This window comes from Arachis stenosperma, chromosome 5 (assembly GCF_014773155.1).
Source record: "Arachis stenosperma cultivar V10309 chromosome 5, arast.V10309.gnm1.PFL2, whole genome shotgun sequence".
Taxonomy (NCBI): Eukaryota; Viridiplantae; Streptophyta; class Magnoliopsida; order Fabales; family Fabaceae; genus Arachis; species Arachis stenosperma.
In genome coordinates, this window is record NC_080381.1 from 22,808,247 (window position 1) to 22,873,900 (window position 65,654).

The 65,654-nt window shown below is 38.4% G+C and overlaps 1 protein-coding gene and 1 non-coding gene across 3 annotated transcripts; one reads left to right on the forward strand and one right to left on the reverse strand.

Annotated features, from left to right (window-relative positions):
- The first annotated feature begins 40,025 nt into the window (after window positions 1–40,025).
- On the forward strand, window positions 40,026–43,474 carry LOC130983214 (gibberellin 2-beta-dioxygenase 8-like). 2 transcript variants are annotated; one of them, XM_057907406.1, is made up of 3 exons: window positions 40,026–40,095; window positions 42,020–42,475; window positions 42,561–43,474. In XM_057907406.1, the coding sequence occupies exons 2-3, from the start codon at window positions 42,030–42,032 to the stop codon at window positions 43,141–43,143; spliced, it is 1,029 nt and encodes a 342-aa protein (XP_057763389.1). In that variant the 5' UTR covers window positions 40,026–40,095; window positions 42,020–42,029; the 3' UTR covers window positions 43,144–43,474. The 2 variants fall into 2 exon arrangements, with proteins under 2 accessions (XP_057763389.1, XP_057763390.1); XM_057907407.1 differs by lacking the exon at window positions 40,026–40,095 and adding an exon at window positions 41,281–41,453.
- Window positions 43,475–50,889: 7,415 nt separating this feature from the next.
- LOC130984139 (small nucleolar RNA R71) lies at window positions 50,890–50,997 on the reverse strand. The gene has a single exon (XR_009088091.1). It is a non-coding gene; the product is annotated as a small nucleolar RNA R71 (small nucleolar RNA).
- Between the last annotated feature and the right edge of the window lie 14,657 nt (window positions 50,998–65,654).

Below are 65,654 nucleotides of genomic sequence, written 5' to 3' on the forward strand. Positions count from 1 at the left end.
TTTTTAGTATATTTTTATTAGTTTTTAGTTAAAATTCACTTTTCTGGACTTTACTATGAGTTTGTGTGTTTTTCTGTGATTTCAGGTATTTTCTGGCTGAAATTGAGGGTCCTGAGCAAAAATCTGATTCAGAGACTGAAAAGGACTGCAGATGCTGTTGGATTCTGACCTCCCTGCACTCGAAGTGGATTTTCTGGAGCTACAGAAGCCCAATTGGTGCGCTCTCAACGGCATTGGAAAGTAGACATCCTGGGCTTTCCAGCAATATATAATAGTCCATACTTTGCCCAAGATTTGATGGCCCAAACCGGCGTAGCAATTCAGCCTCAGAAATTCCAGCGTTTAACGCTGGAACTGGCATAAAACTTGGAGTTAAACGCCCAAACTGGCATGAAAGCTGGCGTTTAACTCCAGAAAAGGTCTCTACACGAAAATGCTTCATTGCTCAGCCCAAGCACACACCAAGTGGGCCCGGAAGTGGATTTTTCTGTCATTTACTCATTTCTGTAAACCTTAGGTTACTAGTTTACTATTAATAGAATCTTTTGACATGGTATCGGTACCTCATGACACTTTACACGTTTTCATTGTATACTTTCCACGGCATGAGTCTCTAAACCCCATGGTTGGGGGTGAGGAGCTCTGCTGTGTCTTGATGGATTAATGCAATTCTACTGTTTCTTATTCAATCATGCTTGCTTCCATTCTAAGATATCACTTGTTCTTAACCCGGATGAATGTGATGATCCGTGACACTCATCATATTCTCAACTATGAACGTGTGCCTGACAACCACCTCCGTTCTACCCTAGATTAAGTAGATATCTCTTGGATTCTTTAATCGGAATCTTCGTGGTATAAGCTAGAACTGATGGCGGCATTCAAGAGAATCCGGAAGGTCTAAACCTTGTCTGTGGTATTCTGAGTAGGATTCGATGATTGGATGACTGTGACGTGCTTCAAACTCCTACAGGCGGGGCGTTAGTGACAGACGCAAAAGAATCACTGGATTCTATTCCGGCCTGACCGAGAACCGACAGCTGATAGCCATATGCTGTGACAGAGCATAGGAACATTTTCACTGAGAGGATGGGAGTAGCCACTGACAACGGTGAAACCCTACATACAGCTTGCCATGGAAGGAGCCTTGCGTGTTTGATGAAGAAGACAGTAGGAAAGCAGAGATTCAGAAGATGGAGCATCTCCAAAGCCTCAACCTATTCTCCATTACTGAAAAACAAGTAACCAATTCATGTTCTTTGCTTTTTACAATCAATCCTGATAATTTCTGATATCCTGACTAAGATTTATAAGATAACCATAGCTTGCTTCAAGCCGACAATCTCCGTGGGATCGCCCTTGCTCACGCAAGGTATTACTTGGACGACCCAGTGCACTTGCTGGTTAGTGTGCGGGATTGCAAAAGTGCTATTGCATTTCGTGCACCAAGTTTTTGGTGCCGTTGCCGGGATTGTTCGAGTTTGGACAACTGACGGCTTATCTTGTTGCTTAGATTAGGACCGTTTTGTGTTTTTTTTATTGGTTTGAGTCTTTTAGTGAGTAGTTTCATATTTTAAGTTTGGTGTCAATTGCATGCCTTTGTTTTCTTTTAATTTTCGATTTTGCATGTTCTTAGTCCCTTTTTGATTCATAAAAATTCTAAGTTTGGTGTCCTCTTTGTGTTTTCCTTTAAAATTTTGAAAATTAGTGTTGATTTTCTAAAATTTTAAGTTTGGTGTCTTTTTGTGTTTTTCTCTTTCCTCTCTTCAAAAATCAAATCTTTTTCATAAAATTTTTTTTTCAATCACATCTTTCTCATTGCTATTTTCAAAATCTTTTTAATTAACTATTTGATTCAGTTCTCAATTTGCTTTGATCTTATTTTCTTTTTGATTTTCGAATTTTTATTTTAATTTTCTTTTGTTTTATTTTATTATTTTCGTTTAACTCAAAAAAAAAATAAAATTTATCTATTTGCAATCCATATCAATTCCCTTTATCCATTATGGACATAAGTGGGATTGAGCAGTCCAGAAGGACTCTGGGGTCATATGCTAACCCCATTACAGCTGCATATGGGAGTAGCATCTGTACACCTCCCATCAAAGCAAGCAGCTTTGAGCTAAATCCTCAACTCATTATCATAGTGCAGCAAAATTGCCAGTATTCCGGCCTTCCACAGGAAGAGCCTACTGAGTTTCTGGCACAATTCTTACAAATTGCTGACACAGTACATGATAAAGAGGTAGATCAGGATGTCTACAGACTATTACTGTTTCCATTTGCTGTAAAAGATCAAGCTAAAAGGTGGTTGAATAACCAACCTACAGCAAGCATAAAGACATGGAAACAGTTATCAGATAAATTTCTGAATCATTTTTACCCTCCAAAGAGGATGACACAGCTAAGGCTGGACATCCAAGGCTTTAAACAAGAGGATAATGAATCCCTTTATAATGCCTGGGAGAGGTATAGAGGTATGCTAAGAAAATGCCCCTCTGAAATGTTTTCAGAGTGAGTACAGTTAGACATCTTCTACTATGGACTTACAAAAAAGGCTCAGATGTCTTTAGACCACTCAGCTGGTGGATCTATACACATGAGGAAGACAATTGAAGAAGCTCAAGAGCTTATAGACACTGTTGCTAGAAACCAATATTTGTATTCTAGCAATGAGTTCTCTCCAGATGAGGAATTCATGACAATAGTCACTGACCCTAATCCTCAAGAACAGATGATTGAGCTTAATCAACAATTGCTCCTGATGACAGAACAGTTAGCAGAATTTAAAGAGATGCTCTATGAAACTAAAGTTGCTAACAAGAACATAGAACTGCAATTGAACCAAGCAAAACAGCAAATATCTAAACAGATAACAGAGGAGTGTCAAGCAGTTCAACTGAGGAGTGGGAAGACACTGAATACCACTGCTCAAAAGAGCAAAAAGCCAAACAGGGAACAATTGACAGAGGATAATCAAACCACTGTTCAAAATCCCTCTGAGGACAGTAAGAGCCCAGAGAGGAATGTTATTGGCGTTCAAACGCCAGAAAGGGAAGGAAAGTTGGCGTTAAACGCCCATTCCTTACCCAGTTCTGGCGTTCAAACGCCAGAAAAGGGAGAGAAGTTGGCGTTTAACGCCCAATCTTCACCCATTCCTGGCGATCAAACGCCAAGGGAAGATCAGACACCTGAGAGTGCTGACAGTAATCCCTCTAAAAAGGCTTCTTCAACCACTTCTGTAAGGAATAAACTGCAGCATCTAAGGTTGAAGAATATCAAGCCAAGATGCCTTATCCTCAGAACTCCGCAAAGCGGAACAGGATAAGCAATTTGCCCGCTTTACAGACTATCTAAGGACTCTTGAATAAAGATTCCGTTTGCAGAGGCACTTGAGCAATACCTTCTTATGCTAAGTTCATGAAGGAAATCTTAAGTCATAAGAAGGATTGGAGAGAAACTGAAAAAGTGTTTCTCACTGAAGAATGCAGTGCAGTCATTCTGAAAAGCTTACCAGAAAAGCTTCAAGATCCTGGAAGCTTTCTGATACCATGCACATTAGAAGGCGCTTGCACCAAGACAGCCCTATGTGATCTTGGAGCAAGCATCAATCTATACCTGCATCCACTATCAGAAAGCTTGGGTTGACTGGAGAAGTTAACCAACCAGGATATGCCTCCAACTTGCTGATGGCTCCATTAAACATCCATCAGGCATAATAGAGGATATGATTGTCAAGGTTGGGCCATTCGCCTTTCCAACTGACTTTGTGGTGCTGGAAATGGAGGAGCACAAGAGTGCAACTCTCATTCTAGGAAGACCTTTCCTAGCAACTGGACGAACTCTCATTGACGTACAAAAAGGGGAAGTAACCTTGAGAATCAATGAGGATGAGTTCAAGTTAAATGCTGTAAAAGCTATGCAACACCCAGACACACCAAATGACTGCATGGGCGCTGACATTATTGATTCTCTGGTAGAAGAGATCAATATGGCTTAAAGCTTAGAATCAGAGCTTGAGGACATCTTCAAAGATGCTCAACCTGATCAAGAAGAACTAGAGGAAGCAAAGGAATTTTCGAAAATTCCTCAGGAGGAGGATAAACCTCCCAAACCTGAACTCAAACCACTACCACCATCCCTGAAATATGCATTTCTGGGAGAGGGTGACACTTTTCCAGTGATTATAAGCTCTGCTTTGAATCCACAGGAAGAGGAAGCACTGATTCAAGTGCTAAGGACACACAAGACAGCTCTTGGGTGGTCCATAAGTGATCTTAAGGGCATTAGCCCAGCTAGATGCATGCACAAGATTCTGTTGGAGGATAATGCCAAACCAGTGGTCCAACCACAAAGGAGGCTAAATCCAGCCATGAAGGAAGTGGTGCAGAAAGAGGTCACTAAATTACTAGAGGCTGGAATTATTTATCCTATTTCTGATAGCCCCTGGGTGAGCCCTGTCCAAGTTGTCCCCAAAAGGGAGGCATGACAGTGGTTCATAATGAAAAAAATGAACTGGTTCCTACAAGAACAGTCACAGGGTGGCGTATGTGTATTGACTACAGAAGGCTCAATACAGCCACCAGAAAGGATCATTTTCCTTTACCATTCATAGACCAAATGCTAGAAAGACTAGCTGGGCATGACTATTACTGCTTTTTGGATGGCTATTCAGGCTACAACCAAATTGCAGTAGATCCTCAGGACCAAGAGAAAACAGCATTCACTTGCCCTTCTGGCGTGTTTGCCTATAGAAGGATGCCTTTTGGTCTGTGCAATGCACCTGCAACCTTTCAGAGGTGCATGCTCTCTATCTTCTCAGATATGGTAGAGAAATTCCTGGAAGTCTTCATGGACGACTTTTCAGTTTATGGAGACTCATTCAGCTCCTGTCTTAATCACCTAGCACTTGTCCTGAAAAGGTGCCAAGAGACTAACCTGGTTTTGAACTGGGAGAAATGTCACTTTATGGTGACTGAAGGAATTGTCCTTGGGCATAAAATTTCAAGCAGGGGAATAGAGGTGGATAAGGCAAAGGTAGAGGTAATTGAAAAATTACCACCACCTGCCAATGTTAAGGCAATCAGAAGCTTTCTGGGGCATGCAGGATTCTACAGAAGGTTTATAAAGGATTTTTCAAAAATTGCAAAACCTTTAAGTAACCTGCTAGCTGCTGACATACCATTTGTGTTTGACACACAGTGTCTGCAGGCATTTGAGACCCTGAAGGCTAAGCTGGTCACAGCACCAGTCATCTCTGCACCAGATTGGACATTGCCATTTGAATTAATGTGTGATGCCAGTGATCATGCCATTGGTGCAGTGTTGGGACAGAGGCATAACAAACTTCTGCATGTCATTTATTATGCTAGCCGTGTTCTAAATGATGCACAGAAGAATTACACAACCACAGAAAAAGAGCTACTTGCAGTGGTCTATGCCATTGACAAATTTAGATCGTATCTAGTAGGATCCAAAGTGATTGTGTACACTGACCATGCTGCTCTTAAATACTTACTCACAAAGCAGGATTCAAAACCCAGGCTAATAAGATGGGTGTTGCTTCTGCAAGAGTTTGATATAGAAATAAGAGACAGAAAAGGGACAGAGAACCAAGTAGCTGATCATCTGTCCCGGATAGAACCAGTAGCTGGGGCGTCCCTCCCTTCTACTGAGATCTCTGAGACTTTCCCAGATGAGCAACTCTTTGCCATTCAGGAAGCTCCTTGGTTTGCAGATATTACAAATTATAAAGCTGTGAGGTTCATACCCCAGGAGTACAGCAAAGTGCAAAGAAAGAAATTAATTTCAGATGCCAAGTACTACCTCTGGGATGAACCATATCTCTTTAAGAGATGTGCAGACGGAGTAATCCGCAGATGTGTACCCAGAGAAGAAGCACAAAGGATCCTATGGCATTGCCATGGATCACAGTATGGAGGACATTTTGGAAGTGAGCGAACAGCCAATAAAGTCCTCCAATGTGGCTTCTACTGGCCTACTCTCTATAAAGATTCCCGAGAGTTTGTGCGAAACTGTGACAATTGCCAAAGAGCTGGTAACTTGCCTCACGGATATGCCATGCCTCAACAAGGGATATTAGAGATAGAATTGTTTGATGTATGGGGAATTGACTTCATGGGTCCATTCCCACCATCATACTCAAACACTTACATTCTGGTGGCAGTGGACTACGTATCTAAGTGGGTAGAAGCAATTGCTACACCCACTAATGATACCAAAACTGTGCTGAAATTCTTCCAGAAACACATCTTCAGCAGGTTTGGTGTTCCCAGAGTACTAATTAGTGATGGGGGCACTCATTTCTGCAATAAACAGCTATACTCTGCTATGGTTAGATATGGAATCAGCCATAAAGTGGCAACTCCGTATCATCCACAGACAAATGGGCAAGCTGAAGTCTCTAACAGAGAGCTAAAAAGAATCCTAGAACGGACTGTGATAGCCCGGAGAAAGGACTGGGCAAAGAGCTTGGATGATGCTCTGTGGGCATACAGAACAGCATTCAAGACTCCTATAGGAACCTCTCCATACCAATTGGTGTATGGGAAGGCCTGTCATCTACCCGTGGAACTGGAACATAAAGCCTATTGGGCAACCAGGTTCCTAAACATGGATGCACAGTTAGCTGGTGAAAAGAGATTGCTCCAGCTAAATGAGCTAGAGGAGTTCAGACTCAATGCCTTTGAAAATGCAAAAATTTATAAGGAAAAGGCAAAGAAATGGCATGACAAGAAGTTGTCAACCAGAGTCTTTGAGCCAGGACAAAAAGTTCTGCTCTTCAACTCTAGGCTCAAATTGTTTCCAGGAAAACTCAAATCCCAGTGGAAGGGTCTGTATGTGATTACAGGAGTTTCACCATATGGATATGTTGAGCTTCAGGATATTGATTCTGACAAAAAGTTCATTGTTAATGGACAGAGAATCAAGCATTATCTTGAAGGCAATTTTGAGCAGGAATGCTCAAAACTGAGACTTGAGTGATTCTCAGTGAAGGTCCAGCTAAAGACAGTAAAGAAGCGCTTGCTGGGAGGCAACCCAGTCATTAGGAGGTTATATGAATTGTTCTTACAGAGGCAAATATCAAAAATCAAGGAATTCACAGAGTTACAGAAGGATTCAGCTCAAAAAGCAGAGAAAATGAGCTTACTGGCGAAAAAACGCCAGTAAGGGGCATTTTGGGCGTTAAACGCCAGAATGGGTACCATTCTGGGCGTTTAACGCCAGGAATGGTGCCATTTTGGGCGTTAAACGCCAGAATGGGCACCATTCTGGGCGTTTAACGCCAGGTGTGCAGCATCCTGGGCGTTTTGGAAAAACGCCCAGTGACAAAGGAATTTTGGCGTTTAACGCCGGCCAGGGCACCTGGCTGGGCGTTAAACGCCCAAAAGGGGCATCAAATGGGCGTTAAACGCCAGAATGGGTGCCATTCTGGGCGTTTAACGCCAGAAAGGTGGGGGACCACAATTTCGTTTTCAACTCAAATCTTTTCAAACTTTCCTTTTCTTACCTATACTTTTCTACAAAATCACACTTCAACCATTCATCATTCACCTTCAAATCTTCAAAAATCAAAACCATTTTTCAAATCTATTTCAAATCAATTCCAAATATTGTTCAAAAACTCACCTTTCTCTCAAATTCTTTCCATATCTTTTCAAATCTCCTTTCAAATTTTTCTTTTCTTTTCGAAATCTCCCCTCCCCACCTTATAAATACACGTTTGTTCCCCCTCATTCCACCACACCATTCGAATTTCCTCTTCCTCTCTCTCTCTTCTCTTCTTTCTTTTGCTTGAGGACAAGCAAACCTCTAAGTTTGGTGTGCTTTTCCGTGATCACTAAGCCAAGATTCATCAAGATCATGGCTCCTAAAGAAAAACAAACCAATTTAAGAGGAAAGAAGGAGAATAATCCAAAGAATCTTTGGAACCAAGAGAAGTTCTTAACCAAAGAACATGAAGACCATTATCACAAGATAATGGGTCTGAGGTCAGTGATCCCGGAAGTTAAATTTGATCTGAAAGAAGATGAATACCCGGGGATCCAAGAGCAAATTCGAAACAGAGGGTGGGAAATTCTAACCAATCCTGAGATAAAGGTTGGAAGGAACATGGTTCAGGAATTCTACTCAAATCTGTGGCTAACAGATAAGCAGAAAATGACTGGAACTGCTTACCATACCTACAGAACCATGGTCAGAGGGAAAGTTATGTACTTTCATCTGGACAAAATAAGAGAAATCTTTAAATTACCTCAACTGCAAGATGATCCTGAATCCTTTAATAGGAGGATGGTGAGAGCAGATAAAGGGTTGGATCAAGTTCTAGAGGACATATGCCTCCCTGGAACTAAATGGATAACCAATTCTAAGGGTGTCCCAAACCAACTCAAGAGGGGAGACCTCAAACCAATTGCGAGAGGTTGGCTAGACTTTATTGGGCGCTCCATACTACCCACTAGCAACCGTTCTGAGGTCACCATCAAGAGAGCAGTGATGATTCATTGCATTATGCTTGGAAGAGAAGTGGAGGTTCATCATGTGATTGCTTGTGAGATCTACACAATTGCAAATAAGAATTCCACTGAAGCCAAATTGGCTTACCCAAGCTTGATCTCCTTGCTCTGTAAAGAGGCTGGGGTGAAGATAGGAGTAGATGAATTCATACCCATTGAACATCCAATCACCAAGAAGTCAATGGAAGGACAAGTGCAAGACAACTCTATCAAAAGGAGGGCGCAGGAGTTCCTCCCTGAATTTCCTGAAATTGGCTACTGGGCCAGCCTAGAAGCATCTATCACCAAGTTGCAAGAGACTATGGAGCAACTTAAGGAAGAACAGCAGAATCAGAACTGCATGCTCTGCAAATTGCTGAAGGAACAAGAGAAGCAGGGGCGTGAACTCCAAGAGATGAAACGCCAAAAGCTCTCCTCTCAAGCTGAGGGAGCATCCATTTCTCAAATCAAGGTTGTTGAGTCCTAACTCTGTGAAAACCTCTATCATTAGGAGCCTATTTTTGCGTTTTTCTTTTGTTTTCTATTCTTATTTTTATTTTTTAGTCTCATCTTATATCTATATTTGAGTCTTGTTCTTAATTCATAATTAATAAAATTCATGCCTTAAAGTTATGAATGTCCTATGAATCCATCACCTCTCTTAAATGGAAAATGCTTTAATCACAAAAGAACAAGAAGTACAGGATTTCGAAATTTATCCTTGAAACTAGTTGAATTAGTTTGATGTGGTGACAATAATTTTTGTTTTCCGAATGAATGCTTGAACAGTGCATATGTCTTTTGAATTTGTTGTTTTAAGAATGTTAAAATTGTTGGCTCTTGAAAGAATGATGGAAAAGGAGAACTGTTATTGAGGATCTGAAAAATCATCAAAGTGATTCTTGAAGCAAGAAAAAGCAGTGAATACAAAAAAAAAATAAAATAAAATAAAATTCGAAAAAAAAAGAGAAAAAGAAAAAAATAAAGTTGTGAACCAAGGCAAAAATAGTGTGCTTAAGAACCCTGGACATCTCTAATTGGGGACTCTAGCAAAGCTGAGTCACAATCTAAAAAGGTTCACCCAATTATGTGTCTGTGGCATGTATGTATCCGGTGGTAATACTGGAAGACAGAGTGCTTTGGGCCACAGCCAAGACTCATACACTAGCTATGTTCAAGAATCATTATACTTAACTAGGAGAATCAGTAACACTATCTGAGTTATGAGTTCTTATAGATGCCAATCATTCTGAACTTCAAAGGATAGAGTGAGATGCCAAAACTGTTCGGAGGCAAAAAGCTACTAGTCCCGCTCATCTAATTGGAACTATGTTTCTTTGATATTTTGGAGTCTATAGTATATTCTCTTCTTTTTATCCTATTTTGATTTTCAGTTGCTTGGGGACAAGCAACAATTTAAGTTTGGTGTTGTGATGAGCGGATAATTTGTACCCTTTTTGGCATTATTTTTAGTACGTTTTTAGTAGTTTTAGTTGAGTTTTTAGTATATTTTTATTAGTTTTTAGTTAAAATTCACTTTTCTGGACTTTACTATGAGTTTGTGTATTTTTCTGTGATTTCAGGTATTTTCTGGCTGAAATTGAGGGTCCTGAGCAAAAATCTGATTCAGAGACTGAAAAGGACTGCAGATGTTGTTGGATTCTGACCTCCCTGCACTCGAAGTGGATTTTCTGGAGCTACAGAAGCCCAATTGGCGCGCTCTCAATGGCATTGGAAAGTAGACATCCTGGGCTTTCCAGCAATATATAATAGTCCATACTTTGCCTAAGATTTGATGGCCCAAACCGGCGTAGCAATTCAGCCTCAGAAATTCCAGCGTTTAACGCTGGAACTGGCATAAAACTTGGAGTTAAACGCCCAAACTGGCATGAAAGCTGGCGTTTAACTCCAGAAAAGGTCTCTACACGAAAATGCTTCATTGCTCAGCCCAAGCACACACCAAGTGGGCCCGGAAGTGGATTTTTCTGTCATTTACTCATTTCTGTAAACCTTAGGTTACTAGTTTACTATTAATAGAATCTTTTGACATGGTATCGGTACCTCATGACACTTTACACGTTTTCATTGTATACTTTCCACGGCATGAGTCTCTAAACCCCATGGTTGGGGGTGAGGAGCTCTGCTGTGTCTTGATGGATTAATGCAATTACTACTGTTTCTTATTCAATCATGCTTGCTTCCATTCTAAGATATCACTTGTTCTTAACCCGGATGAATGTGATGATCCGTGACACTCATCATATTCTCAACTATGAACGTGTGCCTGACAACCACCTCCGTTCTACCCTAGATTAAGTAGATATCTCTTGGATTCTTTAATCGGAATCTTCGTGGTATAAGCTAGAACTGATGGCGGCATTCAAGAGAATCCGGAAGGTCTAAACCTTGTCTGTGGTATTCTGAGTAGGATTCGATGATTGGATGACTGTGACGTGCTTCAAACTCCTAGCAGGCGGGGCGTTAGTGACAGACGCAAAAGAATCACTGGATTCTATTCCGGCCTGACCGAGAACCGACAGCTGATTAGCCATATGCTGTGACAGAGCATAGGAACATTTTCACTGAGAGGATGGGAGGTAGCCACTGACAACGGTGAAACCCTACATACAGCTTGCCATGGAAGGAGCCTTGCGTGTTTGATGAAGAAGACAGTAGGAAAGTAGAGATTCAGAAGATGGAGCATCTCCAAAGCCTCAACCTATTCTCCATTACTGAAAAACAAGTAACCAATTCATGTTCTTTTGCTTTTTACAATCAATCCTGATAATTTCTGATATCCTGACTAAGATTTACAAGATAACCATAGCTTGCTTCAAGCCGACAATCTCCGTGGGATCGACCCTTGCTCACGCAAGGTATTACTTGGACGACCCAGTGCACTTGCTGGTTAGTTGTGCGGGATTGCAAAAGTGCTATTGCAATTTCGTGCACCAGCGGCATTCAAGAGAATCCGGAAGGTCTAAACCTTGTCTGTGGTATTCTGAGTAGGATTCAATGATTGAATGACTGTGACGAGCTTCAAACTCCTGAAGGCTGGGTGTTAGTGACAGACGCAAAAGAATCAATGGATTCTATTCCAACCTGATTGAGAACCGACAGATGATTAGCCGTGCCGTGACAGGGTGTGTTGAACATTTTCACTGAGAGGACGGGACTGTAGCCACTGACAACGATGATGCCCAACATACAGCTTGCCATGGAAAGGAGTAAGAAGGACTGGACGAAGACAGTAGGAAAGCAGAGAGACGGAAAGGACAAAGCATCTCCATACACTTATCTGAAATTCTCACCAATGAATTACATATGTATCTCTATCTTTATCTTTATGTTTTATTCATATATCATCCATAACCATTTGAATCTGCCTGACTGAGATTTACAAGGTGACCATAGCTTGCTTCATACCAACAATCTCCGTGGGATCGACCCTTACTCGCGTAAGGTTTATTACTTGGACGACCCAGTGCACTTGCTGGTTAGTTGTGCGAAGTTGTGTTAAGACCATGGTATTGAGCACCAAGTTCTTGGAGCCATTACTAGGGATTAATTGAGTTATGAAAAGAAGATATCACAATTTCGTGCACCACTGCTTTCTGTGGAAGAGGGGTGATTTCCAGGTTTTTTCCTCCGCAGTTTTCCGCTTTCGAGGGGTGGCTTTGTGGCTTCTGTTCTTTCGGCTTTCGAGGTTTTCTTCTACTTTTTTCCAAGTTCGTTTTTTCTTTCTTCTGTTTCCTCATATGTGGAAAGTTTGCATTCTGCTTAGAGGACGTTTGGGTCTTTCTGCTTTTATCATGCCTGATTGTTGCATGCTCTGGAATTTCTTCATTTTTGGTGCGAATCTTTTTCTTGTTGCTTGAATCTTTTTTATGAGTGTCAGGACGTGAGTTGTAGAAATTTCTTAAAAACCTTGCTTTGTTACTGCCTCCAAGGGATGCCCCGGGACTTTTGGCTTGAGTCTTGGGGTTTTCCTTTTCTGTTTGTCCGTCCGTCGAGTTATTTTGTCCCTCATCTGAGATGTTTTTTAAGTAATCCGCTCTTCTTTTCTTTTTGTAGGATTTAGTTGGCCTCATGTCTTCCCGAAATAACGTTGTAGAGATGCCTTCCCAGGTCCTTGAGGGCATGGCCGATTGGGTGGATTCGATGGTTCTTATGCGTGTCTCTCTGGTTGATTCTGAGTTTTGCGCGCAGCTTAGGCAGTTTCATAGTGTCTGTAGTAATCCTAGTGATGAGAAGAACTATGAACTTGTCCTTCCCTCTTCTGACGAGAGAGTCTGTTTCTCTACTCTGGTTGTTGACGATCGCCCTTTCTTCTATGTTTATGACTTTTTCTTTGGTCAGCTGGGTATCACCCTTCCTTTTACTAAATTTGAGGTCGACCTGTTATGGTTCTGCAATGTCGCCCCTTCTCAACTTCACCCTAATTCCTGGGGTTTCATAAAGATTTTTCAATTGTTGTGCAATGGTTTTGGTATCCCTGCTTCCCAATCTCTCTTTTTCTATTTGTTTGTCTTGAATAAGCCCAAAATGGTAAAAAAGAAGGCAGCTTGGGTCTCCTTTCGCTCTACCCAGGGAAAGAAGGTCTTTTCCATGTTTGACGAGTCATTTCGCAATTTTAAAAACTACTTTTTCAAGGTCCGAGCTGTTGAAGGAGCTCGGCCCTTCTTTCTGGATGAAAATGACGAGCCTGCTTTTCCCTTGGAATGGCAAAAAGATGTGAGGGTGTCCCGATATACGTGGAAAATGTTGGATGAGGCTGAGCGGGCCTTTGTGACTGTCTTGGAAGAACACTGGGGTCAACCTCCCCATCTCGACACAAAGAAATTTCTAACCAATCCCTCTCTTCTTCAAACTGAGCTGGGTATTTTGTGTTTCCTTTTTTATCTATTTATATTGCTTGTGACTGTCTTTTCTGACTTGTAGCTTAATTTCTGTTTTATTTGCAGAGGCAATGAAGAATAATGAATCCATGAAATCTTTTAAAAGAGCGCAGAGGGCGACTGCTGCTAGAAACATCTTGGCCAAGGCGGCTGGGGAAGGATCCTCCCAAGTGCGCGTGAAGCTGTCTGTACCGAGTTCCCCTGGGGTGAAGAAGGTGATCCCTACTCCCCGAGTTCGTCTTGGTGGATCCTCACCCTACTTCTGCTGCTCCTTCTGTTGCTCCTCCCAATAAAAAACAAAAAACAGCTGAGCCTTTCGACCTCAATGCTCCCGATTTTAATGCCATTGAATTTGTGGAACAGCAAATCGGTCTCTATGGTACCCTCTCCATGGACGATGTGTCCATCCTCTATCATTTGGATTTTATGGACCGAAATAAAGTAAAGATGGCGTATATGGCGGCTGCTATATACCAGACTGCTCAGAATCTTCCTCTTCACGCCACCAAAGCATTTATGGAGGAGGCAAAGCAGGAGTTCGACCGGATGAGGGAGCTGAAGGAGGAACTTGAAGTAAAGGTGACCAAGTTGGAGAAAGATCTAGAGAACGAGAAGGCGAGTTCTCTTTCACTGGCAGATTCTTTGAGGTTGGCCGAGGACACAGCCATGATACATAAGGAGAGTTACGTTACGTCTTATCGAGAGGTGATGCACCTGAGGGGGGAGCTGGACAATGCCCGGGAAGATTATTTTGACCTCCAAGGTCATCTCGTTGACAGCATGACTGCTGCTTACGAGAACTTAAAGGAGCAAGTTCGGGTCATTGCTCCCGAGGCCGATCTCACCCCTTTCAGCCTGGACAACGTTGTCAGAGATGGCAAGATTGTTCCTGATGACGAGGGTGATGATGATGCTGATCCTCCCCCTGTGTCTTCTGCCAAAGTGTCGACCTCTTCTGCTCCTCCGATTGTACCTGATTCGGATTGCCAGGTTCTGAACCGGGAGGATAGAACTATAGACGCTGTGCCTATTCAGACTCGCCCTCCTTCTCCTTGTCCTGATGCTGCCAAGAAGGCTCTTGATGCTGCCAAGAAGGCTCCTGATGCTTGCTGATCTCTTTCTGGATATTTATGTAGTTGGCCCGGCTTGTGGGCTCTTAAAACTTTTTATTTATTTGCTGATGTTTTCTAGTTGCTTGTTTTAGCAACTTTTATTTTGAAAAACAAAGAGTAGCTCGCTATCCTTTTAAGGTAGGTTTTGATGGCCTCCGAGGCTTTATAACTTTGTAGATTATATCAAGGTTTTTGACTTGTTATCTCTTCTATTTTCTGAGAATGTTGGAACCTTGCAGCTCGACCTCTTTGGATTGCTTTGTACTTATTTTATAGCTTGGATCCTTTGAGGTTGTGTTTGTGTGGGTCTGACTTGTTTCTCGGTTTTCTCGCTTTTGTACGTATTTTTAGCGCTCCGTAACCGATTCCTTTGCGTTGGTCCCCTTCTAAGTTATTTCTGTAATCCCTTTTCTTGGACCTTTATCAGGTTTCTTTCGGGGATTACTTTTATAACTTGTTTTGTAGGAGATCGACTTTGTTAGGTCGATCTCTTTCTAAGTTATTTTTGTAATCCTATTTCTTGGACCTTTGTCAGGTCTCTTTCAGGGATTACTTTTATAACTTTGTTTTGTAGGAAACCGACTTCGTTAGGTCGATCTCTTTCTAAGTTATTTTAGTAATCCTCTTTCTTGGACCTTTGTCAGGTCTCTTTCAGGGATTACTTTTATTACTTTATTTTGTAGGAAACCGACTTCGTTAGGTCGATCTCTTTCTAAGTTATTTTTGTAATCCTCTTTCTTGGACCTTTGTCAGGTCTCTTTCAGGGATTACTTTTATAACTTTGTTTTATAGAAAATCGACTTCATTAGGTCGATCTCTTTCTAAGTTAAAGTAATCCTCTTTAATAGGGTTGGCCAGACCTCTTTCCAGGGTTTACTTATAACTTGGGTTGACTTGGTCCGACTTCTGAACGTCGGCCAGTCTTTAAGTTATTATTTTAGCTATCCGTAAGACCTCGTCAGGTTCTTTTTTGGATTGCTTTCAATAACTTCTTACATTATTCTATGTTCATCTTTGCCAATTTGTAGAAAGTGGTTGGCATCTTTAGATCGTCTTTTGGGTGAATCGCGTTTTCACCTTTATTGGACGGTTATCTTTTATCGTGATCGTGCAGTGAAATTGTTTTTCACTTTCTGCCGATCTGTTGCTTTATAATCGGATGATGAATACTTGAAATTAATGCGTCTTGAAATCTTGTAGAATATCTAAATAAATTTTATTCAAAGAAAAGTGCGAGTATACACATGTGGGAATTTTTTCATCCTTTTAAGTCAGATAGTGTCTAGGTCTTATCCTGGTGCCTCATTAAAAAACCTTTTCAGGAAAAAGAGTGCGTCCAATAATGAGATCATTTACCTTTTCTAACTGTAGTATCTTCTTAGGTTGCAGGCGTGCCATGATCTGGGAAGCCCTCGTCCATCGAGTTCGGACAGTCTGTAGTAGCCCTTCCCAAGTACTTCTATAACTCGGTAGGGTTCTTTCTAGTTTGCTGCCAGCTTTCCTTCTCCTGGTCGAGTCGTTCCAATATCATTTCGGATTAGGATAAGATCATTCTCTGCAAAACTTCTCGGTACTACCCTTTGATTATATCTGGAAGCCATTCGGCGCTTTGGAGGTTCCTCCCTGATCCGAGCTCTTTCTTGGATTTCAGGTAGTAGGTCGAGCTCTTCCCTCTGAAGTTGGGAGTTTGCTCCCTCATTGTAATGAACTACTCTAGACAATTTTTTCTCAATCTCTACTAGAATCATTGCCTCTATTCCGTATGCTAACCGGAAGGGGGATTCCTTTGTGGTGGAATGTGACGTTGTTCGATATGCCCATAGGACCTGTGGAAGCTCTTCTGTCCAGGCTCCCTTTGCATCTTGTAATCTCCGTTTTAACCCGGCCAATATGACTTTGTTGGCGGCTTCAGCCTGTCCATTGGCCTGTGGATGTTTGACAGAGGTGTACTGGTGCTTTATATTCAAGTCGGCTACTAATTTTCTGAAGCCTGCATCTGTGAATTGAGTGCCATTGTCTGTGGTTATTGAATATGGAACTCCGAACCTTGTGACAATGTTTCTATATAGGAATTTTCGGCTTCTTTGGGCGGTGGCGTTGGATAGGGGTTCTGCCTCGATCCACTTTGTAAAGTAATCTACCCCTACTATAAGAAATTTAACTTGTCCTGATCCCTGGGGAAAGGGGCCGAGAAGATCGAGTCCCTATTTTGCAAACGGCCAAGGCAAAGTCACGCTGATGAGCTCTTCTGGCGGGGCTATGTGAAAGTTGGCATGTTTCTGACATGGTGGACATGTCTTTACAAATTCTGTGGCTTCTTTCTGTAATGTCGACCAATAGAACCCTGCCTGGAGTACTTTTTTGGCGAGGGCCCGTGCTCCGAGATGATTGCCACAAATGCCGCCGTGTACTTCTTCTAACACTTCCTTTGTGTGGGAGGTCGGCACGCATTTTAGTAATGGTACTGAGATCCCTCTTTTGTACAGGATGTTGTTTATGATGGTGTAGTACTGTGCCTCCCTTTTTAGCCTCTTTGCCTCCTTTTCTTTTGTGGGGAGTGTTCCTGTTTTGAGGTAGTTGATTATGGAGGTCATCCATCCTTGGTCCTGGTTTACTATGGCTAGGACTTTTTCCTCTTCCGAGATTGACGGGTTCTGTAACATTTCCTGGATGAGGCTTCTATTGTTGCCCCCTGGTTTGGTGCTGGCTAGTTTCGAGAGTGCGTCAGCTCGGGCATTTTGTTCGCGGGGTATGTGGCAGATCTTATATTCCCCAATTTGTCCGAGCTGTTCCTTGGTCTTATCCAAATACTTTTTCATGGTGGGATCTTTGGCTTGGTAGCTCCCTGTTATTTGTGATGTGACCACTTATGAATCGCTGTAAATGTTGAGTTTTTGAGCTCCCACCTCTTCAGCCAGCTTCAAACCAGCTAACAATGCTTCATATTCTGCCTGGTTATTTGAGGCCGGGAACCCAAACTTGAGGGAGAGCTCAACTTGGGTTCCTTGGTTGCTTTCTATTATTACGCCTGCGCCGCTTCCAGTTTTATTTGAAGAATCGTCCACATAGAGATTCCATTCTGTGAGGGTTTCTAGGGCATCTGTGAATTCTGCGATAAAGTCGGCCAGATACTGTGATTTGATGGCCATCCGAGCTTCATATTGGAGGTCGAACTCTGACAGCTCGATTGCCCATTGTAGAATTTTGCCTGCTAAATCTGTTTTCTGCAATATTCCTTTTAAGGGCTGGTTAGTTCGAACCTTAATGGTGTGAGCCTGGAAGTAAGGGCGGAGTCGTCGGGATGTTAAAATGAGAGTATAGGCGAATTTTTCTATTTTCTGGTAGTTCAGCTCGGATCCCTGTAGTGCTTTGCAAATGAAGTAGACGGGTTGTTGTCCATTATCGTCTTCTCTGACTAGTGCTGAGGCTATTGCCCGGCTTCCTACTGCGAGATATAATATGAGTGGTTCTCCTTCTCGTGGTCGAGATAGGATAGGTGGCCGTCCTAAGAACTTCTTAAAGTCTTGGAAGGCTTGCTCACATTCTGTTGTCTATTCGAACTGCTTTCCCTTTCTTAAAGTAGCATAGAAGGGGAGAGATCTTATCGCAGCTCCCGATAAGAATCGGGATAGGGCGGCCAATCTCCCGTTGAGTTGCTGTACTTCTTTGACACAGGTTGGGCTCTTCATGTTGAGTATGGCCTGACATTTGTCTGGATTTGCTTCAATTCCTCTTTACGTGAGCATGAAACCTAAGAATTTACCCGCTTCTACTGCAAAGGTGCATTTCGCGGGATTGAGTCGCATGTCATGCTTTCTTATGGTGTCGAACACTTGGGCCAGGTCGGACAATAATGTCTCTTCGCTTTGTGTTTTTATTAGCATGTCGTCTACGTAGACTTCCATAATCTTTCCGATGTGATCCGAGAAGACTTTATTCATTAGCCTTTGATAAGTAGCTCCTGCTTTCTTGAGACCGAAAGACATCACAATGTAACAGTAGTTTTCTTTCGGTGTTAAGAACGAGGTCTTTTCTTGATCTGGTGGATACATGGGGATTTGGTTGTACCCCGAGTATGCGTCCATAAACGAGAGATATCTATATCCGGAGGAAGCATCTACCAGAGCGTCAATACTTGGGAGTGGGTATGGATCTTTTGGATAAGTTTTGTTGAGATCGGTGTAATCGGTGCACATTCGCCACTTCCCATTTGATTTTTTCACCAAGACGACGTTGGCTAGCCATAGTGGGTATTTGACTTCTCTTATGAATCCTGCTTCCAGTAGTGCTTGTACTTGTTCTTCCACAGCCTGGGATCGCTCTGGCCCAAGTTTTCTTCGTCTCTGCTGTACCGGCCGAGATCCTGGGTAGACCGCCAACTTATGACTCATTAGCTTAGGGTCTATGCCTGGCATGTCTGCGACTTTCCACGTGAAGAGATCAACATTATCTCGTAAGAATTGTATTAGTAATTCTTTTGAATCTTCTCTTAGGATTGTGCCGATATTAGTTGTTTTTTCCGAGGTATCTCCGATCTGTATCTTCTCTATCTCACCTTCTGGCTGTGGACGAAGCTCTTCTCGTTGTTGGACTCCGCCCAGCTCGATTATGTGAAACTCTTCTCCTCCGTCTCTGGGGTTTAGGCTTTTGTTATAACAGCGACGTGCCATCTTTTGATCTGCTTTTATCGTGGCTATTCCTTTCGTGGTGGGGAATTTCATACATAAATGTGGGGTCGAGACTATTGCGCCAAGTTGGTTGAGTGTTGTCCGACCTATGAGAGCATTGTAAGCTGAACTTACATCGACCATGATGTAGTCTATTTTGAGGGTCCTGGATTGGTTCCCTTTTCCGAAGGTTGTATGTAGTGGTATGTATCCCAGTGGTTGAACCGGGGTATCTCCTAGTCCGAACAGACTGTTTGGATATGCTTTAAGTTCTTTTTCTTCTAAGCCAAGTTTATCGAAAGCTGTTTTGAATAAGATGTCGGCGGAACTCCCTTGGTCTATTAAGGTGCGGTGTAGATTGGCGTTTGCCAATATGATGGTGATGAACATGGGATCGTCGTGTCCTGAGATGATGCCGGAGGCGTCCTCTTTAGTGAATGTTATTGCCGGGATGTTGAGTGCTTCCTCCTTTCCCTCGACATGATATACTTCTTTGAGATATCTTTTGCGAGATGATTTGGAGATCCCACCTCCTGCGAATCCGCCATGTATCATGTGGACATGTCTTTCTGGTGTCCGAGATGATCGTTCGGTTCGTTCGGTATCTTCATCCCTTCGTCTCTTTCTTTGATCATCATCTCGGGTGGCCAGAAATCGATCTAATTTTCCTTCTCTCACCAATTTTTCTATGATATTTTTTAAGTCGAAACATTCATTTGTGGAGTGTCCTCGAACTCGATGGTATTCACAATATTCCTTCCGGTTTCCTCCTCCCCTTTTGCCTTTGAGTGGCCGTGCTGGGGGGATTTTTTCTGTATGGCAGACTTCTTTGTATATCTCGACCAGGGATGCCCTGAGAGGAGTGTAATTATGGTATTTTTTATTTTCTCCCCTTGTCGATCTTCTTTTTTCTTGGTTTTCTTGTCTTTGTCTCGGTAGGAGGCCCCCGATTTTGAGGTCTCTCCTAACCAAGCGTTTTCCTCCATGTTGATATATTTTTCTGCTCGTTCTTGTACTTCGTCTAAAGAGGTCGGGTACTTTTTTTATATAGACTGAGTAAAAGGTCCCTCTCGTAGGCCGTTGATGAGTCCCATGATGGCGGCCTCTGTTGGTAAACTTTGTATGTCCATGCACGTTTTGTTGAATCTCTCCATGTAGTTGCGGAGGCTCTCCCGATCTTCTTGTTTGATCCCTAGTAAGCTGGGGGCGTGTCTGGCCTTATCTTTCTGAATGGAGAATCTGGCTAGGAATTTTTTAGCTAGGTCATCAAAGCTTGAGATGGACTTTGGGGGTAGGTTGTCGAACCATCGGATTGCTGTCTTTGTGAGAGTTGTTGGAAAGGCTTTACAACGAACAGCATCTGGGGCGTCGATAAGGTACATTCTGCTTCTGAAGTTGCTGAGGTGGTGGTTGGGATCCGTGGTGCCATCATATAGGGTCATATCCGGGAGTTTGAAGTCTTTTGGAATTTTGGTTTTCATGATTTCCCTGGTGAACGGGTCTTGCTCTTTGCATGAATTTTCTTCGAGATTGGCCCGAGGGGCTTTTAATTTAAGATCGGCTTCCAATTGTTGTAGTTTTTCTTCCAACTCTCGACGTCGCGCACCTCTCTTTGTAGATCTTTTCCGATTTCTCGTTGTTGTTGGGTTTCTTTTTCAAGTTGTTTTAGGCGATCTAGGAGTGCTTCTATTGCCCCCGAATTTGGTGAGTCTTTGTCCTTGTTGGTTTCCGGGGTATCTTGCAGCGTGACATCCGCGTTTTTGTGTGGTGTTCTATCTTCCAGACCTGAATCGTGGTCGTTGACATGGTCGTCCGCCATGGTGGTGGGATGACTTCCAGATTCCCCGGCAACGGCGCCAATATTCCGAGGGTTACCTAAAACTGTAGGTCAATCTTGGACGAGATCTTCTGTACTGATCAGAGCTGTTGTGTCTGACTTGTTGATGGTGGCTGGAACCGCCGCGTCCGACTTGTTGGACTTGGTGGTGGTGCTGATCCTTCGTCCCCGGAGGGTGGGGGGTACCTGCAAGGGACTCCGATGCTTAAGTTAGCAAGGGTATTAAGCAGGTATTGAGTAGAATCAGAGTATATGTTATACCTGGGTGCTCCAGCGTATTTATAATGATGAGATGTGACCTTTTGGATAAGATAAGTTAGTTATCTTATCTTATCTTTTATCTTTGAGTTGAGGTCAGCGTATCTTCAATGGAACCGCCTTTATCTCTATAGGCTTGGGTTGCCCTGAGATTTGGGTCGTGTTCCTCTGTTTGGGCCCTTTACTGGGCTCTCCTGTCGATTTGGCCGAGCTCTTTGAGAAGAGGTCGACTGGTCGGACCTAAGGAGGTCGGTCGCTTTTATCGCCAATCATCCCGGGTCGGGTAGCTCGACCCAGGGTATGAACAGTAGGTATGTAACTCTTTATCAAGAGCTCCTTTTTTTTCTCATTGCTATTTGCTCGTGGCTACTAAGTGTGCAGATTTTGATTTGTTTCATTGTTGGAATTTCTGAACATTTTGTACTGTCTAGTGTCTACTGTGTTAATTTCGAATTGATGAAAGACTTAAAGAGTCTGGTGTCAATATGCATATCGCTTTCTCCTCATCTTATTTTAGAAAAGGGTAAAGTATATTTTTTATCCTTGAAGTTTAACAAAAATTTCAAAAATACCCCTAAGTTTTATTTTGTTTCAATTTTGTCCCAGAAGTTTTCGATTTGCATCAAATATACACCTATCGGCTAAATTTTCAAAAAAAATAAGACCAATCTAACAATAATGAATGAAAATTATGCTTGATTTGCTTGTGTTGATGGTTGTTCTTATGAAATTGTTGTTGAATTAGTCTTAAATTTTTTAAAAAATTAGCCATTAGGGGTATATTTGATGCAAATCGAAAACTTCTGGGACAAAATTGAAACAAAATAAAACTTAGGGATATTTTTGAAACTTTTGTCAAACTTCAGGGACAAAAAGTATACTTTACCCTTTAAAAAAATATCTTTTTTATAATTATATGAAAATTAATATTTAATAAATAATTATACTAATTGTCAATCATTTTTAATCTCAATCATACATAATTAGTATTTATATGATATTTATATTAATAGCATCTCTCTTCTTAACTTATTTTGAAAAAATATTTTTTTATAATTATATAAAAGTTAGCATTTAATAAATAATTATACTAAATGTCAATCATTTTTACTATCAATCATTCTAATTGTCAATAATTAATATAATTAGCATTTATATGATATATTTATGTTACTAGCACCTCTCTCTATTCTCAATTTATTTTAGGAATGTATGTAGGACCAAAACTTTTGAAAAGCCTTATTCTAAATTGATTTCAATTTATTTATTCATTAAAGACTTTAATTTTAGAAATTATTTAATTAAAGCTAATTAAATCAAGTTTTGATAATTAAATTAGAATTTTTCTATAATTTTATAATTGTTGGATAATTTTTTATATTTGAACTATAAAATTTAGTAATTGCAAAATAATAAGAATTTTGTATAAATTGATTTAAAGAATTGAGATTTTGAAATTTAATATTTTAATTTTTATGAATAAAGAAAATTAAATACATTATCTCTAATTATTGAATTAGAGTATTTATTTGAAAATAATTTATAAATTGATAATTAAATAGTATTTTCACAAATATTATTAGTGGATTAAAAATTGGTTTTTGGTTTTCAATTACTCCTAATTTTAGTGAAATGATTGAACTACCGCTAATCCTAATTCCCAAATTGGGAACCTAATTCCAAATCCCTAATTCTAAACCTAATTTCCCTTTCCCAGCTGCCATTACCCCCTTCTCCTTTCTGAAACACCAACACACACACATGCACAGAGATGGAGAAGAGAGAAAGAGAGGGCGCCAGCGGAGAAGAAGAGGGGAGGGAGCCGCGCCACCACCATCCAGCTCGTCGCGCCGCTGCCACGGTGCCGTCGTAGTCACCGAGAAGAGAAGAGAGGGAGAAGAGGAACGCAGCCAGTAGCCAGGGGTAGTCACCATCGCCACCTTGGAGCCATCACTGTCGCCGAGCCACACGTCATCACCGCTGCGAATCGCAAGCAGAGGAGAGGGATAGAGACGCATTCGCGAGGGAGCTACTGCCGTGGAGAAACTCATCGTCGCGACCGTCGCAGCACCGCGACCGTCGCAGCACCGCCATCCTCACGCCAGTCACCGCCGCTGTCAGTAATGAAACCCGTCGCCGCCATCCGCGCCTCTGTTGCCATCGTTGAAGCGAACGAGAGAGAATGAGACGTGGAAGGAGGAGCCGTTGAAGCGAGCTTGCTGCCGTCACGTCCTGCCTAGCCACCGTCATCGAAGCCTTATTGCCGCTGATTAAGGATGTTATCGTGAAGCTCAAGGATAACGCGCAGAAGTTGAGTGGAGTTGTCCTTCCATTGCTAAAATCATGCTTCGATTTCTACCCTGTACTTCGTGGATCCATTCACCATTTTGCCCGCCTCTGTTCCAGTGGGGTTTGCTATTCTTCATAGTGAGACTGAATTTGTTTTGCTTCTTTCACCATGATAATTTGTTTTAGTTTTACCTAAAAGCTATTTCATGTTACTTTTAATTTATGTCAGAATAAACTGTTGTTGTTCGGTGTTGATGTTGCTGCAGTTGCAGTTTCAAACCCCATTTGATTCTAGTTTTGGTTCTGTTTCGAGCTGCGTTGCCATCTGGATAGTCACCAACCACAGCAGTCGTTGCTGGAGCTCACCGGAGCTGCTGTTATGCCATTCCTTCTTTTATTCTTAACTTTAGTAAGTTGTTCTCGCCTCGAAATCCCTTTAGTTGCTATCCCGTTATCTTACACTGAGGTTTTGTCACGATAATTGCTATAAGTTTGAGTTTCGGTTATTATATGCTGTGATTAGAGTAGCTGGAGTTAAAGCAGCAGTTGATTTTGGGGCTAAGGGAAATGGTTTCTGGTGACAGATTAATTTATGGATTCGACTTTTTGAGGTAGGGGCATTTTCATTAAACTCATTTTTATTCTTAAGAGTTGTTATAAATTGATATTTAAGCAAATAAATATTTTTAGTGATTATGGAGTCTTACGAATTGAACTGAATTGCCTTGAATGAATGTAATTGCTTACTTGACTTTGGCTATTTCTGAATATTGAGTTGGTATTGAGATAGTGAGTGGAAGATTAATTTGAAAATCTGATTTGAATGTTTATCAAGTATAATTTGAGAATTGAAAAACGATTTGATGTTAGAGTTAACTTGGATTTGGAAAACGGCTTGAGATTTGTGAATGACTCGGATTTGAAACTGTTGAAAAGGGTTTGAGTAAATGTTGGTTGGCTTTGTTGGAAATGATTGAGATCTGGAAAGGATTATAATATTGGAAATAAGCTTGATTTGTTGAAAAATGAGTTTAAATTGAAAATGGTCTGAGATATTGAAATTGGTCTAATTTTTGAAATTAAATTGAAAGGAGTTTGAGAAATGGTTTTGTTGGCACCCGAAAAAGATGGCAGAGTCCGAGTTTTAGAGGAGATGCTGCCGAAATTTTATAAAATTAGAAGTTTCATTTGAAGTAATTATTTTAAAAAGGTTTAATTTTAAGCATTATATGGTTTAAGATTACTTTATTAATCAAAGAAAGAATTATGTTTTGAATTGGGATTGTTAATGAACGGAATGGAAAGAAGGATGATGAGGATTTTCTTTGAAACATGGTTTTTGAATGAATTTGAAAATGAGATATGGATTGATGAATGATGATGATGTTGAGAATGTTGAGAATGTTGAACTTATGAATTTGGAAATGAGATATGGCTTATGAATTTGAATTATCTGAGATACGAGGTTCCCTGGATAAAGTGTCGTGGCTTGCCACCACGTGTACCAGGTTGAAAACTCGATACTCTGTTGACCATACGACGTAAATGTGACCGGGCACTATATAAATTTCCGGGAATGTTACCCCCATTGAGCAATATTGATTATTTGAGAAAAAAGTTATGCATAGACTCTTGGGAATGCACGTCGGGGGACAGTCTAAGGACAATTCAGACTTATCGGGTTGGCTGGATAACTGACAGATGAGCCTCATTAGCCATAGGACAGGCATGCATCATATGCATTTGTATGCTTTGGTTGGGTTTGAACTTGTTTTGGTTTGCCTAATTGCTAAACTGTTCTTAACTGCTACTTGAACTATTTGTTGTAACTGCTACCTACTTGTGCTTTTCTTGTCTGTCTTGCCTGTGTTTGTCCTGGCGTGCTACATTTGAGAATGAACTTTGGTGCTGAATTAATGATTGTGTTGTTTGATTGCGTGGTTGGTTTCTAATTGAGATTTTCTTATAAGAAAAGAAAGGTTTTGGATTTCTGAAATATTAAACATTGCTTCTTCGAAAAGGTTTTGAACGATTACCTATTGGTTTTTAAAAGATTCATAAAGCAATGATAATCACTGAACTTGAAAATAGATTTCTTATCAAATATCTTCTTATGACAACTTTGAAACTCCGTGGTGAGATCGTGTGGTTAGGTTCTCACCCCCTACAGCTTTACCTTTTCAGGAACCAGATGAAGAGGCATAAAGAAGAGTTATACTTAGTTTGGTTTATATGCTGTTGTGTTAATTAGATTATTTTCTTCCCTCGTCTTTGTTATTACAAGTTTGTAAGAGGGATAGGAGTTGTATGTTTTATATGTATATTATATTATGAGATATTATGTAAGGAGTCTTGTATCTGAATCTATGTCTGCTTGCATTTTTCTTAAGATAAAGTATTTATTTTTTATTTTCAAAGAAATCAGCGATACGGTGTCGAGTCACAGGCTCCTATTTTAATATTTAGTATGTAAAGTAGTCGTAATACCTCTTGCTATCAGAATAGTGCAGCCGAAAACGTGACTTCTGATAGTGAGGGTTACAATGTATCTTCTTTATAATTATATGAAAATTAACATTTAATAAAAAAATTCTACTAATAATCAATCATTCTAATTGTCAATAATTAAAATATAATTGTCAATCATACATAATTATCATTTATATAATATTTATGTTAATAGCATCTCTCTTTTCTCAACTTATTTTTGAAAAGTACATTCTTTATAATGATATGAAAATTAGAATTTAATGAAAAAGTATACTAATTATCAATTATTTTAATTATCAATAATACATAATTAACATTTATATGATATTTACGTTAATAGCTTTGTTATGCACATGTGTATTAATAACAGATAAATTAGTATTGATATCAATTTCAATAATTAATTTTTTGCGAGTAAAGGTTATATATAGTGTCACATATAAGGTTCATGAGTCTAAGTTTTAGAGATAAAATATTTTGTTTAATTTTTTAATTTATTATTCTTCCTTAACTACTTTATAAAATAAGAATATATTCTGTATTTTTTATTAAAATTAAATTACCTTTTAAGGTACAAGTTATAATATTTTATGATATTTTATTAATGTACCCATTCTATTATTCTTTTGCTAATTTGATTATTCTTCTTACTCGAGCTTATCTTTTTCATCTAACCTTACAGCACAATTTTTTTTACCGTAATCGTTTACAATGTACCACATCCATCAAATATCATTTTGGGTTATATTCACTGATCCGAGTTCTAATTACATAGATGTAAGAGTTTAACGAAGGAACAATAAACTCTATTTTACTGAAAGATTGTTGGATCTACTCATATATTATGACCAATCCAATAGAACATGAATAAAATTAGTTTTCTTAGAAAAATTTCAATTTTTTATTGAGTAATTGCTTACAAGAAACTTTAATTTATAGGTCAAATTCAAATTTCATCCCCTCAATACTTTCTACGTCTGTTAGAAAATCTTTAAAGTGAAGCATATAATGAGGTTGAGTTTTCTCAATTTAGGTTCAGATTTCAAAGAGTTATGTCAGCCTTAGAATACAATTTCAAACATTAGTACTGTGTTTAAAAGTTCTTCTTTTAAATTTTTCATAATTAAAATATTTTTATAATATTTTGTGATTTTTTTTCAGAAACTACCACAATCTTGGTGCGTCAATGCAATGCTATTCATAGGAATAAAGATCAATTTAGTTTCTTGGCGTGGCTATTCTATATCTTGTTGTATTACATAAATAGTAAATGATAAAACTTAATAAGAGGATTGTCTGAATTTATACAAATTCTAAAGGAAAAGTATATGGAACCAAGAGGTTACCAGCCAAAAACTAAACAAAACCATATTAATTTATATTAATAATTAATTTTAAATTTTTTAAATTCAAAATTTAAAAATTTAAAATTGATTAAGTAAACCTAATTTAAAACCTATAAAAACCTTCCTCTTCTCTCTCACATTAACCTACACACCTCCAACAATCACACACACAGACCTCTCTCTCTCATCGTCAGGCCCTCTCCACCTCCCCACCGCGACCCACTCCTCTTCTATCACCGACATCTGGCTCGTCAGATTCGCCACCATCGACAAGAACCGCTTCCCTTTCGTGAACCAGATGTGTTATCAGAGCCGCCGTTGCTGTTGGAGTTGAACTTGAGCTCGATCCCTAAGGCGACACTCTTCCTGCATGATCAAGAACTGTTCGAGATGGCCATCATCCTTCTTGCGGGTGATAGCTATTCATCTTCAGAATCACATCAGATATCATTGCTCCGGAATCATCTGTTACTCGATCAGGAACACATTTCAACAAGTACGCTGCTTGAACTGGCGAGGTTATTGACGCAACAATATTCACATGCTGACTAATTTTCTTTTCCGAAGTTAGAGAATCAGCTCTCAATAAATCATTCCAGCTAAATGAAACAGTGTCTTGTAGGGTACTTCCTTTAAGACAACTATCACCTTGTCGACGATACTCAATAATAACCCCCTTGGTCCCAAATTCACAATAAAGATGACAAGCTTTTTTCCATGAATCATAGGGAACTGGAGGTGGATTTATCTAGCTTTAACTCACTATGGCACCTTATAGTACGAAGTCTTATGAAATCACGGTTTAGATATATTAGGTGCCGTTTTTATGATTAAAGAGACTGCAAACTACACAATTACAGAAATATAAAAAAAACATTCATTTAATATGAAAAAAAAAACATCTTAATACTTAACAAAAGAAATATCCAGTTATATTTTAGCAAAAATAATTAAATATCTATAAAATTTAAAAAGAAATATGAAATTCTTAAAGAAATAGAGACATTCATATTTGCAATACAAAAAAATTCGAAAAATATATAAAAGAACATCCATTTAGTATGAAAAAGAAACATTCTAATACTTAACAGAAGAAACATCCATATATATTAACTCGTAGAGATTTTGAATTCACCAAAGGTATTTTGGCTTGTTTTTTGCTAATACCCTTTTGGTTCCTAGCATTGCTCAATTCTAAATATTTAAGGTATGACATTATTTTATTTGGTTGTGATTTCAAGAATGACTATCATCTATTTGTGTCTAAAATCTAAAATAGCTAATATATTATTTAGATAGTTTAGTTTTAATATTAGCATTTGATTAGATTAATTTTAGAAAATCTTAAATTTATATATATGACTATTATTGTTTGATATGTTATTTTTAAATTTTTTAATATAATTTTTTATTTATAAATTTATTTTAGCTCTCAATATAACTACGAAAAAATCCAATAATTAAGTTAAAAATATTGCTAATAGTAAATTATATTTTTAAATTATTAATCTAACAAAAACTAAATTCTAAAAAATACTATTAGTTGTACTAAAAAAATCTATTAACGTTATAATAAATATCTATACAGAATAATTTAAAATATAACAAATATTTTAATCAATTATGTAAAGTTATTGCGAACAAATAATAAATAATGGCATTATTAATACACAAAAGTAATTCTATAAAATATTAATAGTTGCATTAAAAATTTTATTAACCTATAAACAAATACTTATCAAGTTAAAATTTAATTGTCCACAAATATATATTTATATATAAAAAAAAACAATCATAGACATAAAATATATTAAGTTAATAGCTATAATTAATGATTATAATAAATATATAATTATATTAATTGTCAATTATTTTAATTGTTAATTTGTCATTAAATTTAAAAATTTATTTTATTTTTTTATTTTAAAACAAATCAAATCTATCATTAATACTATTAAATAAATTTATAATTATAATTGACAATACTTTACGTAATCATTATAATACTCTCTATAATTATTATTATTTTTATTATATTGTTATTTGAAAGAATGTATTATTAATTTATTGCATACTACGTTTTTTTAATTAATTTGATTATTTTATGAATTTTTTATATTTTTATTTAATATTTACATAAATAAAAAAAATATATATGAACTTAAATATATCAAATAATATTTTTTATTAAATAAACATTAGATATAAATAAAAAATTAATATTTATGCACGGATATATACATACATTAGTTATTAACGGAGATGCTAACAATAAATAGTCTGAAATTGATACATGATAATGACACGTGGTTTTCCTAAACTAATTGTGTGTTAGCGAAATGTCAACCTACCATATCTTATGAGATGTCAAAGAAATATAAACATTGTAAAAGGAAAATCCAATAAATATTTTTATAAAAAATTATATTAAGAATACTTTTAAAATATGTATTTTTAAATAAATTCATTAAATAATATACTATGATACAATTATATCAAAAACAAATATGAAATGATAGTGTAAGTGACTAAGAATTATGCCCTCTTTTAATAAATTAGAATAAATAACTATTTTTAATTATATAAAATTCAGACGCTAATAAAATTGGCCGCAAAAAATTAAATTAACATTAACCCTACAAAAATTTAGTATTAATTGACAAAAATACTAATCATTAAATTTTGAGTTGACTTCATTAAGATAAAAAAACACGTTAAATTTATAAATTGTCTCTATTGCTATCTTCATTCTTTCTCATTAATAATTAAATCCATCACCTCTTTTTTCCATCGAATTCTGTTAAGTAATTAACATCCAATTAACTAACTAGTAGCCAACTTATCATCAATTAATAATCTTAATTTTTTAAAAAATGCAAAATTATTAATTATTAATTACAGTTGTCTAAAGTTAACTGATTAAAAATTATTTATTTATATATATTTTTTTAAAACTCTAAATTTCTGTAACACTTTTCTATCACCACTCTTAATACCAACATCATTAGTAACAATATCAAATAAAAATGGTGACCCTTCACTTTCTTGAACAAAAAAAAAACACCCTTTTATTTTGCTCTATCTCTGAAATATTCTCCCTCGCTCTCAATTTCTACCTTGTCGTGAATCTTATACATGTATCTCTGCTTTTCTTTCAACATCTTTCTAAGCTCGACATCTCTATTAAATTTAGATTTATATTTAAAAAAAATTCAAAAATTGTTGTAGTTATAATTATGGTTATGGTTATGGAGGCGTAGTGATTTTTGTTGTTGAAGCAGTGGTGTCGTAATAGTGGAAATTATACTCGTGCTCGGAATTGGGGTGGCATTCCTCCTCCTCCTTCTAGTGACGACGAGATTGACAGTGAAAAAGAGCTGTCAGCAAAGTAGCATAGCAATCAGAGTATCAGACAGCCTAGTGGTAGATACTAGACAACCAACTTGGATGAAAATGAATAGATTTGGTGGTGATGAGGTGTTCGACAAAGAGCTATCGTCAATGCAAACTAGCAAACAACCCAATGGTCACGACGACATGATGATGTTAGAGAGAAGGAGTAGATACGAGATTGTCAACGATGATCTGAAAAGTTGGAGGTGACCAAAAATATTGTCACTGAAAGATGAGCTTACTATTATGATTGGGTGAGTGCGGTTGTGCTGGGCGAGAGTGGCATGAGAGAGAATGAGGGAGGTGAGAGTGAGGAGTTACGGGAGTTGAAGGGGTTAGGTGGAGAAGATAAAATGGATAAGTTTGACATTTTTAAAAATTTTAATAGAGTTAACTCAAAATTTAGTGATTAAGTATTTTTGTCAAACAATACTAAATTTTATGGGTATAATATTATTTTTTTATCGTTAGTTTTATTAGCGTTCGAATTTTTTATAGTTAGAAAATAACTATTTACTCAATAAATTATATAGAAGTATTTTTTTGTGACTAAACAGAAAAGAAAGAAAAAAAAATAGAGACAAAATTAAATTAATTAGTTAGGTTCATATCTAAATTTATTAGATGTTGAAGCTCACTCCATGGTTGACTCCAATTCGAGTGAATATCCGCGCCAGAAGCAGCCCCTTTAGCCATACAATTTGCAACACTATTTGCATTCTTCTGAATTAAAAGAATAGAGATTCTCCAATTCCAATTCATAACCTCCTATATATGCTTTGCCAAATCCCATTCCGGAATATCCTACCAAGCATTCTTTGGTTTACCAAGAAAAGAGCTTCTAAACAGTCAGTTTCACAAATAACTTCACGAAATCCACTATCCCAAACTAGAAGTAAACCTCTCCAAATTGCATACAATTCAGCAAAAAGAACACTGCACACTTCGACTTTTCCAGTGCAACCTTTCAACCAACATCCATAAGAATTGCGAAAGATACAACCAAAACCAGCATAGCCAAAAGGAGCAAAATAACTAGCATCACAATTCAATTTAACAGAATGAACTAAAGGTGGAACCCAATGCAAACAAAGCGAAGGAGGAGACAAAGATTGATGCATCAAAAATAGTGTGGAACTCCCTTGCTGAACTACGATTCAAACTCACCACTTTACTAGCACTCCATGAGTCATCTATATCAAATCCACCAGATGGTCGAAAAGAAAAGAAAAACATCTCCATTCCTTACACCTCTATAGAGTCAATCACGTAAATCCGAGTTATTTGAATACAGACCTAAAAGGTTCTAGACCTCCTTGGTACTAGGGCACTCCTGAAGACAATGAAGAATGGATTCAGAATCATTCTGACACCGATGACAGGTGCTAGATAAAGCTAAGCCACGACCCAAATGAAGCTCTGCCATAGGAATAGCGTTACGAAGACTGAGCCAAATCAAGAACTTGTACTTCTCAAGAATATGCAATCGCCATACCCACAACCAATTATCACGCTCATTCTAGTCACACTTTCTTTTGGCTAGCCAACTTTACCCACTCCTACCTGAGTAGAGTCTAGAAGATGCCACACTCCACGACCAACCCGAACTCTCTCCAGCATTCAAATCCGGATTATAAGCATTCAAATGCTGTTTGAAATCTTCTGAAATGTTAGAGAAAACATCATGGAGATTCCATTGACCATCTTTTCAAACGTCTCTAATAGTTAAATCAGAGTCAAATACATGTACAAAAGGGACATCTTGAGCAATTGAGCCCTCAATACTCCAATTGTCAAACCAAAAAGATTGATCAAGTGACTCAACACATCAAGAGAAAGCATCCTTAAGAGCACCAAAAACCTTTGAGATACTCTTCCAAACATGAGAAGCATTCCAAGGGCAGGACCATCTAAAACTCCCTCATTCCTCAGATACTTTGCCTTCAGTGGCGGAGCCACGTTCATGGAAAAGAGGGCAATGGCCCCTCCCAAGCTTCCAATTTTTTAGTTTAACTCTCTTTTAGTTATTAATTTTTCTTTCTTCTTAACTTATATTTTTTTATGTTCGTCCCTCCCAAAAAAATTTCTAGCTCCGCCCCTGTTTACCCTCAATAGAGCAATCCAAGGCTTGTCCTGACAATGAAAAAGTTGCCAAACCAATTTATCAAGTAAAGATATATTAACACATGTAGGATCTCTAACACCTAAGCTACCAAATTTCTTTGGAGTGACCACAGTCCTCTAATTAACAAGAGAAAGACATATGTTATCAACTTGACCTTTTCAAAGGAATTGTACTGTCTCATCATAGAAGATAATTTATCACAAACCTAATTTAATAAAAAAAACCTGCATATCATAGACAGAAATGAATATTGTAACAAAATTGATCAGGCAAAGTCTCCCTAATTTATTTAAAAGTCTTCATTTTCAACAAAATGGATATAAAAGTATTTTTGAGATATATAAAATATTTTTATATAATATGATGACATATATTTTTATATTTTATATTTGCGATGTGAGTAGTTAATTTGATACGTATTTAACTAATTTAAATTAGTTTAATAATTAAATTATTAATCTATTTAAGTAAATATTAAAATTTTAAATTTTATTTTATATATATATATATATATATATATTAATTTATTAGTCAACAACAAATTTTTAAATTAAATTTATATCCGTAGTTAATTAATGTATAGTCTAACAGACTAAAAATACTGTAAAAAAAAGATATTGATATATTTTGTTCTATTAATTGTTAACAATTATCTCGTGTGAATCCAGAAAAAGAGTGAATCCAGAGAGCTACTGGAAGCACCTTTTCCTGGGAAGGAATAAAGGCGGTTGAGGGCCATTCCACGGCTCCCCAACGGCAGTGGAACATAATTATTTTTCCTTTGACATCTTTCTGTTGCATTATTGTGCCTTATCATTGACGCTCTCCGATTTACGCGTAATACCTTGTCCTCAAATCAATTCATTTTCTCCATAACTAACGTGGTTATTAGTATATTTCACTTTCTCATTGTTATACTTTTTCTTTTTTGATATAAAATAGATTGAAATAATTCACAAAAGCCCGAGGAATACATTAATCATGCACATGGATAATCCCAACTCCCAAGCACAATTTGTCCAATTAGAGCCCTAATCAAATACAGCATGGAAGTTCATCAAAACAAAATATGCTCCTTTTGGTAATTAATTAGCCTTCCTGTAATTCAAAGATACTGTAATGTTTATTTTACTCTATATTAAAATCAACTATTAAAGTTAATTACTAATATAAAATACATATTAAAATATAAAATATATATTAAAAATAAGTTAAATAATATATATATTTATATATAAATACATGATGATTAATTTTAATTACTAATTTTAATATATAAATAATATTTTTTATATGAATATATCTGTTGAGAGTTTAAAAATATGCATGCTTCTCTCAGTGATCCCCTTTATGTATTGAATCCGTAATTACAGATAAAATCCGATTCTAAAAGTACAGATATATATACGGATAAATAATGAATAATTTCTATTTTAAATCATTATACATCAATTTGCATAACTAAAACTGAACAGTGTCTTTATTTTCACCCATTCAAGCATTGAAAAAATAGAAATAATTTCTAGTAAAAATTAAACCAAAAAAAGGTAAGAGTGGTATAAAAAATTTGAAAGTATGGATATGCAAGTGGGTAGAAAGGGGAGGAAGGAGCGAACAATAATGCACATGGAAAAATAGGAAGAGGAAGTGATGAATTATAAAAGGGGGCGGGCCAATGGGGGATGTCGAATATTAAATATATGGATCGGAAAGTGATATATAGTAATTATTGTTAAGGGCCTCATAATGATTGAGCTGCCGCCAATTCAATATTAATCGCATCAATCCAATATTAAACCTTTCACTTCAGATGTCTATTCATTTCGCTCACTTTCTGTGTGTACTTTATTAATTGTATGTATGTATATGTATCTAATAACGTACGTCTCTTATGACCTTATCCCAGCCAGGCCACTTCCATCAGCATCAGCCCCTTCGCGGCACTTAGTCGGCAAGGCCACCCTTACTCCTCCACGCATTAACTTCACGTGTAGATCATGTAAAGGAATCGCAATTTATGTATCTAAACTCATATATATATATATATATATATATATATATATATAGTTCATCATTTACTTTGATTTGAAAATTATTAGTTCATCCCTCGACATCCAAAAGTGGCATATATAAGGATGACCAGAAAATTATTAATTGAATTTTGTTAGTTACATAATAATTTTTGTAACAATTCTGCTAGGAACCAAGAGGGGGTTCAGCTAGGGATGGTAATTTCTCTTGGCGGGACCGGTATCCACGGGGAATTACCCGCTGGGGGACAGATTTGGGGATCATTTTCTCCCTGTGGGAACGGGGGATGGGTATCCGTTTAATAAACGGGGCGGGGGCGGGGAGAGAGGTTCCCACCCCGTGATACCCATATAATATCCGTATAGATGAAATTACATAAATATCTTTATATATATTATATGATGGAAACCTAAAAACCTAATTTACGCCTCTCTGTCTCACTCCCTCACTCCCTCATCAGATCGCTCTCACTCTCTCAGGTCTCACCCTCTTCCTCTTCCCTCCTCCCTTGCCGGTGTCGCTCTGTGCTTGGTTCTCACAACGTTAGCGTCGCCTGCACCCGTGTCGCCTCTACTCCACAAAGACAAAACTACTCCAGCCATGCCTCTGCCATCATCATCTTCTTCAGATCTATCATCACCAGTCATGCCTCTACGTCTAGAGGAGAGGAGAGCCATCTTCACGCTGCGCGCCTGAGGAGAACCGTCGCAGTTTTCATAACCGTCCAGAGGAGAGTTGTCTTCGTTGTTGCCGTCATAGGAGCGAGATCTGCCTTCGTCCCCATCCAGAGAAGATCGTCCTTCATCGCCGTCAGAGGAGAGCTGCTGCTGCTCACCTTCCTCCTCTCACTGCGTCGCTCACTGCTTCCTGGTCGAAGCTTCGCCTCTGGTTCGCCTCTGCTTTGCCGTTTTAATGTATATTTTGATTTTTAATTGATGAAATTCCTTTGGTTTGAATTCTATTACTGTGAAATTGGATTTAGGATTAGGGTTTGAATTTTGTTAATTGGTAAATTTGGATTTAGAGATTAATTTGGTTGCTGTGAAATTGAATTTAGGGTTTAGAGTTTGAACTCTTACTGAAAAATTGGGAAATTGGATTACAGTATTGAGTTTGGGTTTAAACTATGTATCTTTTATTTTCCAATTTTGCTGTTTTTTTATATGTTTTTGGATTTTTTTTTTAAAAATCCGTGGATATCCGTGGAGATCCCGATCCCCGGCGGATACGGAGTCCCCGTTACCCGTCGTGGGGGTGGGGCGGGGACGGGGACTGATTTTGGGTGGCGGGGGCGGGAAACGGGGGGCATGTCCCCGCCCCCATGGAGACCCGTTGCCATCCCTAGATTCAGCCAACTCCTGCCAACTTCTTAATAGGCTGGACTTCGAAACTCATCTTAATAAAAATAAGTTTATATATATGGATGTTTCTTCTGTTAATTAGTATCAGAATGTTTCTTTTTCATACTAAATGGATGTTCTTTTATATATTTTTCGAATTTTTTGTATTGCAAATGTGAATGTCTATATTTCTTTAAGAATTTCATATTTTTTTTAAATTTTATAGATATTTAATTATTTTTGTTAAAATATAAATAGATATTTCTTTTGTTAAGTATTTGGATATTTTTTTTCATATTAAATGAATATTTTTTTATATTTCTGTAATTATTCAAGGACAATTTGTGTTCCACCACTCCTTTTGGCTAAGTGTGTAGTTTGCAGTCTCAAGAATGGTGAAGAAACTTGAGAAAGCATTCTTGGAAGACGATTTTTTTCTCACTGTTGATTTCGGCCTCAAGCTGTTTGAACAGCCTCGTGGCATTGCGTTGCTCCTCTGCAAGCTGTGACGGTTGGATTTTGTTCATGATGACCACCATTACCGTGGCTGCAGAAAACAGAAGCGCAAAGGATAGTTTCAGAGCCAAAACTGGAGCACCGGACGCCGCGCCACTTGCGGCTGCCATGCCACACATGGCGGTGGCAGTGAGAGTGATCATGTTTATGGAGTTGAGAAGAATGGTATTTCAGTTGTTACGTTGCTTCTCCACGTTGTCCTGTTGTTGTCAACTAAAGTTGAAATCCAACTATAGGTTGAAATCCGATATTTTAATGTGAGAGAGAAGAGGAAAGTTTTTATAGGTTTTAATTAGGTTTACTTAATCAATTTTAAATTTTTTAAATTTTAAATTTAAAAAATTTAAAATTAATTATTAATATAATTATAATTAATTAAATTGTTCCATTCTTGGCTGATTAGGAGTTGGTTCCATATACTTTTTTTTTTTGTAAATAATGTGAACAATAAGTTATAAAATTAACCCAATAAAGTAAAAAAATATTCTACTCTAAATTATCTCATAAATCTTAATATTAGGATAACCATCTGCATAATTAGTGAATTGAACATTCAACCATTATTAATAGTGCATGAGTAAATCAAATCAAAAGAAATAACCATTCAATTAAAAATAATAAACATAATCATCTACATACCTATTAAACTAAACATCTAACACATCTATTATTCGCATTATTTAGTATTCTTATTGTTTACATATACTTTTCCTTATTAATTTTGTCGTCTCATATTATTATTGATTGATAATTACTCCAACAAGATTCAACACGAGTCCACTAATCTCGAAACAAGTTTGTAATTAACGTAACCCACCAATGGCACGAGAGACTAAGCTAGTGCTGGAGAAGAAGCTAAGTGCATGTGGTGGCTATTTTTGCACCATCCCTTCTTCTTGTAACACGTTCAAACTAAAAGGATTTCACTGCCATAGTTGTTTGTGTAGCATAATTCGTCGCAAACAGAAAAGAAAAATGAAGAGAATTTTAATTTGAAAATAGTATCTTGTGATATTTTTGGTGTTTGAAACACACACTAGCTACTGCAGAATAATGTCAAACATTGATAGGCAAGTTGCTGTGACTGTTGAACATGCATGTATGTATGGTCCCTTTTCATATTTCATTGAAAGTAACTTGTGAATAAACAAGTTAAATTGCAAAATAGTGATCGAGTGAGTAGTACTAGTATCAGAGAATATGGGTCATGGGCGCGTGGGGGTACGTAGAGGCGTGCACATGCTTTAACACATACTCGCCAGGGGCAGGGGCCAGGGCCAAATTTGAGACAGAAAACGTGTACATATATATGCCCGTATAGTCTCCACGAAAGGACTTTGATACAACCAACGAATGTGTAGCCATAAATAATTAATAAGGGGAGGGCCAGAAACCACACCACCCCCAAAAAAAATTAAAATAGCTTCCATTGTGATCTTCTAATTTCCACATATTTTCCTTTTTCTTTATTTATTTATTTCGTGTTTATATTGCATGCTACATGCATGCATATCTGGTGCGTCCACCGACCCTGCCCCCCTTACCACTGATTAATGATCGCATGCATATCATGGATGTACCATATAGATAGAATTCCCTGTATAGTGTGCCTACTCTTTATTGGAAATATCAGCTTAATTATATATGCACCACTATTATTCTTCTCGCTTAGCTTTTATTAATTTGCTACTCCACTAATACTACTAATTATTGATTGCATGGTGATATATCTTGTCTACATTTCTAATGAGAAGTTATGTGTGAATGACAACAGATGCCATGCCATGCCAATCGCAAACGCTAGGAAGACGCTCGAATTAAGTGTACCCTGCCTACCTAGCTAGCTAGCTCACTCAAATTAAATATCGTTCATTCATTATATTTTAGGCTTAGGCATTATGCTTGCTAGCTATTTGTTGTTACATACATACAAATCGTTTTTAATTTATGTTGATGGGAGCTGGGGCCAAATACTGTTATAATTATTATTCCCAAGAAAACGTGGTAAGCAGGGTGGATCGCAGGCATAATATATAATTACTCGCGATGAAGCGAGCCACGTTAGCGCATCAACGTATGCATAATTTGCAGAGTGATGATGGAATTGGGCATGCAATATGTTTGATTATTAAGTTATATTTGATTTTGAGATGGATCCTGGCAGTGAAGTCGTGGTTCTAGAATTGGTAATGAAAACTGAAAAGCAACGCACATGGCATTGCCCCAAATGTTGACGTGCATGTGACCCAAGATGGAGCCACGTTTGGGTGCCGACATGGACTCCCTCATTTCCCTATGGCCCCGCTGCGTTTTCCACACCCTTTCACATGCCCTCTTTTTTTCACTTCCTCAATATTGCCTCCCCTTTTTTATCAATCTATTCTTCCTCTGCTAATTAATTAAACCAATCACTTTCTCCTCTACACCATACATCAAATTTCTACTTACCTCTATTTTCATTTGACCCATATATATATCTTTTATGCAAAAAAAAAAAAAAATTTACTATCACTGTAGAATTCCATCACAGTCAAATTATTATTTTATATTAATCACCATGAACTTTTCTATTATTAGGTCATGATGAACTCCTAGTGTCTTCCTGAATACTATTATAATTAAGAGATTTTTCTAAAAAAAAATGTTTTCCTTAATTATTGTATAAGTTTTTAACTAAATATAGGTGCTTATCATTGTATCGAATAATTCTCTTTTTTTAAGCAAATCATTCTTGAGTTTTCTATCTGATCACTATACAATGAAAAAGACATTCATGATTGGTTTAATTATTATAAGGAATTGACAAATGCTGCTGATTTTCCAAAAAGTAAAACTGGAGACGAAACAATAAATTTCTTATTTGTGTCTAATCAATGAATCAATCCTTGAATAATATATAGAGCAATCATTGGATACTTTTGAGACTGAGGTAAAAAAAAATTGATTGTATGTATTTTGGATTTATTTGTAGAGTAAAACAAGTAAAAATTATTGAAAAAAATTAAAGAAGTAAAACCAAGGGGAATACTATACTAGATATATTTTGTCTGATACAGCATGAGCCGCGTGGTCTTTTCCTTAGCATAAAATTTCAATCATCTAAAATCTAAATGTCCTTTCTGCAGTATCATGCATTCAAAATTATTTACGGTATTTCTGCCTATAAATCATTAGCTATGGTACATATAGCACCCCAACTTGAAATGTGTTCAAACGTATAACTACCTACTATATACTCTTCTCTTCTTTTCTCTTCTCTAAGTGCGTTTTCTAGCAGGTTAGTCATATATATGAAAATATATAGTCTCTGGATATTGTGTGCTTATTTAATCAATTTAATTCTTTCCCTAACGTATTTGCTAGTGTTAATGTCTATTTTAAGTTATTATAACAATAGCTGAATTATTATTCTAAGCATCATGCACGTAAAATCCTTTCTCTTTCTGCTTGTGCTCACTCCGCAAGAATTCATGGTAAGCTGAAGATTGTTGTTAAACTAACAATGGATTTGTGTGCAGTGTTGTTAGTATCCATGCATATAATATAAGATAGAAATTTACGTACACATGTATTTATACGAAGTTGATATCTAAAACTAGTTAAATAATATATTAAATTATTTTATAATTTTTTAATTATCAATTTTATTTAAAAATAACTCTAATTGTCTACAATAATATAATATAATAAGACTACAGCTTGAATACTGTTTGCTAAACCAGTATTACTGTAGCATCGATCTGGTAATGTCTTAAAAGTAAATTCTTCAACTTGCACTTATAATATGACTCTTGAACTCACTCAAAAGTCAACAGATCAAGTCACTAGGTTTGAATATTTGACCATTAATTCTAACTAGAAAAATGTGACCATGTGAATGTGTCAACTCATGGTCTGGAATTTTAATTATACATGTAGTTTTATATAAATTCTGTTAGCCACATAAACATACATGTGGAATATCAGTAGCAATAGCTGCTGGTAATTGATCATTATTATGTGTGCAGTGTGCACACACATTCATGTGATGATGACTTTATTCCTAGTGTAAAATGAAGAATATAGTTTAGCTAGTTTATTATGTTCTTCAATTTGACTAATTAAGCTTTCTGCTATATTTTAATATATGCATGTCAGTATAACAAAAGTAGTGGCGGTGTAAATAAATACAGTGGATCCCTGCTGTGTTATAGGGTGTACTTGCATAAATGTTTTCAAGATGAGCGGATAAGATGGCTAGTATCTAGGCACACTAAACAGAAAAATCCGAATCCATCCAGCCACTATTTATTTGACCCTATATAGAAATTAAATGCAGCTTTGTTATTATTGTTACCGTGCCTTGTGGAAATTCTTTTCCTTGTAAACTTTTACCTAGGTGGAGACGCAACTCTATCTACTCTATTTATTCCTAGATATATACGTATTTTGCACCATAGATATTACATATTGCTAGCCAGCACACAAACATAAACGTCCGTAATTATTTGTATCTTTCTAGTTACGTTGTGGAATTGAAATTCATACAAAAAAAGAAAAAAAGCCAGCAAATAAACACGGTTCGGAGACCACCAAGTTACTGAGGGCCCTAATCATCCACTGTAGTCTTCAACCCAAAATTTAAACAACTATATGGTACCTATTTCCCTCTATCTTTTGTTCATATAATATTATTAAAATTATGGCATTGTTACTGTACTTAGTAACTTGTAGAATTTGTTTTCTGCTGGTGCACTGTGACTTCTTGAAAGTTAAATATAGCAGCAAGTTAAGCATATTAGTGATGAGAAGTTTAACTCATGGAAAAGTAATGAAGATCGTATGATTTTTGGAGAATAATCTATCAAAGTTAAAGGAATCGGATGTTATTTTGTCACCAGAAGTCGTAGTTGGAATTAAAAATTAAACATATATATATGCTATATAGTGTGAAAGAAAAAAAGAATTAAAAAAGGCGAGCAGCATCTCTGATCACTCGTTTAATTTTTCTGAACAAAAAGACATGCAAACTACCTTTGTCTCCAAAGCCTAAAGCGTTTTCATCAAAGACGAAATAAAAAGAAACCAAAAAGTCGATTTGTCCGTATATATATCTCTCTGTTATTTCAATTCTTCAAAGAAATTCTTTTTCCCTTTCTTTAATTTGAACATATAAACATAACATTCCCTCTCCCCCATTCATCACCTTTTTCTAAGTGCAGAAAACTATATATGGCATCCATTTGGGACCCACCGTTCATGGAGGCATACAAGAACTTATTGGAGAAGAAAGAAGATATGAAGAATAATAATGAGGTGGTGGTGGTTGAGGAATGCGAGCTTCCGGTGATAGATCTGAGCCTCTTAGAAGCGAGTGAGGAGGTGGCGAGGGAAGAGTGCAAGTCGCAGATAGCTAGGGCTTCTGAGGAGTGGGGCTTCTTCCAGGTTGTGAAGCACGGCATCTCCGGCGACATACTGAAAAGGCTGAGGTGGCAGCAGGAGAAGGCCTTCAAGGAACCTTTCGATGTGAAGGCCAAAGAGGACAACTTCTCCGCCGGTGCCTACCGCTGGGGATCCCCTACTGCCACTTGCATCAAACAGTTATCTTGGTCTGAGGCTTTTCATATTCCCTTAACCGATATCATTGGCTCCAATAATATTCCATCCAACACTCTCAAGTATATTAGAATCTATTATTTTTGGCCATCAGTTATTAGCTTATTCCATTTCCGCCACATTATTACATGCATGATATCTATGCAGGTCGACAATGGAACAGTTTGCAAGCAGAGTGTCGAGGCTAGCAGACAGAATAGCAGAAATACTGGCGGAGAAAATGGGTGACAAGTCAAGCTTCATGAAGGAGAATTGCTTGCCAGACACTTGTTATCTGAGACTGAACCGATATCCAGCGTGCCCAGTGAGGTGTGGTCACGAGATTAATGGACTGATAACGCACACTGACAGCGACTTCCTGACCATACTATACCAAGATCATGAGGTGGGAGGGTTGCAGTTGGTGAAAGATGGAAAGTGGATAGCAGTGAAACCCAACCCTGAAGCTCTTATTGTCAACATCGGAGACTTATTCCAGGCATACAGCAATGGGCTATACAAGAGCGTGCAGCATCGGGTTGTGGCGAATCCCACATCGGAGAGATTCTCCACTGCGTATTTCTTTTGCCCTTCCAATGATACTGTTATAGATAGCTGCAGGAAGCCCTCTCTTTACCGCAAATTCAACTTTCGTGAGTACAGACAACAAGTTCGAGATGATGTTCGCACCCTTGGCTCCAAAATAGGCTTGCCAAGGTTTCTTGTCACTCATCATTATCATCAACCATAATTAATACATTTATTCATTTATTATATATTTCTCTGCCTGTGCCTGGACGGAAGAATGAACGAGCTAAGTTTTATCTAGTTGTGGTCTATAGAAATATATGTTATGTGGTCGTTGATTCATATACTCAGACATAGCTGCTGGTTTCACCCTGCATGTTTTATGCTGTCTCATTTTGTCTGCTGTTATGCCATAATACAAGCTACAAGGCCTAGTTTCTACTATATATTATTATAAAAGGAAACAGATCAGAGAGAGATAGAGAGGGAGCAGATAAATCAGAATATATATGACAGTCTCTTTCTGTTTACATGTCACTAGAAGAGAAGCAATTGTTAATCACATATTATTTCATATATGTCTCCTATGAATGGATGATTGACCATTCTTTCAGTTTATATATTAAATAAATTAAAACAGTATGTATACATAACGATTAATCAACTAGGATAAAATGCACTTAAGAGTTTTTAAGTAATAGTAATGGTAGGAAGTGAATTTTGTTTAAGATAATTTTATGATACAATCAATTTTGTAAGAATTATTTTATAATTTTAAATTTTATATCCTAAATCATAAATTCCTAAATAAACTCTAAATTTAAATCCTAAAATAAAGTTAGATAATGTGGAGTAAGATGGGTCAGAAAGAAAATTCAAGGCCCAAGGGGAGTAAAAGAAGGAGGATAGGACTAAAAGTAAAGAAAAAAGATTAATGTGGCCCAATTGGAAATACTAGGTTTCTGAAAAGAAGTGCGGGTTCGAGTTACAACGATGTGGACAACTCACAACGGATCCGTCATTTTTTGCTTAGCGTGGATATGTGCTTGATAATAGTGCATAAAGTTTCCAAAATCATTAAAAAACTATTTGCACACCAAAATCAATTATTAATATATTTATATAAATACATGTGTAAGTTAATTTATTTTTAATATATATTTATATTCTAATATATGATGGTAATCAATGATCAAGAAAAGAAAGGGTTAAATTTTAACTTTCCTGTTGAACTTTCCTTAAAATCTTACATTCTGTTCAAAGAATACAAAAGAGACTTTAGTTTTGTCTCCTGACGCAGTATGAATCAGAACAGAATTACTTATAAGGAGAGTTGTCAAGAAGTGAAGCTTTATAGAGAAATCAGGAGATACTTTATTTTTGTCTCCTTTAATGTAGAACCAAAAATAGAGAAAAGAGTAAAGAATGACACACAGATGTATCTCGGCTATCCACTGCAATATAGCCTACATCCAGTTTCCATCACAATAATGATGGGATTTCACTATTTTTTTAACAGATTACAATCACCAATTCTCCCTAGGATTTATCCAATCCTATCTAGGACAAGTCTAAATTCTAACCCAACCTGAACTTGACTAGGACTCAACCTAGCTTTCAACTGCAAAGTGCTAACCCAACTTGCAAAGGAATCTCCTCAGGATCATGACCACAAAACAAAAATATATACAAAGAATTTCTGAAATAATTTGGGCTTTTTCTCCAAGTCTAGCTCGCTGTCTTTTTCCACTCATTGACTTTTTTCTTATAAACCTCACCATGTTTGACTTTTACCAATGAAACTCAGACAGACTAAACTGAGAAAAAGAATTACAACATAAAAACCATGAAGGACAAGAATAAACAGTTCAAAGAACTGTGAAAACCCAAACGTGTGCTCTCACTCCTTGCTGTAATACTTGGCCGTTCACCCTTATTATAGAAGAGTGAAGCTTCCTAGACTTGAAACCTTACTTCAGCACATGTTGGTTTTTTTTCTTCCAAGATCAGAATTAGCAGCGGCGTTTACAGAGGTAAGAGAGAGAAAAAGTAATGACATGCAACCATACCTTTCTCTCTCAACCTTTTTCTTCAAGAATCTTGAATCTGGACCGTTCATCTTTACTTTGGCCCCAAGTTTGTTTCTTGACCGTTGATTCAAAGCAGAGCAGCATTGACTTCAATTTCTTCATAGTTTCTGATTTAGTGCTTGTACCCTAGTTGATTTTCTTAATGTTTCTTGATGAAGCACAAATGGAGAAATCTCCCTTTTGTGATTCTCTGTTCGGTTGAAATCTTTTCTTTTATTGTAGCTCATTTTCTTTCTTTTCTTGCTTGATAATAGAAACAATCTTTTTGTTCTTGATTGTGCCTTAACTCCAGAAATTTTCTTTTTTCTTCTTACTTCGGAGACGATTGATGCGTGAGCATATTTTCCTTATTTTCTTATTATTTTAGATATGAAATTATTGAGTTTTATTGAGATTTTAGTGTTTGAAGTCTATTTGGATGCTATTTTGAGTCGTTCTATTGTTTTGATTATTTTAGGTGAAATTTGGATCAGTTTGACAGAGTCTGTGCAAAAGAAAAGAGAAGAATTTTGATTTTGTTGAGCTGGCGCTAAATGTCGCATCTAGCATTTAGCACCCAAGTACTTTGGATTGCGTGCAGCCATTCTGTCAAGCTGGCGCTAAACGCGGACCTGGGCGTTTAGCATTAGGTGTCTCGTAACATGTGCAAGCTCTCTGCCTCATAGGGCGCTAAACGCTGAGCCTGGCGTTTAGCGCCTGGCGTTTAGCGCCAGGAAGTCAGAAACGAATTGGGAGCTTTCTGCCACTTGGGGCGCTAAACGCCAAATCTGGTGTTTAGCGCCAATGACGTGGATCAACCTCATCCAAAGGAACATCTTTAGTTTGATTTGGCTTTCAATTATTATATTTTATTTTGTTTTGGTTATTTTTATTTACAAACACAATCTTCTAGGTTTTGTAATTACTAGTTTATTTTATTTTATTTTGAAATCACATTAGGTTAGATATAGAAGGAAAATGATTTAGCTCTTCACGGGGATCTCGCATTTTACACACTTTTGAACCTTAGTTTTTCTCTGAGTCATGAGCAACTAACCCTCCTTGGTTAATATTAGGAGCTCTGTTTATTTCATGGATTGATACTATTGCCATTCTATTTTAATTAATGTATTCATTTAATTTCAAGGATTACTTTCGTTCTTCATCTTATGAATTTGAGTGTATTAGAAAATAACTCTTATTCTATATGAATTCTTGTTGATTCTTAGAAAAGTTATCTCACTTGAATACTAGTTTGAAAGTAAACTCCTCCTAAACCACTAATTGCTTGGACTTAACGGGATACGTGACATATAATCCTCTTATATTTGGATAATTAGGGTTTTTGTGGCTAATAACCTAGAATTGAACCTAACCCTTTAATCTATATTAAGTGACCAAGGAATTAATGATTGATTAGGTTAGAGGAGACTAAATCACTAAGAAATTAGGGTTTAGTAAATTACTGTTTGCCATGAAATGAATTTTGCATGATTAAAATAGTTGGTAAGAAATATAAATCTGAAAAAATAAACATCTCTAAAACCTTAATTGTTTTCTCACATACTTTTCACATCAATTTCACTGGTTGCTTACTAAATCTCTGAATTATTATTCAATGCACTTTGAACCCCAAAACACCATTTTCTACTTGTCTAACTAAGAGAATCATTCGACTATTGTTGCTTAGTCCATTAATCCTCGCGGGATCGACTCTCACTCACATGAGATATTACTTGGTATGACCCGGTGCACTTGCCGGTTAGTTTGTAGATTTTGAATTCCGCACCAAGTTTTTGGCGCCGTTCTTGGGGATTGATAACTGCGCATTATTTGATTGCTTAGATTAGACGTTCTTTGCTTTAATTTTAATTAGTTTCGTTCTTGAAATTTTCAAAAATTTAGTTTTAATTTTGATGAGTTTGGAAAACTTAGAATTATTATAATGATCAAACATAATTAAAAATGTTAATTAGAAAAATTGTTAATTTATTATTTGCTTCCAATTGTTTGGTTAATGAGTTTGTTAGTGTGCAGAAAATATAAAATGAATTTTTGTGTTGAGATAAAAGGCAATATAAGCCCAAAATGATGAAAATGTGATCAACCTTTGTGAAAAAAAACCTTCCACGCAATGTGGCTGAATTATTTAAAAGAAAGAGCAAAGTGATGAGCGGATAATTTATACGCTTTTTAGCATTATTTTTAGTATGTTTTTAGTATATTTTAGTTAGTTTTTATTATATTTTTATTAGTTTTTAGTTAAAATTCAATTTTTTGGACTTTACTATGAGTTTGTGTATTTTTCTGTGATTTCAGATATTTTCTGGCTGAAATTGAGGGACCTGAGCAAAAATCTGATTCAGAGGCTGAAAAGGACTGCAGATGCTGTTGGATTCTGACCTCCCTACACTCGAAGTGGATTTTCTAAAGCTACAAAAGCCCAATTGGTGCGCTCTCAACTGCGTTGGAAAGTAGACATCCTGGGCTTTCTAGCAATGTATAATAGTCCATACTTTGCCAGAGATTTGATGGCCAAAACCGGCGTTCCAAATCAGCTCAAAATTGCCCGGCGTTAAACGCCGGAACTGGCACAAGAATGGGAGTTAAACACCCAAACTGGCACAAAAGCTGGCGTTTAACTCCAAGAAAAGTATCTACACATGAAAGCTTCAATGCTCAGCCCAAGCACATACCAAGTGGGCCCGGAAGTGGATTTTTATGTTATTTACTCATTTCTGTAAACCCTAGGCTACTAGTTCTCTACAAATAGGACCTTTTGTTATTGTATTTTTGTATCTGGGGGATCTTTGATCATCTTTAGATCTTTGAATCCTTTTGATCACGTTTTGGGGGCTAGCCTCACGGCCATGCCTGAACCTTGTTCTTATGTATTTTCAACGGTGGAGTTTCTACATACCATAGATTAAGGTGTGGAGCTCTGCTGTACCTCGAGTATCAATGCAATTACTATTGTTCTTCTATTCAATTCGGCTTATTCTTGTTCTAAGATATCACTTGTTCCTCCACTTGATAAATGTGATGATCCGTGACACTCATCATCATTCTCACCTATGAACGTGTGCCTGACAACCACCTCCATTCTACCTTAGATTGAGTGGATATCTCTTGGATTCCTTAATCAGAATCTTCGTGGTATAAGCTAGAATTGATGGCGGCATTTAAGAGAATCCGGAAGGTCTAAACCTTGTCTGTGGTATTCTGAGTAGGATTCAAGAATTGAATGACTGTGACGAGCTTCAAACTCGCGATTGTGGGGCGTTAGTGACAGACGCAAAAGAATCACTGGATTCTATTCCGACATGATCGAGAATCGACAGCTGAATAGCCGTACTGTGACAGAGCGCGTTGAACATTTTCACTGAGAGGACGGGACTGTAGCCATTGACAACGGTGATGCCCAACATACAGCTTGCCATGGAAAGGAGTAAGAAGGATTGGATGAAGACAGTAGGAAAGCAGAGAGACGGAAGGGACAAAGCATCTCCATACGCTTATCTGAAATTCTCACCAATGAATTACATAAGTATCTCTATCTTTATTTTATGTTTTATTCATCTTTTAATTATCAATCCTCCATAACCATTTGAATCCGCTTGACTGAGATTTACAAGATGACCATAGCTTGCTTCATACCAACAATCTCCGTGGGATCGACCCTTACTCGCGTAAGGTTTATTACTTGGACGACCCAGTGCACTTGCTGGTTAGTTGTGCGAAGTTGTGATAAAGAGTTGAGATTGCAATTGAGCGTACCATGTTGATGGCGCCATTGATGATCACAATTTCATGCACCAAGTTTTTGGCGCCGTTGCCGGGGATTGTTTGAGTTTGGACAACTAACGGTTCATCTTGTTGCTCAGATTAGGTATTTTTCTTCAGAGTTCTTAAGAATGAATTCTAGTGTTTCAAGGTGATGTTCTTATCATCACCAAAGCTGATTGATTCTCATCAATTTAGCTCTTGAATGCAATGTCCTGCTGAAGCTTGGCTAGCCATGTCTAATTTCTTTAGACTAAAGCTTTAGACTAACATTGCATGATTCCTGGAATTCTCATTAAGAATTTTGATATCCTTATTTTCTTTCAATTTTTGAAAAAAAAATCCAAAAAAATTACAAAATCATAAAAACCAAAAATATTTTCTGTTTGTTGTTGAGTCTAGTGTCTCATTTTGAGTTTGGTGTCAATTGCATGTTTCTATTCTTCTTGCATTTTTTTCGAATTCATTCATGCGTCTTAATTGATCTTCAAGTTGTTCTTAATGATTTCCTTGTTCTGATCTTTAAATTCTCTTGTCTTGAGTGTTTTGTTGTTTCTCATATGCATTCTCATTTTGTTAGTGTCAATAGTATACAAACTTCTAAGTTTGGTATCTTGCATGCATTGTTTATTTGATTTTAGTTGCATTTTGATTATTCCTCATCATTAAAAATACAAAAAAAAAATTTTCTTTGTGTCTTTTCAAGTCAATAATACAGAGAATTGAAGATTCAGAACATACAGTAGAGAAATTACATAGAAAAAGCTGGGCGTTCAAAACGCCCAGTGAGGAAGGAAAACTGGCATTTAAACGCCAGCCAGGGTGCCTGGCTGGGCGTTTAACGCCCAAAAGGGTAGCAATTTGGGCGTTTAACGCCAGGATGGCACAAGAGGGAAGATTTTGTTTTTAACTCAAATTTTTTTTCAAGTTTTCAAAATTTTTCAAAATCAAATCTTTTTCAAATCAAATCTTTTCAATCATATATTTTCAAAATCAATTTCTTTCTTTTTCAAAGATACTTGCTAACAATTAATGATTTGATTCAACATTTCAAGTATGTTGCCTTTTCTGTTGAGAAAGGTTTAGTGTTTGAATCATATCTTTCCTTGTTAGCCAAGTCATTAATTTTCAAAATCAAATCTTTTTAAATTGTTTTTCAAATCATATCTTCTCAATCATATCTTTTTAAAACTATATCTTTTCAATCATATCTTTTTAATCACATCTTTTTCAAAATAGTTTTTAATCATATCTTTTTGATTTCTACTTTCAAAAATCTTTTTCAAAAATCACTTTATTTCTTTCCCACTCTTAGTTTTCGAAAATCATCAATCAATTTTCAAAATTATTTTAAAATCTTTTACTTTAATTTTCGAAAATTTCTTCCCCTCTTCTCACATCCTTCTATTTATGGACTAACACTACTCCTCAATGCACAATTCGAACTCTATCTTTCCTTGATAAGTTCAAATTTTCTACCTCTTCTTTCTATTTTTCTTTTCCTCTGACACCTCAAAAAGTCTCTATACTGTGACATAGAGGATTCCATATTTTCTTGTTCTCTTCTCTTTCATATGAGCAGGAGCAAAGACAAAAACATTCTTGTTGAGGCTGACCCTGAACCTGAAAGGACCTTGAAGCGAAAGCTAAGAGAAGTTAAAGCACTACTCTCTGTAGAGGACCTAACAGAAATCTTCAAAGAAGAAGAACCCATGGCAGCCGAAAACAACAATAATGTCAACAATGCAAGGAAGGTACTGGGTGACTTTATTGCACCTACTCCCGACTTCTATGGGAGAAGCATCTCTATCCCTGCCATTGGAGCAAACAACTTTGAGCTTAAGCCTCAATTAGTTTCTCTAATGCAACAGAATTGCAAGTTCCATGGACTTCCATTGAAAGATCCTCATCAGTTTTTAGCTGAATTCTTGCAAATCTGTGACACTGTCAAGACTAATGGGGTTGACCCTGAGGTCTACAGACTTATGCTATTCCCTTTTGCTGTAAGAGACAGAGCTAGGATATGGTTGGACTCACAACCTAAAGAAAGCCTGAACTCTTGGGAAAAGCTAGTCAATGCCTTCTTGGCAAAGTTCTTTCCACCTCAAAAATTGAGTAAGCTTAGAGTGGAAGTCCAAACCTTCAAACAGAAGGAAGGTGAATCCCTCTATGAAGCTTGGGAAAGATACAAACAATTGATCAGAAAGTGTCCCTCTGACATGCTTTCTGAATGGAGCATCATAGGTATCTTCTATGATGGTCTGTCTGAACTGTCCAAGATGTCATTGGATAGCTCTGCTGGAGGATCTCTTCATCTGAAGAAGACGCCTGCAGAAGCTCAAGAGCTCATTGAAATGGTTGCAAATAACCAATTCATGTACACTTCTGAAAGGAATCCCGTGAACAACGGGACGAATCAGAAGAAAGGAGTTCTTGAGATTGATACTCTGAATGCCATACTGGCTCAGAATAAAATATTGACTCAGCAAGTCAATATGATCTCTCAAAGTCTGCCTGGAATGCAAGCTACACCAGGCAGTACTAAGGATGCTTCATCTAAAGAAGAAGCTTATGATCCTGAGAACCCTTCAATGGAAGAGGTGAATTATATGGGAGAACCCTATGGAAACACCTATAATCCTTCATGGAGAAATCATCCAAATCTCTCATGGAAGGATCAAAAGAGACCTCAACAAGGTTTCAACAATAATAATGGTGGAAGAAACAGGTTTAGCAATGGCAAGCCTTTTCTATCATCTTCTCAGCAACAGACAGAGAATTCTAAGCAGAGCCACTCTGACTTAACAACCATGGTCTCTGATCTAATCAAAGCCACTCAAAGTTTCATGACTAAAACAAGGTCCTCCATTAGGAATTTGGAGGCACAAGTGGGACAGCTGAGCAAGAAAATTACTGAACTCCCTCCTAGTACTCTTCCAAGCAATACAGAAGAGAATCCAAAAGAAGAATGCAAGGCCATTAACATGACCCACATGACCGAACTTGGAGAGGAGGAAGAGGCAGTAATCGCCACATGAGCTCTGATGAGTATTCTTCCTCTGAAGAGGACGAAAATGTCACTGAAGAGCAAGTTGCTAAGTACCTTGGAGCAATCATGAAGTTAAATGATAAGTTATTTGGTAATGAGACTTGGGAGGATGAACCCCCTTTGCTCACCAAAGAACTGGATGACTTGACTAGGCAGAGATTACCTCAAAAGAGACAGGATCCTGGGAAGTTTTCAATACCTTGTACCATAGGCACCATGACCTTTAAGAAGGCTCTGTGTGACTTGGGTCAAGTATAAACCTCATGCCTCTCTCTATAATGGAGAAGCTAGGGATCTTTGAAGCACAAGCTGCAAGAATCTCACTAGAGATGGCAGACAATTCAAGAAAACAAGCTTATGGACTTGTAGAGGATGTTCTGGTAAAGATTGAAGACCATTACATCCCTGCTGATTTCATAGTCCTAGAGACTGGGAAGTGCATGGATGAATCCATCATCCTTGACAGACCCTTCCTAGCCACAGCAAAGGTTGTGATTGATGTTGACAGAGGAGAATTGATCATTCAAGTGAATGAAGAATCCTTTGTGTTTAAGGCTCAAGGATATCTCTCTGTTACCATGGAGAGGAAGCATGAAGAGCTTCTCTCAAAACAGAGTAAAACAGAGCCCCCACAATCAAACTCTAAGTTTGGTGTTGGGAGGCCACAACCAAATTCTAAGTTTGGTGTTGAACCCCCACATTCAAACTCTAAGTTTGGTGTTGGGAGGTTCCAACATTGCTCTGAGTATCTGTGAGGCTCCATGAGAGCCTACTGTCAAGCTACTGACATTAAAGAAGCGCTTGTTAGGAGGCAACCCAATGTTATATTTATCTAATTTCCTTTATTATTTTCTGTTTTCTATAGGTTGATGATCATGGAAAGTCACAAAATCAATTGAAAAAGTAAAAACAGAATGAAAAACAGAAAGAAAAATAGCACACCCTGGAGGAAAACCTTGCTAGCATTTAAACGCCAGTAAGGGCAGCAAATGGGCGTTTAACGCCCAGTCTGGCACCATTCTGGGCGTTTAACGCCAGAAAGGGGCACCAGACTGGCGTTAAATGCCAGGAAAGGGCAAGAAGCTGGCGTTAAACGCCAGAAATGGGCACCAGCCCGGCGTTTAACGCTAGAATTGGCATAAAGAGCATTTTGCTCGCCACTTGGTGCAGGGATGAATTTTCCTTGACACCTCAGGATCTGTGGACCCCACAGGATCCCCACCTACCCCACCACTCTCTCTCTTCTTCACCCATTCACCAATCACCTCAACACCTCTTCCCCAAAAACCCCTCACCTATCAAATCCTACCATTCTCTTCACCACTGATGAGCGGATAATTTGTACGCTTTTTGGCATTACTTTTAGTATATTTTTAGTATGTTTTAGTTAGTTTTCATTATATTTTTATTAGTTTTTAGTTAAAATTCACTTTTCTGGACTTTACTATGAGTTTGTGTATTTTTCTGTGATTTCAGATATTTTCTGGCTGAAATTGAGGGTCCTGAGCAAAAATCTGATTCAGAGGCTGAAAAGGACTGCAGATGCTGTTGGATTCTGACCTCCCTGCACTCGAAGTGGATTTTCGGGAGTTATAGAAGCCCAATTGGTGCGCTCTCAACGGCGTTGGAAAGTAGACATCCTGGGCTTTCCAGCAATGTACAATAGTCCATACTTTGCCCGAGATTTGATGGCCCAAACCGGCATTGCAAATCAGCTTCAGAATTTCCAGCGTTTAAAAATTGGAGTTAAACGCCCAAACTGGCACAAAAGCTGGCGTTTAAATCCAAAAAGAGTCTCTACACGAAAATGCTTCAATGCTCAGCCCAAGCACACACCAAGTGGGCCCGGAAGTGGATTTTTCTGTCATTTACTCATTTCTGTAAACCCTAGGTTACTAGTTCACTATTAATAGGATCTTTTGACATTGTATCTGTACCTCATGACACATTACACGTTTCTCATTGTATTTTCTACGGCATGAGTCTCTAAACCCCATGGTTGGGGGTGAGGAGCTCTGCTGTGTCTTGATGGATTAATGCAATTACTACTGTTTTTCATTCAATCATGCTTGCTTCCATTCTAAGATATCACTTGTTCCTAAACCTGATGAATGTGATGATCCGTGACACTCATAATCATTCTCAACTATGAACGTGTTCCTGACAACCACCTCCATTCTACCTTAGATTGAGTAGATATCTCTTGGATTCCTTAATCAGAATCTTCGTGGTATAAGCTAGAATTGATGGCGGCATTCAAGAGAATCCGGAAGGTCTAAACCTTGTCTGTGGTATTCTGAGTAGGATTCAAGGATTGAATGACTGTGATGAGCTTCAAACTCCTGAGGGCTGGGCGTTAGTGACAGACGCAAAAGAATCACTGGATTCTATTCCAACAGGATTGAGAACCGACAGATGATTAGTCGTGCTGTGATAGAGCGCGTTGAACATTTTCACTGAGAGGATGGGAGGTAGCCATTGACAACGGTGAAACCCTACATACAGCTTGCCATGGAAGGAGCCTTGCGTGCTTGAAGAAGAAGACAGTAGGAAAGCAGAGGTTCAGAAGATAGAGCATCTCCAAAACCTCAACCTATTCTCCATTACTGCAAATCAAGTACTTATTTCATGTTCTTTTGCTTTTCACAATCAATCCTGATAATTTCTGATATCCTGACTAAGAGTTACAAGATAACCATAGCTTGCTTCAAGCCAACAATCTCCGTGGGATCGACCCTTACTCACGTAAGGTATTACTTGGACGACCCAGTGCACTTGCTGGTTAGTTGTGCGGGATTGCAAGGTGTGATTGCAATTTCGTGCACCAAGTTTTTGGCACCGTTGCTGGGGATTGTTCGAGTTTGGACAACTGACAGTCTATCTTGTTGCTTAGATTAGGACTGTTTTATTTTTGTTGGTTTAGAGTCTTTTATTTGAGTGTAGTTTCATATTTTAAGTTTGGTGTCAATTGCATGCTTCTGTTTTTCTTTTAATTTTTGAATTTGCATGTCCTTAGTCCCTTTTTGATCTTTAAAAATTCTAAGTTTGGTGTCTTCTTTGTGTTTTTCTTTAGGTTTTCGAAAATTCATGTTTGATTTTCTGAAAAATTTTAAGTTTGGTGTCTCTTTGTTGTTTTTATCTTTCCTCTTTTCAAAAAATATATATACATATATCTTGATTACTATTCACATCAATTCCCTTTTCTCCATCATGGACATAAGTGGGAATGAACAGTCCAAAAGGACTCTGGGGTCATATGCTAACCCCATTACAGCTGCATATGGGAGTAGCATCTGTATACCTCCCATTAAAGCAAGTAGCTTTGAGCTAAACCCTCAACTCATTATCATGGTGCAGCAAAATTGCCAGTATTCCGGTCTTCCACAGGAAGAACCTACTGAGTTTCTGGCACAATTCTTACAACTTGCTGACACAGTACGTGATAAAGAGGTGGATCAGGATGTCTACAGATTACTACTGTTTCCATTTGCTGTAAAAGATCAAGCTAAGAGGTGGTTAAATAACCAACCTACAGCAAGCATAAAGACATAGAAACAGTTATCAGACAAATTTCTGAATCAATTTTACCCTCCAAAAAGGATGACACAGCTAAGGCTGGACATCCAAGGCTTTAAACAAGAGGATAATGAATCCCTTTATAATGCCTGGGAGAGGTATAGAGGTATGCTAAGAAAATGCCCCTCTGAAATGTTTTCAGAGTGGGTACAGTTAGACATCTTCTACTATGGGCTTACAGAAAAAGCTCAGATGTCTCTAGACTACTCAGCTGGTGGATCTATACATATGAGAAAGACGATTGAGGAGGCTCAAGAGCTTATAGATACTGTTGCTAGAAATCAACATTTGTACTCTAGCAATGAGTCCTCTACACAAAAAGAAGTTATGGCATTAGCCACTGATCCTAATCCTCAAGAACAGATGGTTGAGCTTAATCAACAATTACACCTGATGACAAAACAGTTGGCAGAATTTAAAGAGATGCTCCAAGAGACTAAAATTGCTAACAAGAACATAGAATCACAGTTGAATCAGGCAAAACAGTAGCTATCTAAACAGATAACAGAAGAATGCCAAGCAGTTCAACTGAGGAGTGGGAAGACATTGAATAACACTGCTCAAAGTAGCAAAAAGTCAATAAAGGAACAATTGACAGAGGATAGCCAAACCACTATCCAAAATCCCTCTGAGGACAGTAAGAGCCCAGAGAGGAATACTATTGGCGTTCAAACGCCAGAAAAGGGGGGAAAGCTGGCGTTAAACGCCCATTCCCTGCCCAGTTCTGGCGTTCAAACGCCAGAAAAGGGGGAAAAGATGGCGTTAAACGCCCTTTTTCCACCCAACCCTGGCGTTCAAACGCCAGAGGGGAACCAGACACCTGCGAGTGCTGATAGTAACCCCTCTAAAGAGGCTTCTCCAACCACTTCTGTAAGGAATAAACCTGCAGCAACCAAGGTTGAAGAATATAAAGCCAAGATGCCTTATCCTCAGAAACTCCGCCAAGCGGAACAGGATAAGCAATTTGCCCGCTTTGCAGACTATCTAAGGACTCTTGAAATAAAGATTTCGTTTGCAGAGGCACTTGGGCAAATACCTTCTTATGCTAAATTCATGAAGGAAATCTTAAGCCATAAGAAGGATTGGAGAGAAACTGAAAAAGTATTTCTCACTGAAGAATGCAGTGCAGTCATTCTGAAAAGCTTACCAGAAAAGCTTCAAGATCTAGGAAGCTTTATGATACCATGCACATTAGAAGGTGCTTGCACCAAGACAGCCCTGTGTGACCTTGGAGCAAGCATCAATCTAATACCTGCGTCCACTATCAGAAAGCTTGGGTTGACTGAAGAAGTCAAACCAACCTGGATATGCCTCCAACTTGCTGATGGCTCCATTAAATATCCATCAGGCATAATTGAGGACATGATTGTCAAGGTTGGGCCATTTTCCTTTCCAATTGACTTTGTAGTGCTGGAGATGGAGGAGCACAAGAGTGCAACTCTCATTCTGGGAAGACCTTTCCTAGCAACTGGACGAACTCTCATTGATGTACAAAAAGGGGAAGTAACCCTGAGAGTCAATGAGGATGAGTTCAAGTTAAATGCTGTAAAAGCTATGCAGCATCCAGACACATCAAATGACTGCATGGGCGCTGACATTATTGACTCTTTGGTGGAAGAGATCAATATGACTGAAAGTCTAGAATCAGAGCTTGAGGACATCTTCAAGGATGCTCAGCCTGATCAGGAAGAACCAGAGGAAACAAAAGAATTTTTGAAAATTCCTCAGGAGGGGGATAAGCCTCCCAAACCTGAACTCAAACCACTACCACCATCCCTGAAGTATGCATTTCTAGGAGAGGGTGACACTTTTCCAGTAATTATAAGCTCTGCTTTAAATCTACAGGAAGAGGAAGCACTAATTCAAGTGCTAAGAACACACAAGACAGCTCTTGGGTGGTCCATAAGTGATCTTAAGGGTATTAGCCCAGCAAGATGCATGCACAAGATCCTATTGGAGGATAATACCAAACCAGTGGTTCAACCACAAAGGAGGCTAAATCCAGCCATGAAGGAGGTGGTGCAGAAAGAGGTCACTAAATTACTAGAGGCTGGGATTATTTATCCTATTTCTGATAGCCCCTGGGTGAGCCCTGTCCAAGTTGTCCCCAAGAAGGGAGGCATGACAGTAGTTCATAATGAAAAAAATGAACTGGTTCCTACAAGAACAGTCACAGGGTGGCGTATGTGTATTGACTACAGAAGGCTCAATACAGCCACCAGAAATGATCATTTTCCTTTACCATTCATAGACCAAATGCTAGAAATACTAGCTGGTCATGATTATTACTGCTTTTTGGATGGCTATTCAGGCTACAACCAAATTACAGTAGATCCTCAGGACCAAGAGAAAACAGCATTTACTTGCCCTTCTGGCGTGTTTGCCTACAGGAGGATGCCTTTTGGTCTGTGTAATGCTCCTGCAACCTTTCAGAGATGCATGCTATCCATCTTCTCTGATATGGTGGAGAAATTCCTAGAAGTCTTCATGGATGACTTCTCAGTATATGGAGACTCATTCAGCTCCTGTCTTAACCACCTAGCACTTGTCCTGAAAAGGTGCTAAGAGACTAACCTGGTTTTAAACTGGGAGAAATGTCACTTTATGGTGACTGAAGAAATTGTCCTTGGGCACAAAATTTCAAGCAGGGGAATAGAGGTGGATAAGGCAAAGGTAGAGGTAATTGAAAAATTACCACCACCTGCCAATGTTAAGGCAATCAGAAGCTTTCTGGGGCATGCAGGATTCTACAGAAGGTTTATAAAGGATTTTTCGAAAATTGCAAAACCTCTGAGCAACCTGCTGGCTGCTGACACACCATTTGTGTTTGACACACAATGTTTGCAGGCATTTGAGACCCTGAAAGCCAAGCTGGTCACAGCACCAGTCATCTCTGCACCAGACTGGACATTACCATTCGAATTAATGTGTAATGCCAGTGACCATGCCATTGGTGCAGTGTTGGGACAGAGGCATAACAAGCTTCTGCACGTCATTTATTATGCCAGCCGTGTTCTAAATGACGCACAGAAGAATTACACAACCACAGAAAAAGAGTTACTTGCAGTGGTCTATGCCATTGACAAATTTAAATCCTATTTAGTAGGATCAAAGGTGATTGTGTACACTGACCATGCTGCTCTTAAGTACTTACTCACAAAGCAGGATTCAAAACCCAGGCTCATAAGATGGGTGTTGCTTCTGCAAGAGTTTGATATAGAAATAAGAGACAGAAAAGGGACAGAGAACCAAGTAGCTGATCATCTGTCCCGAATAGAACCAGTAGCTGGGGCATCCCTCCCTTCTACCGAGATCTCTGAGACCTTCCCAGATGAGCAACTCTTTGCCATTCAGGAAGCTCCATGGTTTGCAGATATTACAAATTATAAAGCTGTGAGGTTCATACCCCAGGAGTACAGCAAAGTGCAAAGAAAGAAATTAATTTCAGATGCCAAGTACTACCTATGGGATGAACCATATCTCTTTAAGAGATGTGCAGACGGAATAATCCGCAGATGTGTACCCAGAGAGGAAGCACAAAGAATCCTGTGGCATTGCCATGGATCACAATATGGAGGACACTTTGGAGGTGAGCGAACAGCAACCAAGGTCCTCCAATGCGGATTCTACTGGCCTACTCTCTATAGAGATGCCCGAGAGTTTGTGCGTAACTGTGACAGTTGCCAAAGAGCTGGTAACTTGCCTCATGGTTACGCCATGCCTCAGCAAGGGATCTTAGAGATTGAATTGTTTGATGTATGGGGAATTGACTTCATGGGTCCCTTCCCACCATCATACTCAAACACTTATATTCTAGTGGCAGTAGACTATGTATCTAAATGGGTGGAAGCAATTGCCACACCCAATAATGATACCAAGACCGTGCTAAAATTCCTCCAGAAACACATCTTCAGCAGGTTTGGTGTTCCCAGAGTACTGATTAGCGATGGAGGCACCCATTTCTGCAATAAACAACTGTACTCTGCTATGGTTAGATATAGAATTAGCCACAAAGTAGCAACTCCGTATCACCCACAGACAAATGGGCAAGTTGAGGTCTCTAACAGAGAGCTCAAAAGAATCCTGGAACGGACTGTCATTGCCCGTAGAAAGGATTGGGCAAAGAGCTTGGATGATGCTCTATGGGCATACAGAACAGCATACAAGACTCCTATAGGAACCTCTCCATACCAACTGGTGTATGGGAAGGCCTGTCATCTGCCCGTGGAATTGGAACATAAAGCCTACTGGGCAACCAGATTCCTAAACATGGATGCTAAGTTAGCTGGTGAAAAAAGATTGCTCCAGCTAAATAAGCTAGAGGAGTTCAGACTCAATGCCTTTGAAAATGTAAAAATTTATAAGGAAAAGGCAAAGAAGTGGCATGACAAGAAGTTGTCATCCAGAGTCTTTGAGCCAGGACAAAAAGTCCTGCTCTTCAACTCTAGGCTCAGATTGTTCCCAGGAAAACTTAAATCCCGCTGGAGGGGTCCGTATGTGATTACAAGAGTATCACCATATGGATATGTTGAGCTTCAGGATACTGATTCTGACAAGAAGTTCATTGTTAATGGACAGAGGATCAAGCATTATCTTGAAAGCAATTTTGAGCAGGAATGCTCAAAACTAAGGCTTGAGTGATTCTCAGTGAAGGTCCAGCTAAAGACAATAAAGAAGCGCTTGCTGGGAGGCAACCTAGTGATTAGCAGGGTATCTGTTCTGTTTAATCAAGGTTTAATACATATTCTTAAAGGGCAATTATCAAAATTGAAGGAATTCACAGAGTTACAGAAGGATTCAGTGCAAAAAGCAGAGAAAAAGAGCTTGCTGGCAAACAAACGCCAGTAAGGGGTACTTTGAACGTTAAACACCAGAATGGGCACCATTCTGGGCGTTTAACGCCAGTAAATGTGCCATTTTGGGCGTTAAACGCCCAGAATGGGCACCATTCTGGGCGTTTAACGCCAGGTGTGCAGCATCCTGGGCGTTTAGCAAAACGCCCAGTGATAGAGGGATTTCTGGCGTTTAACGCCAGCCAAGATACCTGGCTGGTGGTGCACGAAATTGTGATCACTACTTTTCACAACTCAAATAATCCCTAGTAATGGCCCCAAAAACTTGGTGCTCAATACCATGGCATAAACACAACTTCGCACAACTAACCAGCAAGTGCACTAGGTCGTCCAAGTAATAAACCTTATGCGAGTAAGGGTCGATCCCACGGAGATTGTTGCTATGAAGCAAGCTATGGTCACCTTGTAAATCTCAGTCAGGCAGACTGGTGCACGAAATTGTGATCACTACAACTTCGCACAACTAACCAGCAAGTGCACTGGGTCGTCCAAGTAATAAACCTTACGCGAGTAAGGGTCGATCCCACGGAGATTGGTGGTATGAAGCAAGCTATGGTCACCTTGTAAATCTCAGTCAGGCAGACTCAAATGGGTATAGGGGTAAACGAATAAAGCAATAAGATAAAGATAGAGATACTTATGCATATCATTGGTGAGAGCTTCAGATAAGCGTATGAAGATGCCTTCCTTTCCGTCTCTCTGCTTTCTTACTGTCTTCATCCAATCCTTCTCATTCCTTTCCATGGCAAGCTCGTGTAGGGTTTCACCGTTGTCAGTGGCTACCTCCCATCCTCTCATTGGAAATACGTCCCTGATGCTCTGTCACAGCATAGGCTATCCATCTGTCGGTTCTCAATCAGGCCGGAATAGAATCCAGTGATTCTTTTGCGTCTGTCACTAACGCCCCGCCCTCAGGAGTTTGAAGCACGTCACAGTCATTCAATCATTGAATCCTACTCAGAATACCACAGACAAGGTTAGACCTTCCGAATTCTCTTGAATGCCGCCATCAGTTCTTGCCTATACCACGAAGACTCCGATTAAAGAATCCAAGAGATATTCACTAAGCCTCATATGCTTGTAGAACAAGAATGGTTGTCAGTCACCTTATTCATAGGTGAGAATGATGATGAGTGTCACGGATCATCACATTCATCAAGTTGAAGAACAAGTGATATCTTGGACAAAGAACAAGCGGAATTGAATAGAAGAACAATAGTAATTGCATTAATACTCGAGGTACAGCAGAGCTCCACACCTTAATCTATGGTGTGTAGAAACTCCACCGTTGAAAATACATAAGAACAAGGTCTAGGCATGGCCGTGAGGCCAGCCTCCCAAATGATCTAAGATAGCATAAAATTAGAAGATAGCTACCAAGATGTTCAAATACAATAGTAAAAGGTCCTACTTATAGAAAACTAGTAGCCTAGGGTGTACAGAGATGAGTAAATGACATAAAAAATCCACTTCCGGGCCCACTTGGTGTGTGCTTGGGCTGAGCAATGAAGCATTTTCGTGTAGAGACTCCTCTTGGAGTTAAACGCCAGCTTTTATGCCAGTTTGGGCGTTTAACTCCCATTTAGGTGCCAGTTCCGGCGTTTAACGCTGGAATTTCTTGAGGTGACTTTGAACGCCGGTTTGGGCCATCAAATCTTGGGCAAAGTATGGACTATCATATATTGCTGGAAAGCCCAGGATGTCTACTTTCCAACGCAGTTGAGAGCGCGCCAATTGGGCTTCTGTAGCTCCAGAAAATCCACTTCGAGTGCAGGGAGGTCAGAATCCAACAGCATCTGCAGTCCTTTTCAGTCTCTGAATCAGTTTTTTGCTCAGATCCCTCAATTTCAGCCAGAAAATACCTGAAATCACAGAAAAACACACAAACTCATAGTAAAGTCCAGAAAAGTGAATTTTAACTAAAAACTAATAAAAATATAATAAGAACTAACTAGATCATACTAAAAACATACTAAAAACAATGCCAAAAAGCGTATAAATTATCCGCTCATCACAGACTCAAATGGGTATAGTGATAAACGAATAAAACATAAAGATAAAGATAGAGGTACTTATGTATATCATTGGTGAGAGCTTCAGACAAGCGTATGAAGATGCCTTCCCTTCCGTCTCTCTGCTTTCCTATTGTCTTCATCCAATCCTTCTTACTCCTTTCCATGGCAAGCTAATGTAGGGTTTCACCGTTGTCAGTGGCTACCTCCCATCCTCTCAGTGAAAACGTTCCCATGCTCTGTCACAGCATATGGCTAATCAGCTGTCGATTCTCGGTCAGGCCGGAATAAAATCCATCGATCCTTTTGCATCTGTCACTAACGCCCCGCCTGCTAGGAGTTTGAAGCACGTCACAGTCATTCAATCATTGAATCCTACTCAGAATACCACAGACAAGGTTAGACCTTCCGGATTCTCTTGAATGCCGCCATCAGTTCTCGCCTATACCACGAAGACTCTGATCTCACGGAATGGCTGGCTCGTTTGTCAGGCGAGCACTCGGTTGTCAGGCGATCAACCATGCATCGTGTTATCAGGAATCCAAGAGATATTCACTAAGCCTCGTATGCTTGTAGAACAAGAGTGGTTGTCAGTCACCTTGTTCATGAGTGAGAATGATGATGAGTGTCACGGATCATCACATTCATCAAGTTGAAGAACAAGTGATATCTTGGAACAAGAACAAGCGGAATTGAATAGAAGAACAATAGTAATTGCATTAATACTCGAGGTACAGCAGAGCTCCACACCTTAATCTATGGTGTGTAGAAACTCCACCGTTGAAAATACATAAGAACAAGGTCTAGGCATGGCCGAATGGCCAGCCTCCTAAATGATCTAAGATAGCATGAAACTCAAAGATAGCTACCCAGATGTCAAATACAATAGTAAAAGGTCCTACTTATAGAAAACTAGTAGCCTAAGGTGTACAAAAGATGAGTAAATGACATAAAAATCCACTTCCGGGCCCACTTGGTGTGTGCTTGGGCTGAGCAATGAAGCATTTTCGTGTAGAGACTCTTCTTGGAGTTAAACGCCAGCTTTGGTGCCAGTTTGGGCGTTTAACTCCCATTTAGGTGCCAGTTCCGGCGTTTAACGCTGGAATTTCTTGAGGTGACTTTGAACGCCGGTTTGGGCCATCAAATCTTGGGCAAAGTATGGACTATCATATATTGCTGGAAAGCCCAGGATGTCCACTTTCCAACGCCGTTGAGAGCGCGCCAATTGGGCCTCTGTAGCTCCAGAAAATCCACTTCGAGTGCAGGGAGGTCAGAATCCAACAGCATCTGCAGTCCTTTTGAGTCTCTGGATCAGATTTTTGCTTAGATCCCTCAATTTCAGCCAGAAAATACCTGAAATCACAGAAAAACACACAAACTCATAGTGAAGTCCAGAAAAGTGAATTTTAACTAAAAACTAATAAAAATATACTAAAAACTAACTAGATCATACTAAAAACATGCTAAAAACAATGCCAAAAAGCGTACAAATTATCCGCTCATCACAACACCAAACTTAAATTGTTGCTTGTCCTCAAGCAACTGAAGATCAAATAGGATAAAAAGAAGAGAATATGCAATGAACTCCAAAAACATCTATGAAGATCTGTATTAATTAGATGAGCGGGGCTTTTAGCTTTTTGCCTCTGAATAGTTTTGGCATCTCACTTTATCCTTTGGAATTCAGAATGATTGGCTTCTTTAGGAACTCAGAATTCAGATAGTGTTATTGATTCTCCTAGTTAAGTATGATGATTCTTGAATACAGCTACTTATTGAGTCTTGGCCGTGGCCCAAAGCACTCTGTCTTCCAGTATTACCACCGGATACATACATGCCACAGACACATAATTGGGTGAACCTTTTCAGATTGTGACTCAGCTTTGCTAAAGTCCCCAATTAGAGGTGTCCAGGGTTCTTAAGCACACTCTTATTGCCTTGGATCACAACTTTATTTCTTTCTTTTTCTTTCTTTTCTCTTTTTCGTTTTTTTTTTTCGCTTGCTTCCTCTCTTTTTTTTTTCACTGCTTTTTCTTGCTTCAAGAATCATTTTAGATTTTTCAGATCCTCAGTAACATGTCTCCTTTTTCATCATTCTTTCAAGAGCCAACATTCATGAACCACAAATTCAAAAGACATAGCACTGTTCAAGCATACATTCAGAGAACAAAAGTGTTGCCACCACATCAAAATAATTAGACTGTTAAAAATTCAAAATTCATGCAATTCTTTCTTTTTCAATTAAGAACATTGTTTATTTAAGAAAGGTGATGGATTCATAGGACATTCATAACTTTAAGGCATAGACACTAAGACACTAATGATCATAAGACACAAACATAGATAAACATAAGCACTAAAATTCGAAAAAAAAACAAGAAAATAAAGAACAAGGAGATTAAAGAACGGGTCCACCTAGTGATGGCGGCTTGTTCTCCTCTTGAAGGTCTTATGGAGTGCTGAGCTCTTCAATGTCTCTTCCTTGTCTTTGTTGCTCCTCTCATGATTCTTGATCTTCTCTAATTTCATGGGGAGAATGGAGTGTTCTTGGTGTTCCACCCTTAGTTGTCCATGTTGGAACTCAATTCTCCTAGGGAGGTGTTAATTTGCTCCCAATAGCCTTGTGGAGGAAAGTGCATCCCTTGAGGTATCTCAGGGATCTCCTGATGAGAGGGGGTCTCTTGTTTGCTCCATCCTTTTCTTGGTGATGGGCTTGTCCTCATCATGGGGGGTCTCCTTCTATGTCAACTCCAACTGATAACAGAGGTGACAAATGAGATGAGGAAGGCTAGCCTTGCCAAGGTGGAAGACTTGTCCGCCACTTTATAGAGTTCTTGGGCTATAACCTCATGAACTTCCACTTCTTCTCCAATCATGATGCTATGAATCATGATGGCCCGGTCTAGAGTAACTTCGGACCGGTTGCTAGTGGGAATGATTGAGCGTTGGATAAACTCCAACCATCCTCTAGCCACGGGCTTGAGGTCATGCCTTCTCAATTGAACCGGCTTGCCTCTTGAATCTCTCTTCCATTGTGCACCCTCTTCACATATGACTGTGAGGACTTGGTCCAACCTTTGATCAAAGTTGACCCTTCTAGTTGGATGGGGTTGGTAAGCACTTCCCAACCTCTTCTTCGGATCTCATGGCGGATCTCCGGATATTCACCCTTTTTGAGTGAAAAGGGGACCTCGGGGATCACCTTCTTCAAGGCCACAACTTCATAGAAGTGGTCTTGATGCACCCTTGAGATGAATCTATCCATCTCCCATGACTCGGAGGTGGAAGCTTTTGCCTTCCCTTTCCTCTTTCTAGAGGTTTTTCCGGCCTTGGATGCCATAAATGGTTATGGAAAAACGAAAAAGCAACGCTTTACCACACCAAACTTAAAA

What these genes read in the sequence shown, in the direction of transcription:
- LOC130983214 (XM_057907406.1), top strand. Translation starts at nt 42,030, where the DNA reads ATGGCATCCATTTGGGACCCACCGTTCATGGAGGCATACAAGAACTTA. An exon ending in ATTCCATCCAACACTCTCAA is followed by an intron (nt 42,476 to 42,560) that starts GTATATTAGAAT and finishes ATATCTATGCAG; the next exon opens with GTCGACAATGGAACAGTTTG.